This window comes from Scyliorhinus canicula, chromosome 26 (assembly GCF_902713615.1).
Source record: "Scyliorhinus canicula chromosome 26, sScyCan1.1, whole genome shotgun sequence".
In the NCBI taxonomy this organism is placed as follows: domain Eukaryota; kingdom Metazoa; phylum Chordata; class Chondrichthyes; order Carcharhiniformes; family Scyliorhinidae; genus Scyliorhinus; species Scyliorhinus canicula.
The window spans coordinates 13,913,007-13,985,095 of record NC_052171.1 but is presented as its reverse complement, the minus strand read 5'-3'; the positions used below and the strand labels follow the sequence as shown (position 1 = coordinate 13,985,095).

At 45.5% G+C, this 72,089-nt stretch overlaps 1 protein-coding gene across 4 annotated transcripts; it reads left to right on the top strand.

The window, feature by feature from the left end:
• Positions 1–33,394: 33,394 nt before the first annotated feature.
• LOC119957332 (scavenger receptor cysteine-rich type 1 protein M130-like) lies at positions 33,395–66,410 on the top strand. 4 transcript variants are annotated; one of them, XM_038785228.1, is made up of 14 exons: positions 33,395–33,538; positions 41,495–41,518; positions 42,568–42,882; positions 44,681–44,995; positions 47,051–47,365; positions 49,426–49,740; positions 54,436–54,753; positions 54,837–54,881; positions 54,968–55,285; positions 59,537–59,647; positions 61,701–61,808; positions 64,477–64,587; positions 65,064–65,195; positions 65,987–66,410. In XM_038785228.1, the coding sequence occupies exons 1-14, from the start codon at positions 33,493–33,495 to the stop codon at positions 65,995–65,997; spliced, it is 2,484 nt and encodes an 827-aa protein (XP_038641156.1). In that variant the 5' UTR covers positions 33,395–33,492; the 3' UTR covers positions 65,998–66,410. The 4 variants fall into 4 exon arrangements, with proteins under 4 accessions (XP_038641156.1, XP_038641158.1, XP_038641159.1 ...); XM_038785229.1 differs by having other exon boundaries at positions 33,402–33,538; positions 41,499–41,518; XM_038785230.1 differs by lacking the exon at positions 65,064–65,195.
• Positions 66,411–72,089: the final 5,679 nt, after the last annotated feature.

Genomic DNA, 72,089 nt, shown 5'->3' with positions numbered 1-72,089 from the left:
GACTTTGGGATAAAGGGTCCTGTGTGGTGTTGAGCTGCTATGATCTGACACTCAAGTGGAGTCCGTGCATATTTGAGATTATCGGCCAGAAATGTGTGGGTTTTGGTGCATTTTACCATAATGTCCCTGTTTTGTAATAGTAGTGTTGAGCGAGCTGCTCTGATTTGGCTGACTGAACCGTCCTTTAATCTACCGTCTAGTAATATTTGCGTGGGAGTGTGCTCAGTCAAGATCGTGACTAAGTCAAGGCCTTTGATGTAAGCAAAGTATGCAGGCCGAAAGACTGCAAGCAAGTGCCGTTCGCAGGCCGAGAATCCTTCCTCGTCGGGGTCTAATACTCTTGAGGCATAGGCTACGGGTACGAAGTGATCGTGTCGTTCTTGCAGGAGCACTGTTGACAGGGTTTGGTCGGTGGTTGCTACTTCTATGGCATAGGGCAAGTCTGCGTCTGAAAATTGTAAAGCGGGGGCTGTGCCTCCGGTGCGTTTTAAATCGTCAATGGCGTCTGTGTGCTGCGGAAGCCGTTCCCGTGGGACATTCCTTTTAATGAGCTCTGAGAGTGGGGCTGCTTTGGTGGAAAAACCATCTATATTATGTATACAATACCTACCAATCCTAGGAATGGCATGAGTGCAGTGACATTTTGGGGCAGTGGCAAATTAACGATGGCCTCGGTCTGTTTTAACCTTTTCCTTTAAACTCTGGGCCTTTTTGGGGATTTCCTGACATCTGATTGATTGCAGTAGGTCTAGTAGTTCAGATAAGGGCTCGACGTGTTCCTCTTTTGTGTCCGTTTGCAAGAGCAGATCGCCTACATCTTGTATTAGGCATTCGGGTCGGGTACATTTAGAAAGTCCGTTGGCCAACTGACGGTGGAAAATGGAGGAAAGTTATGGAATCCTTGTGGGAGGCATGTCCAAGTGTACTGCTGCGCTTGAAACGTAAATACGAATTTATACTGGCAGGCCCTGTCTAACGAGATGGACCAACACCATGCTGATGTCCAGCACTGTGAAATATTTTGCTCGTACTCCTTGTTTGAGCCTAGTCACGGGACTCATGGCAACGGTGGGGGCTGCTCAAAAGAATACAATATTAAGTTATCTGTAGTCGTTGGTTAGTCCCCATGAACATGGCTTACTTACGGAGCAAATTGGGGCATTATTTGTGGAAGCAACGGGCCGAATAACTCCTTGGTCTAACAAAATGTTATTAACCTTCGAAGTCTCACCCTCCGCTTGCTGTGGGAAACCGTGTTGTTTTTGGGCCTTTGGATCGGGGCCTGAAATCGTCCCAGTATCTGGGATCCAGCCAAAATCGTGTTTGTGTTGTGCGAACGCAGCTTCGTGAATGATGAGGTCCTCTCTAATAGTCCGGTCTGCATTAATTGTCTGCAGATTAAAATAATAGTCCCCGACTGAGCAAATCCTGTTTTCACAATCCCCTACTGTAAGCGTAGTGGGAGCCGGAGCTGTGTTTGGCATTCGCCAGACACATTTGTTTACTGGGTCAACGAAAGGTTATTAGAGTTCATAAAGTCAATGCCGAAGATATGTTCTGCGTTTTGGGGTATGTCAACTAAAACGACGGAGTGAGTGGTGCTAATGTTCCCTATCTGGATGGGTATGGGAGCTGAGATATATCCTTGTTGCATGTTTGGGGGGGAAGGGAAAGTCAGGGAACCAAGAGGTGAAGGAATCAGTGTAAAGCGTAGCTGCTTAGGATTACAAAAAATCACGAAAAGACAGAGCTCAGGAGAGGTTACGATAGTCCCCATCTCACAAAATATGAAACAGTGTATGGAAAGGCTCAGTAAAACAAGGTCCACCACACTAAGAAAACAAAAAGGTACAGTCAATAGGGAATTAAAGGTGCTACATTTAAATGCCCGCAGTGTACTGAACAAGGTAGATGAGCTTGTGGCCCAGATTGTGACTGGCAGGTATGATGTGGTAGGCATCACAGAGACGTGGTTGCAGGGGGTTCAGGACTGGCATTTAAACATCCAGGGATTTACAACCTATCGAAAAGACAGAGAGGTGGGTAGAGGGGGCGGGGTTGCCTTGTTAATTAAAAATGAAATTAAAACAGTAGCACTAAACGACATAGGGTCAGACGATGTGGAGTCTGTGTGGGTAGAGTTGAGGAACCACAAAGGCAAAAAAACCATAATGGGAGTTATGTACAGGCCTCCTGACAGTGGTCAGGACCAGGGGCACAAAATGCACCACGAAATAGAAAGGGCATGTCAGAAAGGCAAGGTCACAGTGATCATGGGGGACTTCAATATGCAGGTGGACTGGGTAAATAATGTTGCCAGTGGACCCAAAGAAAGGGAATTTCTTTGAATGTTTACAGGATGGCTTTTTGGAACAGCTTGTGATGGAGCCCACGAGGGAACAGGCTATTCTGGACTTAGTGTTATGTAATGAGCCAGAATTGATAAAAGATCTTAAAGTAAGGGAACACTTAGGAAGCAGTGATCATAATATGGTAGAATTCAGTCTGCAATTTGAAAGAAGGAAGGTAGAATCAGATGTAAAGGTTTTACAGTTAAATAAAGGTAATTACAGGCGCATGAGGGAGGAACTGACGAAAATCGACTGGAAACAGAGCCTAGTGGGAAAGACAGTAGAACAGCAATGGCAAGAGTTTCTGGGAGTAATTGAGGACACAGTGCAGAGGTTCATCCCAAAGAAAAGAAAGGTTATCAGAGGGTGGATTAGGCAGCCATGGCTGACAAAGGAAGTCAGGGAATGCATTATGCCAAAAGAGAGAGCCTATAATGTGGCAAAGAGTAGTGGGAAGTCAGAGGATTGGGAAGGCTACAAAAACAAACAGAGGATAACAAAGAGAGAAATAAGGAAGGAGAGGATCAAATATGAAGGTAGGCTAGCCAGTAACATTAGGAATGATAGTAAAAGTTTCTTTAAATACATTAAAAACAAACGGGAGGCAAAAGTAGACATTGGGCCGCTCCAAAATGACGCTGGTAATCTAGTGATGGGAGACAAGGAAATAGCTGAGGAACTTAATAAGTACTTTGCGTCAGTCTTCACAGTAGAAGACATGAGTAATATCCCAACAATTCAGGAAAGTCAGAAGGCAGAGTTGAATATGGTTGCCATCACAAAGGAGAAAGTGCTAGAGAAACTAAAAGGTCTGAAAATTGATAAATCTCCGAGCCCAGATGGGCTACATCCTAGAGTTCTAAAGGAGATAGCTGAAGACATAGTGGAGGCGTTAGTTATGATCTTTCAAAAGTCACTGGAATCAGGGAAAGTCCCAGAGGATTGGAAAATCGCTGTTGTAACACCCCTGTTCAAGAAGGGAACAAGAAAAAAGATGGAAAATTATAGGCCAATTAGCCTAACCTCGGTTGTTGGCAAAATTCTAGAATCCATCGTTAAGTCTTGGAAGTGCAGGGTTGGATTAGGACAAGTCAGCATGGATTTAGTAAGGGGAGGTCGTGCCTGACAAACCTGTTAGAGTTCTTTGAAGAGATAACAAATAGGTTAGACCAAGGAGAGCCAATGGATGTTATCTATCTTGACTTCCAAAAGGCCTTTGACAAGGTGCCTCACGGGAGACTGCAAAGTAAAATAAGGGCCCATGGTATTCGAGGCAAGGTACTAACATGGATTGACGATTGACTGTCAGACAGAAGGCAGAGAGTTGGGATAAAAGGTTCTTTTTCGGAATGGCAACCGGTGACAAGTGGTGTCCCACAGGGTTCAGTGTTGGGGCCACAGCTGTTCTCTTTATATATTAACGATCTAGATGACGGGACTGGGGGCATTCTGGCCAAGTTTGCCGATGATACAAAGATAGGTGGAGGGGCAGGTAGTATTAAGGAGGTGGGGAGGCTGCAGAAAGATTTAGACAGTTTAGGAGAATGGTCCAAGAAGTGGATGATGAAATTCAACGTGGGCAAGTGCGAGGTCTTGCACTTTGGAAAAAAGAATAGAGGCATGGACTATTTTCTAAACGGTGACAAAATTCATAATGCTAAAGTGCAAAGGGACTTGGGAGTCCTAGTCCAGGATTCTCTAAAGGTAAGTTTACAGGTTGAGTCCGTAATTAAGAAAGCAAATGTAATGTCATTTATCTCAAGAGGCTTGGAATATAAAAGCATGGATGTACTTCTGAGGCTTTATAAAGCACTAGTTAGGCCCCATTTAGAATACTGTGCGCAATTTTGGGCCCCACACCTCAGGAAGGACATACTGGAGCGGGTCCAGCGGAGATTCACACGGATGATCCCAGGAATGGTAATCCTAACATACGATGAACGTCTGAGGATCGTGGGATTATATTCATTGGAGTTTAGGTTGAGGGGAGATCTAATAGAAATTACAAGATAATGAATGGCTTGGATAGGATGGACGTAGGGAAGTTGTTTCCATTAGCAGGGGAGACTAGGACGCGGGGGCACAGCCTTAGAATAAAAGGGAGTCACTTTAGAACAGAGATGAGGAGAAATTTCTTCAGCCAGAGAGTGGTAGGTCTGTGGAATTCATTGCCACAGAGGGCGGTGGAGGCCGGGACGTTGAGTGTCTTTAAGACAGAAATTGATAATTTCTTGATTTCTCGAGGAAAAAAGGGCTATGGGGAGAGAGCGGGTAAATGGAGTTGAAATCAACCATGATTGAATGGTGGAGTGGACTCGATGGACCGAATGGCCTTACTTCCGCTCCTATGTCTTATGGTCTTATGCCTGTGAATCGACTCGGTGATTATGTCTGTGGTGGGCCATTTGTCCTCAGGAAACTTGGTGGAGGAGTTCAAAGTGGAGCGGGATTCTCCTGTAGCCCTAAGAACATCGACTGTATATTCCGGGACTGCGACTGTAACTAATGGACTGCCTGATTTGTCCCAGCGTGTGACACAGAGCCAAGGTGGGTAGTCTGAACACCGTCGATCCATGCAGTTAAACGCTAAGTCGTCTGAACGGGCACTAACATTATGCATGGACCAAACATTTTTCCTAGGTGGGGTTTTGGTTGTTGGTATCGTTTGTGGTTCGAGTTTATGCCGGCAATCGCGTAGTATCCTACGTGGCCACAATTGCAAAAACTTCGTGGTGCCTGTGCCCCAGGTGTCCACCCTCGTTTATCCCTGCTTGGACCTGGCCAGTCCTAACTCTGTGAATGTTTGCTTCTATATCGTCCTCGCCGTCGGTGACGGGTTTGTCCCCATGCTCAAGAAAGTCGTTTAATTTCGCAAACCTTATTGTGTGTGTGCTCTGCGGGGTCCCAGTTTACACAAGCCTTTTGGCCTGCATCTGTGGCATGCGGGAGTCAGGTGCCGGACCATTTTGTGGTGTCCTTCACATTTAGGTGTGCACGGTTCAATTGTCCATAGACTGCCATGTGATGAATCTACAGACGTCCAGCAATGGCGGTCGGGTGTCCTCCCTTCTTTTGCCTGCAGTGATTTAAACTCTCGACTGGAACCCCTTTCTTCAACTGACGTCATCTAATATGGCTGGTTTATTTTACTAAAGGGTTCCTCTTGCTACATTTCGGTGTCCTGGCAAAGTTGATCTTACGGACTGGCTATTAGATTAACGTCCTCTCTCTCATCTAGGACGTACATAACTTTTTGTCGTCGCAACTCCTCAAACAAGCTGTGTGTTTGTACGGTGGGCTTGAATGGAATAATTTTAGTGCAAAGGTCGCTTAATTGGGTTATGAATAGTGAGGTGGTGTGAACGATATCAGGCTCCGCCTGATCCGATGACCTGCGTTCTTTGGTAACCGGATTCATGGGGGTCAATTGTGAGTGGGGGTGGGGGGTGTGCTGCCTATGCAGTCGGTGTTGCGGGTGTTTTTCGTTTTGGAGCGTGGGGGGTCCGATTTTGATTCCCTCCTTTCTCTTTATATTTTTAGCGCTTTCATTTAACTCAATGGGCCGAATGACCTCCTTCTGCACTGTAAATTCTATATATCTATGTATCTCTTGCCAATCGGGAGTAGCTTCCTCATGTCCATACTGCACGAAAGTGTACATGAAGACATTCTGTACTGAGAGTAGCGAAAGTAACTTTTCTATCTTCAATCAGCATTTAGCATGGTCAACGGCACTCTGCCTCTGTTCCTCAGTGTGATTGTGGAGCGTTCTTAAAGCTGCTTTTAAATCTGCGCATTTGCTAGTTAGCTGGGCGACCTGTTGTTCCATTTTCTCTCTTACCAGGACTGTGCGTCGTCTATCTTGCTACAAACATCAAAGAAAATTACAGCACTTGAACTGGCCCTTCGGAACTCCCAAATGCGCCGATCCAGATCATCTATCTAAACCTGTCGCCTATTTTCCAAGGGTCTACTTCCCTCTGCCCCTCGCCATTTCGTAAACCTGCCGATGTGCATCTTGAATGATGCTATCGTGCCCACCTCTACCATCTCCGCTGGCAAAGCGTTCCAGGCACCCCTTGGCGTAAAAAAACTTTCCACGCATTTCTCCCTTAAGCTTTCCCTCTCTCACCTTGAAATCGTGACCCCTTGTAATTGACACCCCCACTCTTGGAAAAAAACTTTTTTCTATCCACCTGCCCATACCCTCATAATTTTGTAGACCTCAATCCGGTAGCCCCTCAACGTCCATCTTTCCAACGAATACAATCCTACTCTACTCAACTTTTCTTCATAGCTAGCACCCTCCATACCAGGAAACATCCTGGTGAACCTCCGCTGCACCCTCTCTAAAGCATCCACATCCTTCTGGAAATGTGGGACCAGAACTGAACCCCGTATTCGAAATGTGGCCTAACCAATACAACTGTAACATCACCTGCCGACTCTTGTACTCAAAAAGGCTTTATCATACTGAGTCTGGAAGCTACAAGGTGAACTAGACAAGATTGATGTGCGCGGTTTACCTCGGCCATTTCCTTCTCCTTCGATGCTAACTGTTCCCCGTATTGCTCAATCATATTCTTGCTTTGGTCACTCTTTCTCTCGTTATTTTCCTTCTTCTGAATTAACTGCCAGGAGCGTCTTCACGACCTCTTCTGTGCCTCGCAACTGGGCCAAAAAGGAGAACATTGCAATCGGCTTTCTGACTTTCCCTACGCTTTTCTTGTGAATCTCGCTCAGGTTCTCCCACCAATCTTTCCTGGACCTGACCCATCAGTAGCACAACATTTCGACCAATGGTGCCATCTTTTCCCCTTTAAGTGTTTCCTGAACACTTCCTCCCATATGGGGTATTGCTCTGCTCTGTTGGCCGCTGCGACCTCGGGTTCGTGCGGATTCATCAATCTCTCCAATGCTTTAGTGGCCATTAATTCCCTTATCACTTCTCAACTTTTAATTTGGGACAAAGGAATGAGGTTGAGATTTGAACAGCACGTATGGCTTCAGTTATTTTCTGGGTCAAAATCCCTCGATTGCTGTACACATTTGAAACGAGTTTACATTATTCTTCCTGTTAGGTACGCATGCGGATTAGTACACACTTCCGAAATTTCATTAGTTTGTAGATCTGGGACTAGCACTTGTGGTTCATTCTCTTTCCTTCATTTGGATTAAAAATTTGTGGGTTCTCTCGGAGTGACAAAGTCACTTCTAATCGTGTCCCGTCAGAGGTCGCCAATAATGTTGCTCTATTTATTTATCTCGGTGATCAAACGACCATACAACCAGTCAGTTATGTCAAAAGATGGTGCATTTACATACACAAAAGTTATCTCAACATGCAAGCACAATAGCTACCATGAGTTAAACTACATCTAAGAGCTACAATAACCTGTAATTAACTTCACGGCGACCGGCACTGTGCAAATGGATAAAGGACTTTTTCTGGATTTCACTTGGCTTGTTCGAAGAAAGTGGCTCTGTCTCTGCTGTGCTCATCCGTCAAGTAGCAATCGTTGGTCTTGAACTTAGCTGGCTGTTCCTGCTGCAATTCGGTAGGCACAGTCCGGATCGAAAAGAAGCAGAACACATGGCTGCGCTCTTCTTTATCCCGCTGGGATTTGGGGCGGTCCTAAACATTGGATCCAATAGTTAGACAGGGCTCTGATCACTCTCTTCGATTTCGGCATTAAAACGGCGGATGTTTCGTTACCTGGGCGGGTCCTCAGCGGTCATTGAACTTGGCAGTTGTGCTTTCTGAGCAAGGGGAGTGTCGCCGATCAGTCTCTGGCTGGACTGGTTGCTTGATTGGAGTTCTATTGTCCTGGGAAAACCAGCCATTAAAGTGTAAATGAGAGGGGGTTTCGGTCAGATCTGGCAACCTGTGTTTTAGACATACAGGCTGTGTATATTTCTGAGTCCTGGGTTGGTCATAATCACCATGGTCCTTTGCAGGCGACCATCTTAGATGGCCACAGGTGAGGAAATGAATAAATGAATGTGATAAAAATAGGATTATTAGTTAAAATAGTATAGATAATAGGGCCGGTCCGATGGTAGTAGGGCCGGTCCGATGGTAGTGAGCTCACAGAAAAAGGACAAAGGGATTTAGCAAAAGCCTGTTTGAGACCTCGGGGGAGGGTAGCCGCATGGTGAGCATGGTGAAAAGGATGCTGGGGTTACAATGCAAAATGACCAATTAGGATATAATGCCAGGTCAGGAGGTGTATAGAATGACCAATGGGAAGCTTATATGTGAATCTTACTGTGAGTTTGAATACATCAGCAGATACCCTTTTGTCTTCTGTCTCTCTTGCTGTGGAACTCACAGGAGGCGGCTGTGTTCTGGAGTTCTACGAGTAAGCCAGCCTTGCAAGTTGCTTATTATTAAATGATACTATACCTACAAATCCATCTCTCATTTTATTGAGCCAGACTACCGGGTGAAGCATTTAAAGATCAACATTTGGTGCCTGAAACCCGGGTTTCTCCAGACGATCACCGGCCAGCTGCGAACTCAGAATTAGGCTGATTTTGGACACGGAAAGTTGACATGGGCCCACAACGTGAGTAGCTTAAAATTGCCACGTTGATCTCCCCTTTCCCATGGACTGATTGGCCTGGTCAATCGCGGCAGGCACGGTACGATCGTCTCGACGAAATCAAAGGTCAGTCTGGGGATTAGAAAAGCCGGAAAATCAGTCGATGTAGGTACGACTAAGGGTTGCTTTAACTTATGGGATGTAATAGTTACGTTACAGTTCAGTTAAGGGTGGGTTTAACTGATGGGATGTAATCGTTATGTTACAGTTCAGTTAAGGGTTTGTTTAACTGATGGGATGTCTTAATTGGGACAGTTCAGTTAGAGGTTGTTTGTGGGATTCAGTTCCATATGTGTTTTGGGAACTATAGTTGGTTAAGTAAAATTGTATCCTTGGACTGTAGTGGCGAACAACGCAGTCTTGAGGACTAGTTCGAGATAATGGGGAATTGCTTGGATAATACGAGTGATCCAAACAGTTCTTTGCAAATATTATGTGATATTTATCCGGATAAAGCGAGAGATTTTAGAAAACTATCAGCAACTTTAAGAAAGAAATTGGGAGACGAATGGCTACTAGGGAGCACTAAAGATCTGGACTTAATTAAACAAATTCAGGGGGAAATTTGGATGAAACATCAAAGCCTCCAAGCGAAAGAGTTGATTGGACTATGGAGACAATATTGTCAAGAGGAGAGGGGTAAGATCATGTTATCAAGTTGGCAAGACAATGCCCTTAAAATGGGGATTCCAATTAGTGAAGGCAGGACTCAGAAAATTCTAGAGGTCTTGAAAAGGGAGTGTGCATTCAAACAACGCGCGAGTAAAGAGAGGGAGCTGCCTACTGGGGCAGACTCGAGTAAAAAAAATGGGCTACGTAGTTCAATGGCTGGCCTTGCATTGACAGAGGTAGACGATGACTTAGATAATTGGACCATGTCGGGTAGAGTCCCCACTGCACCAGTAGCATTGCCTGCACTAATTCCAGAGCCCCCAGGATATCATAAATTATATCCAGTTGCACCTTCCCAGATTCACATCATACCAGCCTCACCAGTCCCTTCGGTTGTGGTTAGAGAAGAGGAGCTCGGTTCCACAAGCCCCGTTAGTTCTAGGACCAGATCCCGGACAATAAGAGAGGAGTCTGATCCTATACGGCAACAATTGCCCATACCACAGGGATCCCTGAAGGCCGAAGTCTTGAGACAGACACATGTAGGAACAAAGAAAACGGGGGGGGGGGGGGATGGTTCTGAGGGGCCAGAACTCCCCCTAGTGGAAGGCAAAAACGTTGAAGTCTCTGACGAGCCAGAGGAATCAGCTAAAGCACCCCCTAGTGAGACTCTGAGACAGTTGCCGGTTAGGAAGTTACCGAATCCTGACGCTGCGACAGCCGCAGCTCAACCCACTATAGATATTTATTTCCCATGGAGACCCAGTGAGATGATGGCTATTCTGGCTGCAATCCCAAACAGGAAGAAATCTCCTGCTGCTTTCGTGGACTATCTGAGAACTACCATCTCAGTTTACCAAGCTGACTCTCGGGACCTCTGGGCCCTCTTCCACCAGGTTTTAACGCCAGCAGAATACCGCAGTCACCTTAACCATTTAAATTATGCTAGCCACGCCGCACTCCAGCAAGCCCATGCCTTGGACGACGATAGACAGACACAGATCCTGAATGCGTTGAATGCCACGTTTCAAAAGCCCATAAACATCTCTATTATCTTAGATATCAAACCTAAGAAGCCTGAGGAGCCAGAGGACTTTCTGGAACACTTTACTGAACTCTACCATGCGCAGTCAGGCGACTTGCTGTATCAGAATGGCCAGAATTCCCCTCAGTACTGTGCTATGTTAATGCATTGCCTACCACCTTCTGTGGCCACTGCCGTGAAATGTAATAACATGAATTGGACAGAGAACGACCCTTCCCAGATGGCCCGGGCAGTCAGATTTTATTGGAAGGAGGGTGAAGGCCAGGAAGGAGGCTGAGTTACAAAGATTAAGACGGAGTACGTGATGAGAAAGGATGATCTGAAACCCCAACCAGCGGCAGATACAGTGGCTCACCAGCTGGAACCCCAATATTGCGATGGGGGGTGGGTGTATCAACAAGGGGGAGGATATCTAACACACCTGAATGGATTCGCAGACCCTCTTTATGGCCCACTGTATGCACCAACAGCTTTACAACTGCCTCCCCCACCGTATGCACCAAGGGGTCATTGGTCTACTGGGAAAAGAGGACGGGGCAGATATAGAGGGAAAAATGCATGTTTTAATTGTGGCCGTACAGATCACTGGCATCAGGAATGCCCCTTTAGAAGACAGCCAGCAGTGGGAGACTACCCGAACCAAAGGAGGGGGTGCCCACCGAGGGGAGGACAGACGAGGTACACCGACTTCTCCCAGGCAAACCCTTTCCCAAGACAAGATTGACTAGCTAATTTAGTCATACGGACTCTCCAATCGGACAGGGAACCTATTATCTCTCTGCAGATAGGAGATCAACATCACCCATTTCTAATCGACACTGGAGCAGCCATGTCTTCAGTGCAATCAGAACTACCACTATCCGACCACACCCAGCATTTGTCGGGGTTCCAAGGCCAGGTGTGTGAGTATCCTATTTCTGACCCTGTGGTAGTCACTTATGAGAATAAGTCTACAGATCATCGGTTTGTGGTGACTACTGGATTGCACTGTAACTTGTTGGCCAGAGATTTACTGTGTATCTTCCAGCTACAGCTCGAGTGCGGGGATGAAGGGGTAACGGTTCAATCATGGAGGACGAGACAACAGTGCTATATTTCTGTCACGCCACAGCGGTGGGCGTTAGATATTGAACATTCACTATGCCACGTTACACTGGCCTATGATAGAACCGGACAGAACAGGGAGTTGGAGGACAAATACCAGCCGTTAATTGGGACCGAATGGTCGGTCAAGATTACAGCCACAGTCACGGGAAAAGAAGTTACAGCCGATTTTGTTACAATACCACCACATTTATGGCTACAGTCAGCTTCTCTAGGCCCTCACATTACGCGTCAAGTCCAAGACCAATACCATGCCAAAGATTTGGGGCCTATGGTAAGGAGGGCAGTGGATCATTCAGATCCAACGGAGTACAAACTTCAAGTCACGCCAGACGGCACTTCCATAAAATCTTTTGAGCTCCCGAAACTATTAACACTCGTCTTCAGTATCATCTGGGACGTGACGTTTTGGAATATGTCAGCCCGCAGGGCTGGGCAGAATACCCATCACAAGTAGGACAATCAAATGTACATTAAGGTACCGATTAAGGATAATGTAATACTGCCTTTCATTCGACAATACCCCCTGAAACCCCAAGCTGCCACGTCTATAGACAAATTAATCCGAGAACTGTTGCAACAGGGTATTCTGGTCCCTTGCCAATCAGAATGTAACACCCCCATACTTGCGGTGCCCAAACCAGGCAAACCAGACCAGTACCAGTTAGTGCAGGATTTACGTTTTATCAATGCCATTGCACAGCCGTTACATGCTCTCGTCCCTAATCCTGCCCACATACTGGCTCAAATTCCATCTCGAGCCCGGGTCTTCGCTATAGTTGACCTCCAGCACGCTTTCTTTGCCCTCCCGCTCGCATCTGAAAGTCAATATTTGTTTGCCTTCACTTATAATGGACAGCAATATACCTGGACCCGACTTCCTCAGAGGTTCGTCAACTCACCTTCTCCAGATGTCAGCAGACCCAACTCCAGGCCTTGACGTTGGAGCATGGTTCCACTCTAGTTCAGTATGTTGATGACCTATTGGTAGCGAGTCCCGATGAGCCCAGTAACAGGGATGATGTGATCCAATTATTAAACCACCTAGCCTCGTTGGGTTACGGTGTTTCACAATCAAAGGTCCTGGTGGCTCAGACAAAGGTCAAGTTCTTAGGGGTGTTACTTTCAGCCACAGACAGAAGTCTTGAACCCAGTAGGCTTGAACACATATGCCAATTCCCCGCCCCTACCACAGCCAAGGTCCGTCATTGGCTGGGTATGGTGAATTATTGTAGGCAGTGGCTACCGAACATCGCTGTCTATACAAAGCTGCTAACGCCTTACACTAGCGAAGGGGGGAATTTTACACTCACCACCGAGGCACTCGAGGCCTTCCGTTGCCTGACGCCGGTCTTATTACAAGCACCGACACTCGGCAGGCCCCTGTACGACCGACCGTTCCAGATATACTGTACTGTTCTGGAAGGGTGTTCAACAGCGGTACTCACCCAGCAACATGGGGATAAGCACCGGCCCGTGGCATATTGCTCTTCCAAACTAGTGGCGTTGGGCTACCCTGTTTGCACCCAGATCCTGGCAGCGATATACAATAGTCTGCAGGCTGCTGCCAATCTAACTCTCCAACAGGACATTACGGTCTATAGCTCCCACTCGGTCATCGCACTGTTGGGACAACTGCAGACGCAGCATCTTACCGTAGCTCGTCAGAATAGGTATGAAATATACCTTTTAAACAATCCACGTCTGACATTTAAATATTGTACCACTCTCAATCCAGCCTGTTTTCTTAGCGGTCCCCCTGACCATGAAGACGCGCCTGGCCACAACTGTCTAGCCCTGATTCAGGAAGCTACTTCGATAATGGAAGATCTGAGCGATATACCGTTAGATCAACCTGACATGATTATGTATGTTGATGGCAGTGCATTAATAAGCCTTCACTTATAATGGATAGCAGTATACCTGGACCCGACTTCCTCAGAGGTTCGTCAACTCACCTTCTCCAGATGCCTGCAGACCCAACTCCAACGCTGGCCGGAGGCTATCCGGTTACGCAATCGTGGATCAGGATGGCCTGACCTTAGAAGCAGCCGCTTTTCAGACCCCTTATTCAGCCCAACAAGCCGAACTTTTTGCCCTTACCCGTGCATGTATACTTGGGGCAGATAGCCGGGTAAATATTTACACTGACTCATGGTATGCCTTTGGGGTGGTTCATGACTTTAGACAGCTCTGGAAGCATAGGGGATTCCTTAATTCGGCAGGCATGGAGATATCCCACCGGGGTTTAGTTAATGACCTTCTGCAGGCCCTCCTTATGCCCGCGCATATTTCCGTCATTAAATGCACTGCCCATACAAACGGTAAGACCCCGGTTGACGTTGGTAATGAACGTGCAGATTGTGCAGCGCAGACAGCCGCGCAAACTCAGCAAGTGATGGTGCCTTAAATATTGAGTCAGACTAAACGTTCTGCAGTACATAGGTCTGCCTCTGACAAGCCAATGCCAACCATCCAAGACGACATACGGTTACAGGAGGACGCTCCTGTGAGTGATAAACAACTGTGGAAACGGTTAGGTTGCACATATAATTCTGTTTCTTCTTTATGGACCACTCCAGCACATCAGACTTGTATGTCTGATGTGCTGGCTTTATGGGTCATCGAATGTGTACACTTTGCAACTCATTGTGGGGCTCGGGGGACTAGTGATTTGTTACTGGACACTTGGTGGCACCCTAAGATGCAGGGGCTGGCCCAAAGTGTCAGTAATCGGTGTTTGATTTGTCAGCAATATAACACCGGTAAAGGTATCCCTTGTGGGGTGGGGGCAAACTCCGTTGCCCAGTGGTCCCTTTGAGACACTCCAAATGGATTACATTGAGTTGGATACAATGTCAATGTTATAAATATGTTTTGGTCATTGTGGATGTGTTCAGCAAATGGGTTGAGGTGTATCCGACTACCGATAATAAAGCTGCTACTATGGTCAAAGTTCTGATGCGGGAAATCATTCCCCGGTACGGCATACCACCCAGTTAAGTTCTGATAACGGGCCTCATTTTATTGGACAGTTTAACAACGAGTTCTGCTCCCAGTTGGGCATACGCCAACAGTTACACTGTGCGTATAGACCACAGGCGGCCGGGTTGGTTGAGAGACACAATCAGACCCTCAAAACTAAGTTGGCTAAATTAAGAGCAGACACGGGGCTGACATGGCTTAAGTTGCTCCCCGTTGCCCTCTTCCAGCTGCCGGTTACACCCGCTGGATCGGCCCGGCTCTCCCCTACCGAGATCCTTTATGGCAGGCCCCTTCGAACTCCCTGGAACCTGCATGTTCCTAGGCTGGTTCAGTTTCATCACATGACTGAAGAAATGACTACCTATGTTCTAGCCCTCACTAAGGTACTCAAGGAGCTCCATGGCCAGGTTTGAGCAGCTCACCCGTCACTGTCCCCATTATATAGCTCGCTTAGTGCAGCCGGGTAGTTATGTCATGGTCAAAAATTGGACTTGGAAAGGGTCGGAGCCGCGATGGGAGGGATCATTCCAAGTCCTCCTTGCCACCCCCACTGCAGTCAAAGTGGAGGGGCGGAGTGCTTCACCACTGTAAAAAGGTCGGTCACTAACCTACCCAGCGTTGTTTTACAGGTGTGAAGCATGATGGGGTGGCTACACACCGCCTGTGTGATCTTCGGCCTCGCCTCGCTTGGAGTGACATTGGCGGCGGACATGGAACAGGGGAATATCATCTACATCTGCAACACCAACCAAACTACAAGAACATTTCACTTATGCAGAGGTGACGTTCTCCGCTGCCCCCATATACGAGGATGGGGTATCGACTCATGGAAGGTCATCCGGCTGATGGACCGTGCAGGACTCATGAAGCAATTGCACCAGTCCCAACGATGGGAAGGGACTATTGCATGGACATTGCCTTGTTTTTGGAGTACATGTAAATTTGATTTTGGATGTGTTAACCTTGGTGCTTTACAGGTACAATCAGACTGTGAGGAGGGGGTAGGAAGAGGTTGTGAGAGAAAGACAGGGACTTGACAAAGGAAGGGCCGTGTGAGGAGGGAGGTACAACTAGAACGTAGGTTCTCGGATGATGTACTTGATTCATATAGGATCCGGGAGGGCGTAACTGGGGCAGTATGAATCTCTTCTACCAGATTTACCACCGTTTGTATGGCCAGGGACGGGTTGTCTGCTACCCGAACCCCGCATCGGTGTCTAGGTTATTTTCTGTTTCACCGGTTTGGGGCACTCCCCAAACTGTGGTTCATTGTCAGCGTTCCGAGCCACCGCCCGAGCAAGTCACTCTTCATTACGATCCGGGTTCAGCCCACCAGCTATTTGCCTTCCTAGAGATAATTCCCACTCTCAGTATGATAAGCTTCGACGGTGGAAGACATATATACCTAGCCACTTCACTTCCAATAGATATTCCCGGTCGTACGAGAATTGTTTCAGCAGTCCGGGTTACAGGTGTTTGCTAGTAGAGGTGGAAACGAACATAACATGTCTGTTCCCCGCTTGTACGGATAGGAGGTGTCACGTCACTCAGGCGACTGGCCAATGCATCTGTCCTAACACCACCTGCGTTCCATTGAACGCAGGCCTCCAGCTCATTTGTGGCTGGGCGAATGTCTCTCATATCACTATTGGGTTTAGGGTGTTACGCATTGCTAGGAGGCCCGAATGGGCGTTCCAAAGCTGGATGAAATGGGCTACTGGGGGTTCCCTGCTCAATCAATATACTGATTGTGATGCTAGCCTGTATACGGAGCAGGGATACTACTTTTTCTTTAATGGCGCAGCCACCAATGTTTTGTCACCCCCATTTCCCCGCCCAATTGCTATCGGGACTCGGTAGTCCATATCACGGTCCCCTGCCCCACTGAGAGGATACTGCACCATCAATTGTCGCGCCGGTCCGTCTCAGCCGAATTTTGCGCAGGTTGGAAGAAACCTCAGGTCCTAGCACCCAACCGGGGCCACTCAGCTGGATGGGGAATTCTGAGCGCCTTGACACTGGGGGGGGGGGGGGGGGGGGGGGGGGGGTTCCTTGGTGGTCAATGATAGGAATTATTTTATTTGCGGCCTTACCATCCTGGGAAACGAGACCTCAGGGGCCCTCGGGGCAATAACAAAGGAACTATCTCAACTACGGTTGTTTGCCATGCAGAACCGGTATGCTCTTGACTATCTTCTGGCCGTGAAGGTGGGGTATGCGCCATAGTGCAGGGTAAGTGTATTATGCGCGTTCAAGATTTAACCGCTAACATCACTACATTTATGGATCGCATAAGGGACCACCTGGACGGTATACGGGATCCTGGCTCTTGGGGTAGCTGGGGATTCGGAGGTTGGAAGGATTGGTTGATAAATATGGCCATGTATCTAGCGGTGGCACTCGGCTGCATCTTTGTGGGCCTGGCCATCCTTAAATGCGTGATAGGTAAAATGCAGAATGCGGTGGAACAGATAGCCGCCCCTAGAGTCTTGGCTGTTCGGATGCACGAGGGTGCAGCGGATGATGGGGTGCTGCAATAGGAATTAGAAATACAGCGACGAATGTTCCTAGATGAGGGGCCGTTACTGTGGCTTGGACCAATAGAACATAGAACATAGAACAGTACAGCACAGAACAGGCCCTTCGGCCCTCGATGTTGTGCCGAGCAATGATCACCCTACTTAAACCCACGTAACCCGTATACCCGTAACCCAACAATCCCCCCATTAACCTTACACTACGGGCAATTTAGCATGGCCAATCCACCTAACCCGCACATCTTTGGACTGTGGGAGGAAACCGGAGCACCCGGAGGAAACCCACGCACACACAGGGAGGACGTGCAGACTCCACACAGAGAGTGACCCAGCCGGGAATCGAACCTGGGACCCTGGAGCTGTGAAGCATTGATGCTAACCACCATGCTACCGTGAGGCCCCCAATAGGTTATCATGAAATGATAAAATGAGGGAATGAGGAAATGAATAAATGAATGTGATAAAAATAGGATTATTAGTTAAAATAGTATAGATAATAGGGCCGGCCCGATAGTAGTAGGGCCGGCCCGATGGTAGTGAGCTCACAGACAAAGGAGAAAGGGATTTAGCAAAAGCCTGTTTGAGACCTCGGGGGAGTGTAGCCGCATGGTGAGCTTGGTGAAAAGGATGCTGGGGTTACAATACAAAGTGACCAATTAGGATATAGGGCCAGGTCAGGAGGTGTATAGAATGACCAATGGGAAGCTTATATGTGAATCTTACTGTGAGTTTGAATATATCAGCAGATACCCTTTTGTCTTCTGTCTCTCTTGCTGTGGAACTCTTGCTTATTATTAAATTATACTATACCTACAAATCCATCTCTCATTCTATTGAGCCAGACTACCGGGTGAAGAATTTAATGATCAACACAGGTATAAATCCTGTCGCTGCGAATTCTTTCCAACAATTTAACTACGTCAGACTTATCGGCCTGTGGTTTCCAGGATTATCCCAGTACCTGACCTAAACAGCGGAACCACATTAGGTATTCTCCAGTCGTCTTGGATCTCACCTCAAATCAATGAGGATACAAAGGCGTCAATCAAGAGCCCAACAATTTCCTCCCTTGCCTCCGTCTTTGTTCGAGGATACATCGCTTCTGGCCCAGGAGTCTTATAGAATTTAAAGCGCAGAAGGGGGCCATTCGGTCCATCGAGTCTACACCGGCTCTTGGAAAGAGCACCCTACCCAAGGTAAATACCTCCAGCCTATACCCATAACCCAGTAACCCCATCCAACACTAAGGTCAATGTTGGACACTAAGGGCAATTTTGGATACTAAGGGCAATTTATCATGGCCAATACACCCAACCTGCACATCTTTGGACTGTGGGAGGAAACCGGAGCACCCGGAGGAAACCCACGCACACACGGGGAGGGTGTGCAGACTCCGCACAGACAGTGACCCAACCCGGAATCGAATCTGGGACGCTGGAGCTGTGAAGTCATTGTGCTAGCCATAATGCTACCGTGTTGCCCTTAATATATCTACCTTAATATATTTTAAAATACCCATGACCTCCTCCTTTTCGATGTTAACATGATCCAGACTGCCCACACACCTACCCAAGAAACATAGAACATAGAACAGTACAGCACAGAACAGGCCCTTCGGCCCTCAATGTTGCGCCGAGCCATGATCACCCTACTCAAACCCACGTATCCACCCTATACCCGTAACCCAACAACACCCCCTCCCCTTTTTAGGACACTACGGGCAATTTAGCATGGCCAATCCACTTAACCCGCACATCCAGCAGAGGGCAGCAGAGCAGAGCTACTGATCAGCTGTTCTGGGGAAATTTGCATACGTGCAGTGCGGTCAGCCTAAATTGAAGGTGAATCTGCGAAGGGGACCCGAGGAGTTTGAGTGAAGGCAATCATCCAGCAGAGGGCAGCAGAGCAGAGCTACTGATCAGCTGTTCTGGGGAAATTTGCATACGTGCAGTGCGGTCAGCCTAAGTTGAAGGTGAATCTGCGAAGGGGACCCGAGGAGTTTGAGTGAAGGCAATCATCCAGCAGAGGGCAGCAGAGCAGAGCTACTGATCAGCTGTTCTGGGGAAATTTGCATACGTGCAGTGCGGTCAGCCTAAGTTGAAGGTGAATCTGCGAAGGGGACCCGAGGAGTTTGAGTGAAGGCAATCATCCAGCAGAGGGCAGCAGAGCAGAGCTACTGATCAGCTGTTCTGGGGAAATTTGCATACGTGCAGTGCGGTCAGCCTAAGTTGAAGGTGGTTTGTGGAGAGGCTGTTGGCAAGTGACAGTTAAACCCGAAACACTTCGTGAGTGTTTCCCACCCTACCTCCTCCTCAATCCAACCCCCCCACCCCACGGTGGTTGGGAAGCGGGAGCAGGGGCCTGTCGTGAAGGTGAGTGAGTGCCTTTAAATTTGCTTACCTTTGAGCGGGAGCAGGGTTTGAGGTAATATCAGGTAAGCTCTTCCTTTCTTTTCCTTTTTCTTGTTTTTTTTTTTAAATCTAGAGGTGATGTCAGGGAAGGCAGTACAATGCTCCTCCTGCAGAATGTTTGAGGTGAGGGACGCCGTCAGTGTCCCTGCTGATTTCATCTGTGGGAAGTGCACCCAACTCCAGCTCCTCAAAAACCGTGTTAGGGACCTGGAGCTTGAGCTGGATGAACTTCGGATCATTCGGGAGGCAGAGGGGGTCATAGACAGGAGCTTCAGGGAAATAGTTACACCAAAGACTGGAGATAGATGGGTAACTGTAAGAGGGACTGGGAAGAAGCAGTCAGTGCAGGGACCCCCTGCGGTCGTTCCCCTGAGTAACAAGTATACCGTTTTGGATACTTGTGGGGGGGACGACTTACCAGGGGTAAGCCATGGGGTACGGGCCTCTGGCACGGAGTCTGTCCCTGTTGCTCAGAAGGGAAGGGGGGGAAAGGAGTATAACATTAGTAATTGGGGACTCAATAGTCAGGGGCACAGATAGGAGATTTTGTGGGAGCGAGAGAGACTCACGTTTGGTATGTTGCCTCCCAGGTGCAAGGGTACGTGATGTCTCGGATCGTGTTTTCCGGGTCCTTAAGGGGGAGGGGGAGCAGCCCCAAGTCGTAGTCCACATTGGCACTAACGACATAGGTAGGAAAGGGGACAAGGATGTCAGGCAGGCCTTTAGGGAGCTAGGATGGAAGCTCAGAGCGAGAACAAACAGAGTTGTTATCTCTGGGTTGTTGCCCGTGCCACGTGATAGTGAGATGAGGAATAGGGAGAGAGAGCAATTAAACATGTGGCTACAGGGATGGTGCAGGCGGGAGGGATTCAGATTTCTGGATAACTGGGGCTCTTTCTGGGGAAGGTGGGACCTCTATAGACAGGATGGTCTACATCTGAACCTGAGGGGCACCAATATCCTGGGGGGGAGATTTGTTAGTGCTCTTTGGGGGGGTTTAAACTAATTCAGCAGGGGCATGGGAACCTGGATTGTAGTTTTAGGGTACGGGAGATTGAGAGTATAGAGGTCAGGAGCACAGATTTGACTTCGCAGGAGGGTGCCAGTGTTCAGGTAGGTGGTTTGAAGTGTGTCTACTTCAATGCCAGGAGTATACGAAATAAGGTAGGGGAACTGGCAGCATGGGTTGGTACCTGGGACTTCGATGTTGTGGCCATTTCAGAGACATGGATAGAGCAGGGACAGGAATGGTTGTTGCAGGTTCCGGGGTTTAGGTGTTTTAGTAAGCTCAGAGAAGGGGGCAAAAGAGGGGGAGGTGTGGCGCTGCTAGTCAAGGACAGTATTACGGTGGCGGAAAGGATGCTAGATGGGGACTCTTCTTCTGAGGTAGTATGGGTTGAGGTTAGAAACAGGAAAGGAGAGGTCACCCTGTTGGGAGTTTTCTATAGGCCACCTAATAGTTCTAGGGATGTAGAGGAAAGGATGGCGAAGATGATTCTGGAAAAGAGCGAAAGTAACAGGGTAGTTGTTATGGGAGACTTTAACTTTCCAAATATTGACTGGAAAAGATATAGTTCGAGTACATTAGATGGGTCATTCTTTGTACAATGTGTGCAGGAGGGTTTCCTGACACAATATGTTGACAGGCCAACAAGAGGCGAGGCCACATTGGATTTGGTTTTGGGTAATGAACCAGGCCAGGTGTTAGATCTGGAGGTAGGTGAGCACTTTGGAAACAGTGACCACAATTCGGTGACCTTTACGTTAGTGATGGAAAGGGATAAGTATACCCCGCAGGGCAAGAGTTATAGCTGGGGGAAGGGCAATTATGATGCCATTAGACATGACTTAGGATGTGTTGGTTGGAGAAGTAGGCTGCAAGGGTTGGGCACACTGGATATGTGGAGCTTGTTCAAGGAACAGCTATTGCATGTTCTTGATAAGTACGTACCAGTCAGGCAGGGAGGAAGGGGTCGAGCGAGGGAACCGTGGTTTACCAAAGAAGTGGAATCTCTTGTTAAGAGGAAGAAGGAGGCCTATGTGAATATGAGGCGTGAAGTTTCAGTTGGGGCGCTTGATATTTACAAGGAAGCGAGGAAGGATCTAAAGAGAGAGCTGAGACGAGCAAGGAGGGGACATGAGAAGTCTTTGGCAGGTAGGATCAAGGAAAACCCAAAAGCTTTCTATAGGTATGTCAGGAATAAAAGAATGACTAGGGTAAGAGTAGGGCCAGTCAAGGACAGTGGTGGGAAGTTGTGTGTGGAGGCTGAGGAGATAAGCGAGATACTAAATGAATACTTTTCGTCAGTATTCACTCAAGAAAAAGATAATATTGTGGAGGAGAATGCTGAGACCCAGGCTATTAGAATAGATGGCATTGAGGTGCGTAGGGAAGAAGTGTTGGCAATTCTGGACAAGGTGAAAATAGATAAGTCCCCGGGGCCGGATGGGATTTATCCTAGGATTCTCTGGGAAGCCAGGGAAGAGATTGCTGAGCCTTTGGCTTTGATTTTTAGGTCATCATTGGCTACAGGAATAGTGCCAGAGGACTGGAGGATAGCAAATGTGGTCCCTTTGTTCAAGAAGGGGAGTAGAGATAACCCCGGTAACTATAGGCCGGTGAGCCTAACGTCTGTGGTGGGTAAAGTCTTGGAGAGGATTATAAAAGATACGATTTATAATCATCTAGATAGGAATAATATGATTAGGGACAGTCAGCATGGTTTTGTGAAGGGTAGGTCATGCCTCACAAACCTTATCGAGTTCTTTGAGAAGGTGACTGAACAGGTAGACGAGGGTAGAGCAGTTGATGTGGTGTATATGGATTTCAGTAAAGCGTTTGATAAGGTTCCCCACGGTCGTCTATTGCAGAAAATACGGAGGCTGGGGATTGAGGGTGATTTAGAGATGTGGATCAGAAATTGGCTAGTTGAAAGAAGACAGAGAGTGGTAGTTGATGGGAAATGTTCAGAATGGAGTTCAGTTACGAGTGGCGTACCACAAGGATCTGTTCTGGGGCCGTTGCTGTTTGTCATTTTTATAAATGACCTAGAGGAGGGCGCAGAAGGATGGGTGAGTAAATTTGCAGACGACACTAAAGTCGGTGGAGTTGTAGACAGTGCGGAAGGATGTTGCAGGTTACAGAGGGACATAGATAAGCTGCAGAGCTGGGCTGAGAGGTGGCAAATGGAGTTTAATGTGGAGAAGTGTGAGGTGATTCACTTTGGAAAGAATAACAGAAATGCGGAATATTTGGCTAATGGTAAATTCTTGGTAGTGTGGATGAGCAGAGGGATCTCGGTGTCCATGTACATAGATCCCTGAAAGTTGCCACCCAGGTTGATAGGGTTGTGAAGAAGGCCTATGGTGTGTTGGCCTTTATTGGTAGAGGGATTGAGTTCCGGAGCCATGAGGTCATGTTGCAGTTGTACAAAACTCTAGTACGGCCGCATTTGGAGTATTGCGTACAGTTCTGGTCGCCTCATTATAGGAAGGACGTGGAAGCTTTGGAACGGGTGCAGAGGAGATTTACCAGGATGTTGCCTGGTATGGAGGGAAAATCTTATGAGGAAAGGCTGATGGACTTGAGGTTGTTTTCGTTAGAGAGAAGAAGGTTAAGAGGTGACTTAATAGAGGCATACAAAATGATCAGAGGGTTAGATAGGGTGGACAGCGAGAGCCTTCTCCCGCGGATGGAGGTGGCTAGCACGAGGGGACATAGCCTTAAATTGAGGGGTAATAGATATAGGACAGAGGTCAGAGGTGGGTTTTTTACGCAAAGAGTGGTGAGGCCGTGGAATGCCCTACCTGCAACAGTCGTGAACATGCCAACATTGAGGGCATTTAAAAATTTATTGGATAAGCATATGGATGATAAGGGCATAGTGTAGGTTAGATGGCCTTTAGATTTTTTTCCATGTCGGTGCAACATCGAGGGCCGAAGGGCCTGTACTGCGCTGTATCGTTCTATGTTCTATGTTCTATCTTTGGACTGTGGGAGGAAACCGGAGCACCCGGAGGAAACCCACGCACACACGGGGAGGACGTGCAGACTCCGCACAGACAGTGACCCAGCCGGGAATCGAACCTGGGACCCTGGAGCTGTGAAGCATTTATGCTAACCACCATGCTACCGTGTTGCCCGACATGGTGAACATGATACAAAGTATTCATTTAGTACCTCGCCCATTTTATCTGGCTCAACCGGTAAATTACCCCCACTGTCCTGAAGTGATCATCCTTTGACTGGCCACCATTTGTTTTTTTTACATATGAATAAAAAGCTTTGAGATTCACCTTAATCGTGCTTGCCAAGGGCATTTCATGGTCCCTCCTCATTTCCTGCCTCAGTACCTACCTATTTTCTTGATACCCCTCACGGTTTTCGACTATTTCCACCTTTCCAGACCGTACAAAAGTCTCCTTTTTATTTTGACGACGTTTTCAATATCCCTCGTTATCAAAGGCTCCCTAAACTTCCTGTTTTTCTCACTCATACTCTCAGGAACGTGACTTGAATCCGAACCGACTGTCGCTTGACAGACTCGCACACGTCCAAAGTTAATGTTCTATTCAACAGTCGCACCCAATCCAGATTCTTCAATTCCTGGATAAGGTTATCGTAATTTGCCTTTCCACAGTTTACCACCTGAAGACGATAGTTACCCTCATCCCTGTCCAAAAGTACCCTAAAAACCTCCGGAATTGTGTTCACTACTCTCAAAATGTTTCCCTACTGAAATCTCAACCACCTGTCCTGGCTCATTCCCCAATACCAGATCCAGTACTGCCCCTTCTCTTGTTGGACTATCTACACAACGCATCAAGAAGGCTTCCTGGATACAACAAACTACCACTTACTCATTGCAGTTGAGAAGGATCAGGGGATCGTATTGAACCTTACAGGATCTGCGAGGCCTGGATAGAGTGGACGTAAAGAGCATGTTTCTAATTGTAAACAAAACACGAACCAGAGGACACAAGCAAAGTCGAAAATGACAATCATTTAAAACTGAGATTAGGAGGAATTGCTTCAGCCAGAGCGTTGTGAATCTGTGGAACTCTGCCAAAGAAGGCTGCGGAGGTCAAATCATTGCGTGTCTTTAAGACAGAAATAGACAGGTTGTTGATTAGTAAAGGGATCAAGGGTTATGTGGAGAAGACAGGAGAATGGGGACGGGCAAAGTATCAGCCGTGATTGAACGGCGGAGCAGACTCCGTGCGGCGAGTGACCTAATTCTGCTCCCATGTCTTATGGTCTTCTGGTCTTGTAGGTGCGTCAATTTACTGGAAATCCTTTCGCAACAGGAGAGTAGGTGTACTTATAAATTAGGTACCATAGTGTTAACGATGGCAGCCCAGTACCTGCTGCTGAATGTCAACAGCACAGGGTCAATGTATGCCGGCCGAGCAAGCGACGCCAGCGTGCCAACTATTAATTTCACAAAAAGAACTATGCTCGGTTTCTGAAACTGATCGTACAGCTCCGAATTGCCTCGTGAACGTCACTTTGTACACGTTGAAATATATCAGTGATATTAGCTTAATACATAGAAACTGACCAACAATCTTTATGCACATCGAACTGCGACATCAACTAGAAGCAGTGCCAGCACGTGGATTTTACTGCCCGCATTCCCAGTGCTCCGAGTAATGTGGTGCCCACTTCCTGCTCCAGGAAGTCTGACTGCAGTGAGTCATATTATATTTGGAACATAATCGTTGAAACAATGACGGTCATTCGACAAAACGAACAAAAGTGATTGCTGTAATTTTGATCAACATAGACACTTTAACTGTCAATTAATGTCAACAAAACGGAAGATATTTGTGCCGCACATTTAGAAAAATTATGATCAGGAGGAATGAAACTGTTCTCGGAAGTAGTATGTCCAAATTGATAAGATTAAACCGGTTGCTGCCGTATTTTCAACACATTCACGATTTTACCAAGATATAACTCGTCATGTGACATCGAGCTGCAAAAGTTTAAATACTTAATAACAGCTTGCAAATATCACAGGACATCGAGGAGAAAAATAAGAGCACAGGCATTACCACAACGGCAGGTGCATCCTGTCAGTTCACCGAATAGCAATAAACAGAATGTTTTCGCAGTTCCTGCAGGTGGCGAACGAGTTTGTGGTTAGGCAACGTCATCGTCAGTTACAATCGCTTAACTGCTCTTATCATGTTTCACCGTATTTGCTGTAAAATGTAAATCTTTTGTGCTGTTGAAGAGTCTAGCTGACAAATGGAAGTCCTCTGGTCGGATGATCCTAGTTGCCTGGAGAATGTGCATGTTCATTTATAACATAAGAACTAGGAGCAGGAGTAGGCCATCTGGGCCCTCGAGCCTGTCCCGCCAATTAATGAGATCATGGCTGATGTTTTGCGCAGTATAACGTTACGGAGCGTAATCGATCCGGCCTATGCAGTCACTGTAAACTGCAGGCAGTCAGTATCATCGCTCAAAAACATTTGTCGTCTTTAAAAATCTCTGAATGATGGTCATGAGAAGCAAAGACTGACTACGTTCCCTTCTCATGAAACCATTGACCACAGGTGGCAGTAATCTATCCCAGTTAATTTGAAATCATTGGAAATTCAGCTGACAGTAAATTTAAAATTGGTTTCAATCGCAGCGTCTCGCGATGTTAGTCAATGAAATGATTGCTCTTTCTGAACTGCAGGTCATATATGTTTGGTATCTCTGTAAAAATTACTAGCAAGGATGTATCTGCATGTTTTAGTAAATAAGCACTTTCAGGTGATCGAGATTACTAGACTATTAGAATGTCGAATGCAATATCGTACAGAAAACGCAGATTAAATTAATCCAAGAAACTATAGAAAATAACGGGCGGCATAACGGCGCAGTGGTTAGCACTGCTGCCTCCGGCGCTGAGGACCCACGTTCGATCCCAGCCTCTGTCACTGAATGTTTGTAGATTCTCTCAGGATCTGCGTGTGCTTCACTCCCACAATCCAAAGGCGTGCAGGGTAGTTGATTGGCCATGCTGATTTGCCCCTTAATTGGTAAAAAGAAAAATTGGAAATTTAAATTTATTTTAAAAAAAACTATAGAAGAGAGAGATATGAACGAAATGAATTAGAAAGGGTTCTGGAATGTATTCTCGAACTTCTGTTGTTAGTTTACAAAGAACAGTAAAGCACAGGAACAGGCCCCTCGGCCCTCCAAGCCTGTGCCGAATATACTGCCCGTCTAAACTACAATATTCTACACTTCCAAGGTCAATATCCCTCTGATCCCATCCGATTCAAGTATTTGTCAAGATGGCCCTTAAACGTCAATGCTTCCACCACCTCCACCGGCAGCGAGTTCCTGGCACCCACTACCATCGATGCAAATAAAATGCCTCGCACATCGCCTCTAAAACTTGCCCCTGTCACCCTAACCCTATGACCCGAGGAAATGGCCCCTCTACCCTGAGAAAAAGTCTCTGACTATCCACTCTGTCTATGCCCCTCATAATTTTGTAGACTTCTATCAGTTCACCCCTCAACCTGCGTCGTTCCAGTGAGAACATACCGAGTTTATTCAACCTCTCATCAGAGCCAATGTACTCCATAACAGGCAATATCCTGGTCAATCTCTCCTGAACCCTCTCTGAAGCCTCCATTTATTTCTGGTAGCCTGGCGACCAGAATTAAACACTATACTCCAAGTGTGGCCGAACCAAGGATCTCTTTAGCTGCTGCAACATGATTTGCCAATGTTTTTACTCAATGCCCCGGCCAAAGAAGGCAAGCATGCCCTATGCCATCTTGACTACCTCCTCCACCTCTGTTGCTCCTTTCAGTGACCGGTGGACCTGGACATCTAGATAGCTCTGACTGTCAATACTCTTGAGGGTTCTACCATTCACTATACATTCCCTCCCTATATTAGACCTTCCAAAATGCGTTATCTCACATTTGACAGTATTAAATTCCATCTGCCATCTCTCCAGCAAATTCTGCCAACGACCTAAAATTCTGCTGTATCCTCTGACTGTCCTCATCGCTCTCCGCAATTCCACCAATATTTTTGTCCTCTACAAACTTACTAATCAGACCAGTTTCATTTTCCTCCAAATCATTTATATTTACTACGAACAGCAAAGTTTATTCCTGCAGAACACGACAAGTCACAGCCTTCCAGTCAGAAAAGCATCCTTCCATTGCTACTCTCTGCCTTCCGTGACCTAGCCAGCTCACCTCTTATCCCGTGTGACTTCACCTTTTGTACCAGTCTGCCATGAGGGACATTGTCAAAGTCCTAACTGAAGGACATATAGATAACATCCACTTCCCTACCTGCATCAATCATCTTTGTGACCTCCTCGGAAAACTCTCTGAATTGAGTGAGACACGACCTCCCCTTCACAAAAGCGTGTTGCCTCTCTCTAATACGTCCACTTGCTTCCAAATGGGTGTAGACCTGTCGAAGAAGTGTCTCCAAGTATTTCCCTACCACTAACGTAAGGCTCATGGACTATAGTTACCTGGGTTAACCTTGCTACCCTTGTTAAACAAAGTAATATCATTGGCTATTCACCAGTTCTCCGGGATATCACCTGAAGAAAGTGAGGATCCCAAGATTTCAGTCAATGCCTCAGAATTTCCCTCACTTGCCTCCTTCAGTATTCTGGGGTAGATTCCATTTGGCCCTGTGGATTTAACGACCATAATATTTTTCACGACGCCCAGATCCTTTTATATTTGGAACTCAATGTGACTCAGAATATCTCCATACCCTTCTCCAGACCAATCATTCGCCTATTCCTTCACTTTGGTGAATACTGAAGCAAAGTATTCATTTGGTATCTCGCCATTTCTTCTGGCTCCACGCATAGATTCCAGCCCTGTCCTTCGGTGGGCCATTCATTTCCTTGGTGCCCTCTTGAGTATTATGTACGTGTAAAAAGCCTTGTAATTTTCCTTAACCCTGCTTGCCAATGACTATTCATGACCCCTATTAGTCCTCCTGACTATGCTTAAGTTCCTTCCTACTTTCCTTATATTCCCCACTATAAATATAACTGGTGATGTGTTCCACTGCCACTATGTTTTCTAATCATTTAAGGGCGAGTGTTCTTTGATCGTTCCTCCAGAATATGACTCTTACGTTTGTTTCGAATTCTCCTACGGGTGCCGCGTTCTGAACGAACACATGATATCCTGAAGGGAAAGGCGAACAGATGGAGGTTGAATTACCCATAAATTCGAAAAACATAGGCAGGAACAGCGATGACGTACAGCAGAAGGAATTCAGAGCGTTAGACAGTAAGCTAAATAGCAGGACCTCTCGGGTGTAATCTAAGGGTTCCTCCCTGTGTCTCGTGCCAGTAAGGCTCGAAATAGAAGGACAGTGAGGCTAAGCACGTGACTAAACTGGTGGTATGGGAGGAAGGCTTTCAGTTTCCAAGACAATTGCGATCTCTTCCGGGACAGGTAGGACCCGTACAGGAAGGACGAGTTGCACCAAAACTAGAGGGGCACCAAAACCCTCGCCACGCGGTTTGCGAGAGTTAGTCGGGAGGATTTAAGGTAGAATAGCTTGGGTGGGAATCAATAACTGAAGGGGGAAAAGAGAACAGAAATAACGTAACAATATCACCCTCAGGCAGACCAAATAAGGTAACATTTGTGAGAAGGGAGGTGGTCAATGCAGGACTTAGTGTTTTGTACATAAGTGCGTGCAGTACATGGAAGAAGGTAAACGACCTTGTTCCACATATTGAAATTAGCTGGTACGATGTTGTGGGCATCACAGGGGCGTGCTGAAAGGGATTAGGGATTTGATTTAAATATGCAAGAATATGTGTCGTATCAAAAGGATAGTAGATGGGCAAAGGGGGCTTTGGTGCATTGTCAGTAAAGAATGAAGTTAAACAGTGTTAGCACTGCAGTCTCACGGCGCAAAGGTCACATATTCAATCCAGGCTCTGGGTCACTGTCCATGTGGAGTTAGCACATTCTCCCCGTGTTTTCGTGGGTTTCGCCCCTACAACCCAAATATGTGCAAGGTAGGGGGATTGAACACGCTAAATTGCCCCTTAATTGGAAAAAAATAATTGGGTACTCTAAATTTTTATTAAAAAAAGAAAAAAAAAGAATGAAGTTAAATAGATATCACGGAGAGATATAGGATCAGAACATTTAGAAGCTCTGTCGATAGAGTTGAGGAATCGCAAAAGTTAAAAAAAAGACGCTAATGGGAGCAGTCGTCAGGATGTGGGGCAGAAAATAAATCAGAAGATAAAAAAGGCACGTGCCTTTATTACAATCATCATGGGGAACTTCAATGTGCAGGTGGACTGGGAAAATCAGGTTGGTAGCGGATCCATGAGAAGGAAATTGTGGAATGTGCAAGATATAGTTTTTGGAGCAGTTTGCGACAGAGCTTACTTGGATGTAGACAATTTTCGATTTTTGATGCGCAACTTTATGAGGGAACTGAAACTGAAGGACCCCTTAGGAAAAAGTGACGACCACATGATAGTGTATGCCCTGCAGTTAGAGATGGACAAGCTGGACTCAGAAGTACCGGTATGAAAATTAATTAAGGGTAACAACAATAAAATTAGGGAAGACGAGTGCACGGTGACGCAGCGGGTAGCAAAGCAGCGTCACGGTGCACGATTCGATTCGGGCTCTGGGTCACAGCCCGTGTGGTGTTTTCACATTCTCCCCGCGGGTTGCGTGTGTTTCACACCCAGATCCAAATTTGTGCAGGGTAGGTGGATTAGCCAAGGTAAATTGCCCCTTGATTGGAATACTGAATTGGTACACTAAATTTATATGGGGGAAAAAAGAACGAAAAAAGGAGCTTTCCAGAGTTAATTTGAACAGGGGCCCAAGAAGTGATACAGTGGAACAGCAATGCCAGGAAATTTGGAGGGTTATTCGGGAGGCACCAAAGAAATTCATAACAAGGAGGAGGACACGTGCCTTGAGACGGACAAGACATCGATGACTTGCGATGAAGTTAAGGACAGCATGAAAGAAAAAGAATACAAAGTGGCGAGAATTAGTGAGAAACCACAGGATTGGGAAGCCTTTAAAATCGAGCAGAGGCCAACTAAAAAAAACAATATGAGTGGAGAAGATGTAATACGAATGCAAGTTCGCTAGTAATATAAAATAAGATAGAATGCTTTTTTAAAATAAACAAAATGTAAGAGAGAGACAGAAAAATACATTGGACCACTGGAAAATAAGGCCGGAGAAGTAACAGCAGGAAACAAGTAAATGTCGGCGAAACTGAATAATTGTTTTGCATCAGTCTGGAAGACATCAGTGGGATGTCTGTGCTCCAGGAGAGTCAGTGGGCACAAGTGAGTGAGGTGGCCATCACTAACGAGCAGGCTCTGGGGAAACTGAAATGTCTGAAGGTGGATAAATAACCTGGAACGAATGGACTACACCCCAGGGTTCTAAAATAGATTGCTGAGGAGATTGTGGAGTCATTGGTCTAGATCTTTCATGAATCAAAGTATGGCAGGGAGGGTTCCTGTAAACTGGAAAGTGGCTAACGTAACACCACTGTTTAACATGGTAGGGAGGCAGACGACTCGACATTTAAGGCCGATTAGCCTGACTTCGGTCATTGGTAAGATTATTAAAGATAAGATTGGGGATTACATAGAAGTGCCTAATAAAATCCGACTGAGAGAACAATGCTTAACAAGGGGAGGTCAAGTCTGACAAAGCTGTTAGTTCTTTGAGGAAGGGGCAACACCGTGGCGCAGTGGTAGCACATCAGTCTCACGGAACCGAGGTCCCTGTTTCGATCCCGTCTCTGGGTCACTATCCGTGTGGAGTATGCACGTTCTCCCCGTGTTTTCGTGGGCTTCGCCCCCACAACACAAATACGTGCAGGGTAGGTGGATTGATCACGCTAAATTGTCCCTTAATTGGAAAAACATGAATTGGGTACTCAGTCGTTATGAAAAAAAAGTTAATTGAGGAGGTAGAATGGATGTTAGACGAAGGAGAACCAGTAGACGTGTTTTATTTTGATTTCCAGAAAACCATTGACAAGATGCCTCATAGCAGACTGTCAAATATGTTTAGAGTCTGTGGTGTAAAAGGTAAGATCCTGGTTTGTATTCGAATTGATTAACTGGCAGAGACTGTGGAAAAAAGGATCTTTTTCAGGATGGTAATCCTTAACCAGTGCTGTGCTCCGGGGTAGGTACTGGGACCACAACTCTGCACGAGATATATCAATGCTGCGGAAGAAGGATCCGAAGGAGCGGATGCTACGTTTACAGGTGATACAAAGATCTCTACAGGGACACGTGATATTGAGGTACAGGGGGCTACATAAGACCTTCGACAGCCTAAAAGACTGGACGATGAACTGATGAACTGGAAGACAGAAAACAATGTGGAAATGCGAGCTTATGCAATTTGGAAGTACAAATGGAGGCATAGATAATTTTGTAAATAGGGAAATTCTAAGGAAATCAGTAGCACAAAGGGACCTGAGAGTCCTTATGGAAGATTCTCTTAATTTTACCAAGTATGTCCAGTCGGCAGTTACGAAGGCAAATGCAATGTTTGCATTCATGTCGAGATTGCTAGAATACAAGAGCAGGAATGTACTGATGCTGTAGAAATCTCTGGTCAGGCCCCATTTGGAGTATTGTGAGCAGTTTTGGGCCCAGTATCTAAGGAAGGATGTGCTGGTCTTGAAAAAGAGGTTCACAATAATGATGCCTGGAATGAAGAGCTCTTCATTCCAGGCATCATTATTATGAACCTCCTTTTCAAGACCAGCGATACGCTTGTCTTATGGGAAATGGCTCAGGTTTCTGGGTCTGTTATCGTTGGAGTTTAACGGGAAAAAGGGGGGTGTATCTTATTAAAACGTAAAGGATAGGGCGAGGACGAGGTGGGATGGACGTGGAAATTATCTGGGATTAATAACAATGCCATTCCAATTCCAAGTGTGTCGCGTATGTCGGCACACTGACACAAATACTGAAGAAAATATCTTCACAAAGCAAGTCTAATCGAACAGGATAGAATTCCTCCAGTGAGAAACAGGCCATTTGGTCCATCAAAGCTGCCCCAGACATTAAAAAGAGCACCCTAATTAAGACCATAGTTGCTATCCTTTTGGGCACAGGCAATTTGGCATGGCCAATTTACGTAATTTGCATATATTTGGACTGTTCGAGGAAACCGGAGCACCGGCAGGAATCTGGAGCTGAGAGTCAGTACAAACTTCACACAGACAGTCACCAGAGGACGGAGTTGAACATGGGTCGCGTGAGCTGTGAGGGACCTGTTCCAATAACTGCGCACATAAGTTGCTAAGATCTGGACAACTCTGCCAAGGTGTCTGTTGAGAGACCGAAACTACAGGATTCGTGCATAAAGCAATTCGGCATGGACTTTAAAAAAAATAAAATATCGATTTACGGTTGGAAAACAAGGGGTGTAAAAGAGAATGTACGAAAAAGGCAGCTGATATTTTGCCGTAAAATTCACTGATTCCATCAGCGTGGTGACTCATTTCCTTTTCAGATACTCCCAGCCCATTGGTCTCATAGAACAAGTTGGTGAATGGGACCTTCGATCATTACATCCATTAATGGTAGTTCTTTTTTCCTCATTGGTGTATTTTATCAGACGTCAATGCGCGCTTCATACGTCGCAACATGTTTGGTTATTTGGAAGGAACAAGTGGTCTCTGCACAAAATTCTGCTCAACATAAACTGTCCGATCTGTCGGGGTTTCCGGAGGTGCTGGAAGTCCTCCACGGTGGTTGTGCAAAACATTCCGATAAAATTCAAGTTTCATCTCAGTAACCGACGAACGGGAACATGTTGAGACGCCTTCTGAGTGTTGTTGCACTACAGATTCTTAACTGTGAGTTATTATTATCGTTTGATCATCTGTTACCTTTTCAGAAATCGACAATTGTAAACTGTGTTTAACATAAATATGTGAATTATCTTTACTGCTGGAAATTTAAAAGATGCTCTGACATTTACTCAATATTTGTTACGAGCAATAATGGTTTGGAGGGCTACATTGCATATTAATATATAAGAATATGAAAATGACAAGATGGGAATTTAATGCTAGAATCATAGAATTTGCAGTGCACAAGCAAGCCATTCGGCCCATCGTGTCTGCACTAACCACTGGAAAGAGCACCCTCCCTAAGCCCACACCACCACCCGTAACCAAGTAACAGGAGCCAACCCAACTTTTTGGACACTAGGGCAACTTAGCATCGCCAGTCCACCTAACCAGCACACATTTGGGCTGTGCGAGGAAGGCGGAGCGCCCGGAGGAAACCCACGCAGACCAAGGAGGAAGTGCAAACTCCGCACAGATATTGACCCAAGCCTGGTATTGAACCTGGAACGGTGTAGCTGTGAATCAACTGCGCTAGCCACTGTGTTACCGTGCCCCCTCCCCACACCAGAAGTCGGGTAGTTGCAGCAAGCCGCAAGATAATGGAAAACAGAAAATCTCATTGTGTTAGGCAGCCAGGCGATAAACCACAACCTTGAATTTGGAATCAAGCGCATCGGCTTTGGGTTTTTTTTAACTGAACTGGACATGTTGGACAAAATGGTCTAATTCTGGCCTACTGATTACTATGACCATCAGTCTACAATTGAATTAGTTCTAAATTTAATTGGGCAGTGGTTAGTGGGCAGCACGGTAGCATTGTGGTTAGCACAATTGCTTCACAGCTCCAGCATCCCAGGTTCGATTCCTGGCTTGGGTCACTGTCTGTGCGGAGTTTGCACGTTCTCCCTGTTTGTGCGTGGGTTTCCTCCTGGTGCTCCGGTTTCCTCCCACAGTCCAAAGATGTGCGGGTTAGGTGGATTGGACATGCTAAATTGTCCTTAGTGTCCAAAATTGCCCTTACTGTTGGGTGGGGTCACTGGGTAATGGGGATAGGGTGTGGGCTTGGGTAGGATGCTTGTTCCAAGAGCCAGTGCAGACTCGATGGGCCGAATGGCTTCCTTCTGCACTATACATTACATGATAATTTATATGATATGATATGATAATTCACCAGAGATTCATCTAAATACTGAGCGTCTCAAAATATAAACCGATCGTTAAGGTTGGACGGGTGGGAAGCGGAGAACCATCTCCGATGCGAACATGAGCCATTGGCCTCAATACATACAACCCCCCATTTTCTACATTCGGATAGGACCGGAACATAAAAAGACATTTTTTGGAAGGTTCATCTCATGACCATTTAGTATGTTCCCTGGGGCAAGAAAAAACAAATGATTAAGTATTTTTTTAGAATATGTTATCTGCGGCGTAACTGTCACTGCTGTCCCACTGTGCCACGGACCCAGATTCCCTTCGGTTCTGGGTCAATGTCTGTGGAATTTACACATCTGCACAGTGCCTGAGTGGTTCTCAACGTCATAATCCTGATATGTGCAGAGTACGGGAAGTGCCCACGCTAAACTTTCCCTTAATCGGAAAAAATAATTGGGCAATTATAAAAAGAATATTTGCTATGTGGGCGAAACCGGAGGAAACGTACGCAGACACAGGGAGAAGACGCGCACTCGCAGACAATGAGACAGCCGGGAAAATAACCTTGGTGACTGGCGCTTTGAATGAACAGTGCTAAATACTATGCTAGCGTGTCCATGGTCTGATGGACCATGCCTAATTGTCCAGCCTCTGATTGTCAAGTTGCTACTGGCATCGGCCAAGGTTACACACAGATTTGCGTTCCGGCTCCATCATATCAGTCACTGTGTGCTATAGTGAATGGATGTTATCATTAAGTAAATTATCCAGCAAATATTCTTCCTGCGATTTCCTAAAACCTTGCAGAAGTTGCGTGTGAATGGTCTTGCTTAATTTGCTTTTACAATGGCCGAACATGTCATCTGACTGTATTCAACTAATCTTTCTATCTAATGCAATTATATTTCAGGTGTCGTGTCATAAGTACGTTTGTACAAGCTTATTCCATATTTTCACATTGATTCTGTCCGCATGCCCTTTTTAATGAGATATCGAGATTTGCTATCTCTGTGCATCTGTTTTATTCTCTATGGCATTAACTATTTTTCCTTATTCGCTGTTTCCAGTGTGAGTAACGTCGGTTAAAATGATCAATTTCAAATGACTTATAACAAATGTTGGCTCATTACTCTGTCGGCAAATACTTTGCACAGGTAATTCCCGTCAATTATTGCCTTTTATTGTCATCACGGTGATAAGGTCCAAAGCGCCCTATTCTAATTTTTATCCATATTATTGCATATCAACGCCGCATGACAGCAAGTGCTGCACATATCTTCCTGAACACTTTACATAAAACACATACTGAACAAAATTAGCTCATGGAAACATCTTTTTTCTTTCGTTCATATCAATTTAATTAATTTGAAGTGTCAAATGGACTGGCTTGTTACTGAACATGTAATATGGGTTGTTACTCGTATTTTAAAATCATCAACTTCAAGGCGCAAACGTCTCCCAGTTGGATATTTACCCTGATCAACGCGTATATTTCCTTTTATTCATTCATGTGTTGTGGGCATCGCAGGCTGTGCCAGCGTTTCTTGCTCATTCCTAATTGCCTTTTGGGGCAGGAAAGAGTCAACCATAATGAGTCACAGTCGGTCAGATTTCCTAAATGACATATTTTACAACAATCCACGAAGCATTTGTGTTGAAATAACGGGATTTATACTTGGTTCCCCAAAGCATTTATCTGGGTCTCTAGTTTACCAGTGGAGCAACAATGTCAGTAAGTCTCCGATCAGCATGGTAGCACAGTGCTTGGTACAGTTGCTTCACAGCTCCAGGGTCCCGGATTTGATTCCCGGCTTATATCACTGTCTGTGTGGAGTCTGCATCTTCTCCCCGTGTCTGCGTGGGTTTCCTCCGGGTGCTCCGGTTTCCTCCCACAAGTCCCAAAAGACGTGCTGTTCGGTAATTTGGCATTCTGTGCCGGCCTTAAGGCACCGGAGTGTGGCGACTGCTTCACTGCAGTAACAATGTAAGCCTACTTCTGACGACAAAGCGTAATATTACATACAATTCGAAGTTGTGAGGAACTTCAAATTGAAGGGAAATTGATTATATTTCTGCGGCAGTTTGCTTTTTCTATAGATACAGTAGAGCGATTCAAAAATTCTAAACCAAATGCTCAAACTGAGATAATTAAAAAGATTAAAACGACAATGCTTTACAGAACCAGAGAATTTATAGGGCAGAAGGATGTCATTCGGCCGATAGAGTCGGCAGCGGCCATGGGAAGTGCACCCTACTTAAGCCCACACTTCCAACTTTTCCCCGTAACCCAAGTAACCCGACCTAACACTTTTTTGGACACCAGGTAGAATATAGTATATCACAGCCGGACAGATAATTTAATTAAATGAAAATGAAATGAAAATCGCTTATTGTCACACTTAGGCTTCAATGTTGTTACTGTGAAATGTCCCTCGCCGCCACATCCCGCCGCCTGTTCGGGGAGTCTGGTACGGGAATTGAACCGTGCTGCTGGCCTGCCTCGGTCTGCTTTAAAAGCCAGCGATTTAGCCTAGTGTGCTAAACCAGTCCCTAGAGTGTGCTAAATCAGCCCCAAGCTTGCAGAAGTCTAGCCAGTTACACCAGCGGGATTGCTGAAAAAACAGCAATTGTCAGTTGAATTGCTGTATAATGTGCTATGCTACAGCGAGCTAAAGAACTTCAAAGTACTCTTATGAACTTGAGCGTTAGGCGTGATTGCTGACTATTGCATAGTAGCATAAATTTACGGTAGGTTCACAATTAATTCTACTGATATTTGGCATTGGTATTTGATTCACAATGCTCACCAAATTCTGACGAAATGGCTATGTATTTCGATAACTGCCACGAAATTTCCAAGTTATCCGCAGAATTCATAGAGTACAGAAAGAGGCCATTCGACCCAGCACGGTTGCGCAAATCCTCTGAAATATCAGCCCACGTAGCTCCACTGAGCTGCACATCTTGGGACGTTCAGGGGAATGACAAATCTATCGAACCCGAAGATCATTACCAGTGGGAATAAACGGTACCATCCAGGGGAAACACATGCAGAGATCGGGGATGTCCGCCATGGACGTGCAAACTCCACACAGTCACACAAGGCGAGAATCCAAACCGGGTTCCAGGCGCAGTGAAGCATCAGTGTTAACCATTGGGCCGCCATGGGGTTGTTTAAGTTCTGATTACCGACAACCTTCTGCTGCACCATTCACGCATTAAAACATTATATGTCAGATTCAGGAAACACAATGTTTCTCCCTCCCATTACTTTACCCACACGCACAAGTAACGAAGCAATACATATTACGCTCAGAAATCGGTTTGCATTTTCAAACCAAATAACGGTTAGATCAAAAATCCTGATTCCGTAGGCGATGCAATTCCAATTTTTTTTGTCCTCGGATGGAATCTGAGGATTTTTTTTGTTCCAGAAAAACTTATTTAAAAAAGAACGTAAATCAAAATCTGTTTCAGAAACTTTAATATTTAATTCAATTCTGTCGTTCTGAAGTGAAAAGTGAAACCGTGAATTTCGTTTACATAAATTTGATAGAAACATATTAAGGACTGCTTGGGATTCATCTCCTTTGACGTCAACTATGGAATTAATTTACAATTTCTATAGGTGGCAGTGACGGGTACAAAGCATTTTTGAGTAGGACATTAATACGTACCGGATTCCGTAAATGCACAATTGGGATTTATGTAAAATATATACCGAACCGAATCCACGATATATAGCATTCATTTATTTTTAATTTCTCTTCAACCGGTTTACACAGAGAGGACAGACCGGAACTGAAATTTGTGTTCAACAGAACAAGTTGGGAAAAAACCTTCTTCCGTGTTGCGCTCGGATTTAATGCAATCTGGAATGCTCATTCACTTATTGAGAGTAGAATCCGAATCGAAAACTGCAACAAATCTCGGCTGAAGTCCCTCACACTTTCCTAAACCTCTGTCAGTTGCTATGCAGTGCGACCGCAGTGTGGTCGAGCGAACAGTTGTTTCAAACACTGTTTCAGCTTTGAATTGTACGGCAAGGACTCTGAACATTGCAAAGTTTAATATTGTATCTCTTTGGATGCTTCAAATATAATATCTATGTATGATTAACATCAAACCAATTGTCTCAAAATGAGTCCTGTGAACAGCTATGTATCTACGGAGATTTGTTTCACGAATATGTTTCATAAATTAGTAGATAATGCTTTTGACATCTGATCTTACAAAGTCTTTTACAAAGTAATACTATCTGTTTATCAGTCTCTTTCCAGATGGTCTGTCCAGAGTTTTACAAGATAACATTGCATTTAATAAGTCATCGAAAATTGTATTCTCGTCTCAATTGCTGTGATCATTGTCGATGTGCATAACACTTTTACCAATTTTCTATATTTAACCTTCACCCTGATATCACCTGACAATTGTGTAAATGCTGATGTGCTTGTTTCCAGTATAACTGCAGTAAGATTGATCAAAAGGGGCAGCACGGTAGCATGGTGGTTAGCATAAATGCTTCACAGCTCGAGGGTCCCAGGTTCGGTTCCCGGCTGGGTCACTGTCTGTGCGGAGTCTGCACGTCCTCCCCGTGTGTGCGTGGGTTTCCTCCGGGTGCTCCGGTTTCCTCCCACAGTCCAAAGATGTGCGGGTTAGGTGCATTGGCCATGCTAAATTGCCCGTAGTGTCCTAAAAAGTAAGGTTAAGGTGGGGCTGTTGGGTTAAGGGTATAGGGTGGATACGTGGGCATGAGTAGGGTGATCATTGCTCGGCACAACATCGAGGGCCGAAGGTCCTGTTCTGTGCTGTACTGTTCTATGTTCTATGTTCTAAAATTCAGTGTTTTACTGTGCAGCATTTTAATGTGAATTATGGCTTTCGCGTTTGCCACAAACTATTATTTACTGCGAGCGAACCCTGTCAGATACCGAACGACAATGGTCAGCTAAGGTGATGGGATGCCGAGTAATTTTTCGGCTTGGTGGTATGTAAATTCTCGTGGATTGTCAGAACAACGCAGACTCAGGCTAATGGAAACTATTCCATCATACTTACGATTAGAGTTTCCTCCATTGGAAACATCCATTGCCGTGTTAGGTGAGTATGGCTGGTCTAGTCCACTTTCTGTTTCATGACACTTTTCAGGATGTTCATTTATAGAACAACAGTCATACCATAATAATAAAAATATTGTCAGAAGTAGGCTTATATTAACACTGCAATGAAGATACTGTGAAAAGCCCCTAGTCACCATATTCCGACGCCTGTTTGGGTACACTGAGGGATAATTCAGAATGTCCAAATTACCTAACAGCACGTCTTTCGGGACTTGTGGGAGGAAATCGGAGCGCCCGGAGGAAACCCACGCAGACACGGAGAGAACGTGGAGACTCCACACAGACAATACCCCAAGCCAGGAATTAACCTGGGATCCTGATGCTGTGAAGCCATTGTGCTAACTATTATGCTAGCGAGCTGCCCATCTAGATTAATATGCAGACGATGCTGCCTTTTGAGACAACGTAGGTTATGCATATCATGAAAATTGTAAGATATATTCGCTTGGTTAATAACTGAGTTATGAACGAGAGAAGGTAAAAGCGGAGTGGAATTATCAAAGTTCTGGGATTCTAAAAAGAACATTGAACTTATGGAGGTTTCTGACAATGTGCTAACAGATACGTGACCCTGGGCTGTGAATAGATAAAAAGGCAAGCAGAATTTATTAGATTCTGTTTACTTACAGCTGATCAACTAAAAGGCCACTGTTGCATTCCTTGAGCTGAAATAAGTGGTACACTGTCGTCATTATAAAAATGGGTGAACTAGTAAGATTATGATTGCAAAACGTTAAGTTTCGCATTAACGCAACGAACGACATAAACTGGTCATCATTTATATACAACCCAAATCTGGGATAAGGGGAGCATGAGATCTGGCACGAACGAGAATGAGAACGGTTGAACTTATTGCGAATAAATGCAAACTAGTTGAGAATGGTAGCATGACATACTTTTGCAAATGTCTTCGCGAGGGAAAGTGGAGAGGCTTGTTGAATGGGTGAGCACAATGGGCGAAAGAAAATATGACATTATTGGTCAGAAAGGGGTAAAGTAATTCTAGGTCACAATTTATTCAGGAAGGCATAGCTATCGCACGTACGGGGAATCCTGAAAACAGTTATTTTCATAGAATTTACAGTGCAGAAGGAGGCCATTCGGCCCATCGAGTCTGCACCGGCTCCTGTAAAGAGCACCCTACCCAAGGTCAACACCTCCACCCTATCCCCATAACCCAGTAACCCCACACAACACTAAGTACAATTTTGGACACAAAGGTCAATTTATCATGGCCAATCCACCTAACCTGCACATCTTTGTGACTGGGAGGAAACCGGAGCACCCGGAGGAAACGCAGGCACACACGGGGAGGATATGCAGACTCCGCACAGACAGTGACCCAAACCGGAATCGAACCTGGGACCCTCGAGCTGTGAAGCGATTGTGCTATCCACAGTTCATGCTAAAGGTGGACGTGTGAACAATATTGACTTGTTGCATGGTGTTTGCAGTATTGTTGTTGTATGAAATAAAGAAAAGATCAATCAAAAGTAACCAGAATTATATCTTATGCAGAGTGACGCGATTTCACGCTACCTTAAGGGCAGACATGTCCACTGATAGAGTTCAGCATGAATTGACTTGAGATAAATCGTTCTTCTTTGCAAAGTTGATGTATCCTTCGGATATGTGCATTTGTCTCTTATCTCAGATAAATCTAATTATAAATATTTTATTTCAGACAGATCTGGCATTAGCACGGCAGGTAAGCTCCACCGTTTTCATATCATCTGATACCTTGCTTCTCTAATCATTCACAATGTAACCCAGTCCTGGGGGCACTGTCTGCGTCTTTCTGTTCTCTAATTAACCCGTTTTCCATTTGCCTGTCAATGGATTCCGTGACTGGGCATGTCAAATCCCTGATCAGAGGGTTGCTGCGTCATGTGGACCAGCAATAAATGAGGTATCTGAATAGCCGATTTGGAGTAACAACTAGCATTTGTGCTGGTCACAACGGACCTTCACTTTCCTTGTCAACAACCAGCGCTGACATGGGTATGATAGGTCTATTCAATTCCGGGAATTGGGGGAGTCCGCGGTTGACTGGAAGGAGTGATGGGTATTTTTCCATCCGTACTGCGATATCAATATGTTATGCCTATCATTATTATAATAATATAATCTTAATTGTCACAAGTAGGCTTATTTAAGACTTCAATGAAGATACTGCGAAAAATCCCCTAGTCTCCACATTCCGGCGTCTGTTCGGATACACAGAGGGAGAGTTCAGCGTGTCGAGTTCTCCGAACAGCGCATCTTGCAGGACTTGTGGGAGGCAACCGGAGCACCTGGAGAAATCCCACGCAGACACGGAAAGGACGTGCAGTCTCGGCAGAGACAGTGACCCAAGCGGGAATCGAATCTCGGACCCTGAAGCTGTGAAGCAGCAATGCTAACCACTGTGAAACCGTGCTGCACCGTGCTCTTGCTAGATGATCATTGCAACCGCCCCTACTCCTGATCTCTGGAAAAAGGAATATATTCAGAACTCGTCGATTCTTTGTCCCCGAAGAAGCTGTTCTGGTTTTGGGAACCTCTTTCTGATTCTTGTCCCGTCCAGGAGATTTATTAACATTATCTAGTCGTTATTTCATGCTTAACATTTACTTATTTTGGACGGTGGGTGGGGTTATATAGCAGATAAATATTTTGACTGATACCTCCCTGGTCTGTTGAACAGGGAATAACGTTAAAATTTGAATTGTGTGTTATATCTGCGTGAATATTCATGTTGTTTCTGATGATTTGTAGAGACGGCGATGCTGAGACTGGTCAACGGGGGCAATCGATGCTCTGGGAGGTTGCAGATTTATCGGAATAGACAGTGGGACAATATACGTATTGTCCCATGGGACCTGCAGGTCGCCACTGTTGTCTGTTGGGAGCTGGGCTGCGGCAACCCGCTCTCTCTTACAAAGAGTATTAATTTGGACCAAGGCTCTGGAACCATTATGCGGTGGGATGTTGCATGCAGCGGGATAGAGCTCTCTCTACGGGAGTGCACATCGACGTACTGGAGACGTGAATACGATTCACTATCGGCGTCTTCCAGCGTCACCTGCTCAGGTAAAACCTTTTTTACAGTCACTCATCAGCCGCTGGTTTTGACGGTTGTTCCGTAAAAAAATTGGATGAAGTGTTGTCGTACGACCTAGTTCTTGAAACTGACAATAGTAAAATCATTCTTTTGTTAAAAAACATTTTATTTAAACAATTAGGACCAAAGTATTCAACAAAGTCGTATCACTGAATATGTTTAACAAAACACCCCCGAATGGAAGGTGCAGCTGCGCGGTTCGCTGACTGTAGAGAGCGGAAATTGCCTTTCAACCACAAAAGTCCCCTTCTCTGGAGGACCCTTTGTCATTCTTTAGGAAAATATCTCCTTTCCGGAAATGCGAAAAGCAGGGTGTCTCAACGAGCTTAGTTAATGCGGAATAGAGATTGAGACACTGGCTGGACGCGCCCACATTAAACTGCACTCGTTATCCTTTAGTATGCTTAGCACTCATGCTGGATTTTGGGGCTCTGGTTAACTGACAAATTGGTTAGGTCGCTAGCTACGTTTTGTAATTGGTTTGTTTGATTGGGATGGGTTTTTGGCAGGGGTAAGATCAAAGAACAAAGAATAAAGATCAGTACAACACAGGAACAGGCCCTTCGGTCCTCCAAGCCAGTGCTGAACATGGTGCCCGTCTAAACTAAAATCTTCTACACTTCCTGAGTCCGTATGCCTCTATTCCCATCCTATTCATGTATATCTCAAGATGCCCCTTAAACGTCACAATCGCCCCTGAGTATATCGGAGTTGAGAGCAGGGGTAGGCGAGGTGACAATCAGACCGCTGTGCACAAGCCAACGACAACAACGTTCTGAAAACTAATCCAGACTATATTATTATTTGGCATCAATCTCATTTGTGAAGCTGGAGTTACAATGCTTTACTTCAGCTGCCGTGAGTATTCAGGGTATTTCTTCAATATTTATGATGTGGAGATGCCGGCGTTGGACTGGGGTGAGCACAGTAAGAAGTCTTACAACACCAGGTTAAAGTCCAACAGGTTTGTTTCAAACACGAGCTTTCGGAGCACGGCTCCTTCTTCAGGTGAATGAAGAAGGAGCCGTGCTCCGAAAGCTCGTGTTTGAAACAAACCTGTTGGACTTTAACCTGGTGTTGTAAGACTTCTTACTGTACTTCAATATTTAGGCATCGCTTCAGAATATTTTAACAGTGAAGCTGGCAGCATTCAAAGAGAAGCTTATCCATAATGACAGCAACAATTGAAGAAGGGGTTTTTCAGTCACATTTTTATAAGCTACCGATGACCAATAAATACCTTCCATGTCAAACATTTCATATCCCGTGCTGTTAGAAAATTCACGTGGGAGCCGTTTTGCCTCGGTTTACAAAATCAACTACTCTGCGTCTCATCGTTATGATCGATTTGGCATTTTAAACACTGAGCTGCATTAACACTAATCAGGGGAATTTAACTATTTCAAGCAGGGAATATTCCAGTAACGTAATGCTCCACAATTTCATTTTCCTGAATTATGGTGCCCAAATGTGGAGTAATACTGATAAACTGGTCTGAACATGATTCAGTTTGACTGCAACATCACCTCCTAACTGTCATTTGTCAAACCAGTGAGCTAATATTCAATGGCGCATTCCCGTTTTCCCTGATAAATTTACAATTGTGAGCTGAGGAAAGTTTCTAACAAGGTTCTGTCGTATTCCAATTGTTTTTAAATGTTATGTTCAGCAAATACTGCAACATATATGGTTGCGTAGTTACTTCCATTCCTCAATTCATATTATTCTGTCTTGTTTAATGCGAATGGCCCTCTGCATGCAAAACAGGGAACAACGGCCTCAGATTGGCTGATGGGAAGAACAACTGTTCCGGCCGGGTGGAAGTGTTGCACGGTTTGCAATGGGGTGCACTCTGCGATCGTTACTTTGGTTTGGAAGTGGCCAGTGTCGTCTGTGAACACCTTCAGTGTGGAACGGTGAAGACTATCCCGAGCAGTGCTCAGTTTGTGAAGGGATCCGGACCAGTCTGGAAGGATAATTACAGATGCCATGGGAACGAATCGAAATTGTGGGATTGCACAGTTTCGTCTTCGGTTCAGTTTAACCGTTCCCATGAAAATTCCGCCCATGTTATCTGTTCGGGTGAGTCCAGCCAGTTTCTGCAAATATTAACAATAGCATCACACTGTGGCTACAACCCAGACATAGTACTTGAGGCCTGCTTTGTTCATGCAGGATCTAATGAAAAACGCATTTCACTGAGAAATCCTTTTTCACGACAGCGATGAAGTTTCCACCGATATCTTTTTACACACGTTGTGAAAGCCACCATTTTTCCGCCACCAAAATAGTCAGAAATACATTCCATATTTGTTTGTTTATTCCTGGGCTCTTTGGGAATTTCCCAACATTCCACCAACGAGAGGAAATGACGTTAAATTCAAAACGACTTAATTGGTTTAAAACAAGTGTGAAGTATCCAGTAAATGGATACTTTTATTGTCTCTGTTAATGTTCGTCCAAGTCGCATGTATTGAGCTGGGAACTGCAGCAATTGATTTCAAGTCAAAGTTTCTAGTTTTTAATCACAACACTTCTCAGTAACTGAATAGACATCGCATTGTCCATTTTCCGATCAACCGACAGACCCCATGATTCTCCAGTATGATTTACCTACTTTCATCTGATTTGAAAATTGAATCTGATCGGTTTCTTCAAAGAACTTATGCAATACAGCAGAACTAGACCGTTCCTCCCACCGTGTCTGCTTCGTCATTAAGGCCTACCATGGCTGATTTTTGTGGCTTGTCCTCCACTGTGCCATTGCCTTCAAATGCCACTTGATTCCAAAAATCCTAATTTTTAAAAGGGCAAGTTCCGCAGGATGTACAACGCTCTAAAATGGAGAGATGAAATTCTTGGCAGCACGGTGGCGCAGTGGATTGGCCCTGTTGCCTCATGGTGCCGATGTCCCAGGTTCGATCCCGGTGCTGGATCACTGTCTGTACGGAGTTTACACATTCTCCCCGTGTTTGCGTGGGTTTCCCCCCACAACCCACAGATGTGCAGGCTAGGTGGGTTGGCCATGCTAAATTGCCCCTTAATTGGAAAAAAGCGATTTGTTACTTTCAATTTATAAAAAAAGAAATCGAAAGACTCGTATCATTTGGACGAAAGTCCTATCGCATCATTTCAGTCCAAACAAAGTCTGTTTGTTGTCGGTTCCCTATGCAACGGGGAAGTAAAGTGAGAACACTCTGTGTTTAACATATCAACCCACTTGAGGATCAACTGTTTGAATTATATCACAACAGATTATATTCCTATGTGACTGCAGAAGCCACTAGGGACCTCGTAATTACTGGTGAAATACAATCATCAGGCGCCACTACTGCACAGTCTGCGGATCCATATCACTTCGTAGTTGAATTAAAGTCTCATTCTCGCATCCGTGAACACAGCTCAGCTGCAAAGGGAAAGTTAATCCAAGGAGTTTGCAACACCCCAAAAACAACTGTCCATGTAACTATCTTCCCCTTTCCCACACAACCCATGCCCCACGAACTGCAGCTCAGGCAGAGTGAGTCAAATGTCCTAAATCAGCTGACGTTAATTGTGGATTCGGTTATCTCTGATTGTCGCTCATCCCAAAGTTGTCCACTCGTTTAATAATGGCGCATAACTCGCACATGTATTTCATTAGTCGATTACTTATTGATGTAGTTAGCTAAATTGATGACGGTTCATAGTCAACAAGTTTTGTCACAAAGGGGGAACTCCAGTAGATTTTGGAAAGAATAAACAGGAAGAACTCTACCGGACCCGCCTCGAGCACAACCAAAATATTCTTCAACGCACCAACCACAACCCCTCCACCGACACGCGCCCGAACAAGGGACCTCAAATTAATTTCGCATGTTATTCACAAAACGCGCAAACTTCTGCTCACATTTGTTTTCATGCACGGCAAACATGCAATGGCGGTTATAAAAAGTGTGGAATATAATTATCTGAGCCATTTTCAGTATTAACAATACGTCAGATAACCAGGTCGTAAGTGCAATTGGGGATGGGCATCGCACGCTGACGTGAGCACCAACGACCACAGTTCGGAAAATAATACTCACATAAAAATGTTCCCTTGTTGATGGTAAAATAATGTTTCTATTGCCGTTTTTCTCACCACCGTTCTTCTAGATGAAAGTTGGTCGCTGCGATTGACAAATGGAGGGAGCCGTTGTGATGGGCGAGTGGAGATTTACCACAAGGGAAGGTGGGGCCGAGTTCATGACGCATTCTGGAACCTGAACGACGCTAAGGTGATCTGCAATCAACTGGATTGCGGCGAAGCTATAGCCGCATACAACTCTTCAATGGACGGAGCGGTTGAAGGGCCAGTGTGGATTAATGATCTCCATTGTGACGGAAATGAATCCCATATACGAAGCTGCAACTCCTTCACTTTTAAACCATCGCTCACTGACAGTAGCAGTGTTGGTGTTCTCTGTTCAGGTGAAAAAACAGCGCAAACATGCAATTATTATTCGATATAAATAAACTCCGACCTTTAAAGTGACATAAGTGACAACAATGACTAGAGTTTAGTTCGCAATTGCACATTGCTTCATGGTTTTTGAAAGATTCAAATATTCAGATGTTAAAGAGAGAATGCTGATCTGAGAATCAGGCAACTGAAAGTAAGACAAACAATGTGAAGGAGGAAAGAGTTACGGCACTGAAACTAGGCATGAAGTAAAATGGGCAATCCGAAAATAACTGTGATTTTTTTGCTGGTATGGCGATAGGGTAGGTGACTGGACTTGGAGTGACGCTGGCACAGTGGTTAGCATTTCTTCATCCCAGCGCAAGGAACATGGGTGACATTCTTGCCTTGGATTAGTGTTTGCTCGGAGTGTGAAGTTATTCACCGTGTCTCCCCGGGTGCTGTTTCTTCCCACCATTCAAGATATGAATGCTCCGTGGATTGGCCAAGCTAAATTTTCCCTGAGTGTGTAATGATGACCAGATGGATTGGGGTTGCGGGAGTAGGGCAGCGCGGTGGGACTCGGTTGCCTGCTCGAGAGAGAGAGATGGCCAAATAGCCTAATTTTGAACTGTCGGCATTGTACGCGGTTATGGAGATCTGAAGATAGTAGGTTTTGTGTTTAAGATGGTAAATTATATTACAAACGACAAGTAATCTAATGACCAGGACACTAGTAGGGACAAATTGCTTCTACGCAAAAGAAAAATGAAATTTATGGAGGGTGGAAACGGATTCCAGGAAGAAACTGGGACATCAGACCCGATCGGCTCAAAATAGACCGTGATGTCGGCAAAGTTTAACAATGGTGAGGTTCAAGTAAGTGGTAATTATAAATAAAAGTCTGATGGATTGAAACCTCATGCCTGTTTCAAAACAAAGTGGCAATTTTGAAGAAAGTTTGCATACTGCAGTATCAATATTCAGGCTGGAATTCTACTACCAGATGTCCGATTAAAGCGGTGTCTAATTCAGAGAGACAATTTGACATGTCGTGGTGCATGTGTCACGCTTCTCTGTCAATTGAAACAGACGTTCTGAGGCTGACATGTTTCAAGTTCAAATTGACGTAAATATTATAAACATACATTCAGCGTATTTGGTGAGACGAAGAATTCAGCTGTGGGCAAATATTCCAGAGACTATACCCAAATATTTTTGTTATTTAAACACGGATGAATTGCGCTTTTGTGTTCGGGTATTTGACAATGTGCGTACCAGACACTAAATATGATTGTGAACTAAAGTCCGAAACAGGGCGATAGAGAGGAACGTTGTGAATATATAGAACATAGAACAGTACAGCACAGAACAGGCCCTTCGGCCCTCAATGTTGTGCTGAGCCATGATCACCCTACTTAAACCCACGTATCCACCCTACACCCGTAACCCAACAACCCCCCCCTAACCTTACTTTTATTAGGACACTACGGGCAATTTAGCATGGCCAATCCACCTAACCCGCACATCTTTGGACTGTGGGAGGAAACCGGAGCACCCGGAGGAAACCCACGCACACAGGGGGAGGACGTGCAGACTCCACACAGACTGTGACCCAACCGGGAATCGAACCTGGGACCCTGGAGCTGTGAAGCATTTGTGCTAACCACCATGCTACCCTGCTGCCCTCATGCTACCCTGCTGCCCTAATGTATGCTTAACAACAATGTAAACAGAAGGTCATAATCAAATTGTCTAATGATTAATAAAACAGGCCAGGAAATAGACGAAATGCTATAACATACTTGCGTTACAACAAATTCAATGGACAGTACAAATATATGAGGCTTGTTTGGCATGGAATTGGCAAACTGGAGGAGAACTTTTTCCGAATTACTAGCAAGAACTCATGACTTATTTTCCACATTTATTGTGATATGATATGGCAAATGACACTTTAATGGCGTTAATTTGTGGCAGGCAGTCTAAGACGTCAGATTTTAGTTCGACCGGAAAAACAAAGTAGGTTGGATTAAGTGACTACTTTCATTGATTAGAAGAATAACCATCTTGAATTATTATCCATCAGATCATAAGCGGTTGAGACTATCGGACAGTGACAGTCCATGTGCTGGCAGAGTGGAAGTTTACTACAATGGGTCCTGGGGATCAGTCTGTGGCGATTCCTGGGATCCAGCCGACGCTGCCGTGGTTTGCAAACAGCTGGATTGTGGGGATGCCGTGAACGTGACATTGCCTGGTTCGTGTGCAATGGTCTCAGAGCCGATTTGGTTGGATGAATTGAACTGTTCCGGTCACGAATCATTTCTATGGGATTGTTCCTCTCAATCGTGGGGTAACCACGACTGTATTCATAAATCGGATGTGAGAGTCATGTGTTCAGGTAGGGCGCCCTCAACTGTGTGATTCTCTGCATTTACCAAAACAAAATGGCACAGTGAGACAAATATGTGGAAGCAGAACAAAAATAAGTGTGTTCTGTACTAGTGTGACGTTTTTCCGGCAAAAAAAGCGTCATCCCAAATAAGTGCATCTGATAGGTTATTTCGATCACTTTGTTCACCTGTTCTTTTATATCTTCACCTTAAATTGTCCCGCTGGGGAGCATTCGAATTGCCTGCAATCCTGAATACACATTCCAATTCCCCTATGGGCAACACCTTATTCTCGTAAGCATTCTTTTAATTTTTTCACGTCTACCTATCGCTAAAACACTTAGTTTTCAAATCTGCTACTTACATAAGTACGTAAAACGAGGAGCAGCAGGAGGCCATATGGTCCTTCCAGCCTGCTCCGCCATTCAATGCGATCATGGCTAAACTTTTATGGATTCAGCTCCACTTTCCCGCCCGAACACCAGATCCTTCAAAAAATTTTCAAAAATGATCTATCTTTAGCTTGAAACCTTTTAATGAAGGAGCCTCAATTGCTTCACTGGGCTGGGAATTCCATAGATTCACAATCCTTTGGGTGAATAGGTTCCTACTAAGGTCAGTCCACAATCAACTTCCCTTTATTTTGAGACTATGCCTCCTAGTTGTCTTTCATCCGCCAGTGGAAAAAAACCTGCAAGCATCTATCCTTCATAAATGCCTTCATAACGTTATATGTTTCTCCAAGATCCCCATCCCCCCCACACCCTTCCAGTTCCAACGTGTACAGACCCAGTCTACTCAACCACTCCTCGTAATCCAACCCCCACAACTTTGGGATCAACGGAGTGAATCTCATCTGCACACCCTACAGCGCCAATACGTGCTTTCTCGGGTAAGGAGACCAAAACTGAACACCAATACTCGAGGTGTGGCATCACTAACACCTTATCCAGTTGCAGAATAACCTCGCTAGACTGAAACTCCATCCCCCTTGCAATGAAGGACAATACTCCATTCACCTTTTAATCACCTATTGCACCTGTGAACCAACTTTTTGCGGCTCATGCACTAGGACACCCAGGTCCCTCTGTACAGCAGCATATTTTAATGCTTTATCATTTGATAATAATCGTTTGCTGTTATCCATACCAAAATGGATAACCTCACATTTCGTAACAGTGTATTCCATCTGCCAGACCCTAGCCCATTCACTGAAACTATCCAAGTCCCTCTGCAGCCTTCCAGTATCCTCTGAACCTTCTGCTTTACCACTCATCTTCGTGTCGTCTGCAAGCTTGGACACATTGCACTTGCTCCCCAACTCCAAATAATCTATGTAAATTGTGAACAATTGTGGACCCAACACTGACCCCTGAGGGACACTACGAGCAAACCAGAGAAACACCCATTAATCCCCACCCTTTGCTTTCTATTAATTAACCAATCCTCTATCCAAGCTATTACTTAACCCTTAACGCCATGCATTATTATTTTAATTAGCAACCTTCTGTGTGGCCCTTTATCAAAACCTTTCTGGAAATCCAGATGTACCATATCCATTGGCTCCCAGTTGTCTGCCGCACTGGTAACGTTCTCAATAAATTGCACTAAATTAGTTTGGCACGACCTGCCCTTTATGACCCCATGCTGCGTCTGCCCAATGGGACAATGTCCATCCAAATGCCTGGCTATTTCTTCCTTGACGATAGATTCCACCATCTCACCTGCTACTGAAGTTAAGCTAACTGGTCAAGAATTGCCCGCTTTCTGCCTACCTCCTTGTTTAAGCAGTGGTGTCACGTTTGATAATTTTCAATCCGCGGGGACCACCCCAGAATCCAGTGAATTTTGGCAAGTTATCGTGAGTGCATTTGCAATTTTGCTCGCGATCTCTTTTAGTACCCTAGAATGCATTCCTTCAGGGCCAGGAGATGTTTCTACTTTTGACCCCATTAGCTTGCACATCATTCCCTCCTCAATGAAAACAATCGTCTCAGCGTCCTCAGCTGACACAGCCTCATTTCCATCAGTGACTGGCATGTTATTTGTGTCTTCCACTGTGAAGACAGACCCAAAACACCTGTTCAGTTCCTCAGCCATTTCCTCATCTACCATTAAATCTCCCTTCTCATCCTGCAAAGGACCAATATTTACCTTAGCTACTCTTTTTTGTTTTATATACTTGGTGAAGCTTTTACGATCGGCTTTTATATTCAGAGCACGTTTACTCTCATAATCTCTCTTACTCTTTTTTATAGCTTTTTTAGTAGCTTTCTGTTGTCCCCTCATTATTTACCAATCTTCTAGTCTCCCACTAATCTTTGCTAGGTTGTACGTGTTCCTTCGATTTGATACTCTCCCTTATTTCCTTGGATGTCCACGGTCGATTTTACCTCTATCTATCGTCCTCCCATTTTGTTGGTATAAACGTTTTCTGGGCACTGTGAAAAATCGCTTGGAAGGTTCTACACTTTTCCTCAACTGCTTCACCATAATATCTTTGCTCCCAGTCTACCTTAGCCAGCTCTTCTCTCGCCCCATTTAATCTCCTTTGTTCAAGCACAAAACACAAGGGTTTGATTTTACCGTCTCACCCTATCTGTATTTTAAATTCCACAATATTGTGATCGCTCCTTCCCAGATAATCACTAACTATGAGATTATCAATCCTGTCTCATTACACTAGATCTAGAATCGCTTGTTCCATCATCTGTTCTATTACATACTTCTAGGAAGCTATCGTGGACACTTTGTATAAACACCTCCTCACGGCTGCCTTAGCCAACCTGGTTAAACCAATCGCCATAAGTATTTACAGTACAGAAGGATGCCATTCCGCCCATTGAATCTGCAGCAGCTCTTGGAATAAGCACCCTATTTAAGCCCGCACCCGCAACCCTGTAATCCCAGTAATCGTTTTGTTTAGGGCAATGTAGCATGGCCAATCCACCTGACATGCACATCTATGGACTCTGGGAGAAAACCGTAGCACCAGAAGGAAACCCACGCGGACACAGAGAGAACGTGCAGCCTCCGCATAGATAATGACCCAAGCCGGGAATCAAACCTAGGAGCCTGGAGCTGTGACACAACTATTCTAACTACTGTGTTGCAATGCCGCCCTTTTTTAATAGAATTTACAGTGCTGAAGGAGGTCATTCGGCCCATCGAGTCCGCTCCGAGCCTTCGAAAGAGCTCCTTACCTAATCCCATGCCTCCGCCCTATCCCCATACCTCCAACGTATCACCATAACCCCAACTAAACTTTTTTGGTCACTAAGGACAATTTAGCATAGCCAATCTACCAGACCTGCACATCTTTGGACGGTGGGAAGACACCGGAGAACCCGGGGGAATCCCATGCAAACACGGAGAGAACGTGCAGAAACTGCACAGACAGTGACCCAAGCCGGGAATGGAACCTGGGACCCTGGAGTTATGAAGCAACTGTGCTAACCATTATTCTACCACGCTCACATGTTAATTAAAAAACATGATAAATGTTGTATAATTTCTACACGTTTCAGTTATTTATTTGTTCATTGCCCAACCGAAAACATTTTCTGAAACTGCTAACGAAATGTCTTCACAAACAACAATCTATGTTCATATGCACCTAATAGTCCTTTATTTTCCAAAAAGTATGAAGTTTATTTTAATATTGCAACCAGTATTTCCTATTTTAGTACTAATTCACTGTTGCCACATACATTTGTCCACTTTTGACTCATTCCCTTATTTTGTTGCCATCATTTTTGGTAACGACAGTGGCCCCAAATTTTCTCCTCGAATAACATGTTGTCTTTATACTTCGGCTCATGAAGTCAATATGGTTAATGTGAATTTGAAGAAGCAGTTGCATTCATATTTAACGCCGGAACACACGAAGCTCTACTGATCAGAAAACAACTGCTAATCTGACCACCAAATTGGTCATGCTGTCAAGTTGATTATGTCCTCAGCTATTCATAGAATTCCCACCTCGTGGAACATATGTGTATATGCTGAGCCTCATAGTCCCACTCTCTCAATGTCTCACAGACACGCGGGCAGACGCACACATACACACGCACACACACATACACACATACACACACACACACACGTTAAACCACGGGATTTCAGTTTTGTCACTAAATTTGCTTCAGTACTGAGGCATGGTTTTTGCATAAACTCAGATCATTTACGCAGGCTGCAGCTGCTGAACTGTCCCGGTCTATTCGTTGTGCAAACTTTACAGATAGTTCAACAAGGTTTACCGAGAATAGCGATACTATTTTTTTATCAAATCCGTGTCACTCATTATAATAGAATAGAACAGCACAGCACAGAACAGGCCCTTCGGCCCTCGATGTTGTGCCGAGCAATGATCACCCTACTCAAACCCACGTATCCACCCTATACCCGTAACCCAACAAGCCCCCCCCCCCCCCACTCTAACCTTACTTTTAAGGACACTACGGGCAATTTAGCATGGCCAATCCACCTAACCCGCACTGTGGGAGGAAACCGGAGCACCCGGACGAAACCCACGCACACACGGGGAGGACGTGCAGACTCCGCACAGACAGTGATTAATTGTTCATTGTTGCGCGAATACCATCATTCGTTTTACATTAACTCTAAAATAAATATCGGTGCAACGTCTGCTGTAGAGAAAGAACATATTTCATTGGACACTTGTGATTTGTTTTTATCGCCAGAACATAAAGGAATACGGTTGATGAACGGAGAACATCGATGTGAGGGGAGATTAGAAGTATTCTACAATGGGAAATGGGGAACAGTGTGCTCGGAAAAACTTGGTGGCCATGAAGGAGCAGTGATCTGTAATCAGTTGCAGTGCGGCCCACACGTAAAATTTGTCTTCGATTCTTCGTCTTTCGGAGCAGGTTCCGGCCCCATTTGGGTCAGTGGTTTGGAGTGCAATTCACATGAGTCGACCGTTTGGCAGTGTCAGGCAAAACCGTGGGGTCAACATAATTGTGATCACGGCGAAGATGTCGGTGTTGTATGTTCAGGTGATGCAGGGGATGAGATGGCGCGCAGGTATGTTTGGAAATGCTGATTTCACATGTATTCAGCCTGTTCCTCTTTTCAACAGAAAGTGCAGTGACAATGGAGCAGCGCCAATGCGTTAGCGGATCAGGTGATTCCTTATCTTGAATATGCCAGGTTACTGAGTTGTACTGTTCTCTCATTCTACATTAATAACACAAATGATTTCCTTCGCAGATCTCGGTCTAGAATTGCGCCTAGTTGGCGGGAACACAAGCTGCTCCGGGAGAGTGGAGATATTGTCCAATCAGCACTGGGGCTCGGTGTGTGACGATTCCTGGGACATGGCCGATGCCAATGTTGTCTGCAGACAGCTAGCTTGCGGCTCTGCTCTTTTGGCCCCAGGAGGGGCCGAATTTGGAACGGGTGACGGTGATATAAAGCTGGATGAGGTGAGGTGCACAGGGAGCGAATTATTTCTCTCTGACTGTCCTTCTGCATCTGCAGCTGCAACTGACTGTGATCACAAGGAAGATGCCGGTGTGATTTGTGCTGGTAAATATCGCAAATGGATACGTCCCAGCGTTCAGCAATACGCATAGTTTTCCAACGTAAAGAAAAACGTTCTTTTTTTTAACCGGAATCCCACAATTGAAAGTACATTATTTCTTGAACGCGAGTGGCACGGTTGCCCAGTAATTTCAGAGCTCTAGGGTCTCAGGTTCGATCCCAGGCTTGGGACACTGTCTGCGTGGAATCATAGAATTTACAGTGCAGAATGAGGCTATTCGGCCCATCAAGTCTGCACCGACCTTGGAAAGGGAATTCCATTTAACCTCACACTTCCAACGTATCCCCGTAAGCAAGTCACCCGATCTAACCGTTTTGGAGGCTAAGGGCAATTTAGAATGGCCAATTCACCTATCCTGCACATCTTTGGACTGTGGGACGAAACCGTAGGAAACCCAAGCAGACACGGGGAGAACGGCCAGACTCCATACAGATGGTGACCCAAGCCTGGAATAGAACCTGGGATCCTTGAATTGTGAAGCAACTGAGATAAGCACTGTGCTATCGTGCTGCTCACTTTTTAAAAGAGACCAGTCTGCACATTCTCTCCGCGTCTGCCTGGGTTTCTACCCGGTGCTACACTTTCCTCCCACAGTCCGCAGCTGAATTGGCCATGCCTAATTGCCATTAATGTCCAAAAAACCTCGGTGGGGTACTAGGTTACGGGGTTGGCATGGAGGTGTTGTCTTAAGTAGGGTGCTCTTTCCAACGGACTTTGCGGACTCGATGGGCCGAATGAACAAAGAACAAAGAAAATTACAGAACAGGAAGAGGCCCTTCGGCCCTCCCAGCCTGCGCCGATCCAGATCCTTTATCTAAACCTGTCTCCTATTTTCCAAGGTCTACTTCCCTCTGTTCCCGCCCATTCATATACCTGTCTAGATGCTTCTTAAATGATGCTATCGTGCCCGCCTCTACCACCTCCGCTGGTGAAGCATTCCAGACACCCACCACCCTCTGCGTAAAAAACTTTCCACGCACATCTCCCTTAAACTTTCCCCCTCTCACCGTGAAATCGTGACCCCTTGTAACCTACACCCCCCCCCTCCCACTCTAGGGAAAAGCTTGTTGCTGTCCACCCTGTCCATACCTGTCATAATTTTGTAGACCTCAATCAAGTCCCCCCTCAACCTCCGTCTTTCCAACGAAAACAATCCTAATTGTGCGGGTTCGGCGGATTGGCCATGCTAAATTGCCCGTAGTGTAAGGTTAATGGGGGGATTGTTGGGTTACGGGTATACCGGTTACGTGGGTTAAGTAGGATGATCATTGCTCGGCACAACATCGAGGGCCGAAGGGCCTGTTCTGTGCTGTACTGTTCTATGTTCTAATCTACTCAACCTTTCTTCGTAGCTAGCACCCTCCATACCAGGCAACATCCTGGCGAACCACCTCTGCACCCTCTCCAAGGCACCCACATCCTTCTGGTAATGTGGCGACCAGAACTGCACGCAGTATTCCAAATGTGGCCGAACCAAAGTCCTATACAACTCTAACATGACCTGCCAACTCTTGTACTCAATACCCCGTCCCATGAAGGCAAGCATGCTGTATGCCGTCTTGACCACTGTATCAACCTTGGTTTCAACCTTCAGGGTGCAATGGACCTGAACTCCCAGATCTCTCTGCACATTAATTTTCCCCAAGACCCTTCCAATGACCATATAGTCCGCTCTTGAATTTGATCTTCCAAAATGCATCACCTCGCATTTGCCTGGATTGAACTCCATCTGCCATTTCTCTGCCCAACTCTCCAATCTATCTATATTCTGTTGTATTCTCTGACAGTCCTCCTCGCTATCTGCAACTCCACCGATCTTAGTATCATCTGCAAACTTGCTAATCAGACCACCTATACCTTCCTCCAGGTCATTTATGTAGATCACAAACAACAGTGGTCCGAGCACGGATCCCTGTGGAACACCACTAGTCACCCCTCTCCATTTTGAGACACTCCCTTCCATCACTACTCTCTGTCTCCTGTTGCCCAGCCAGTTCTTTATCCATCTAGCTTGTACACCCTGAACCCCATACGACTTCACTTTTTCCATCAACCTGCCATGGGAAACCATATCAAATGCCTAACTGAAGTCCATGTATGCGACATCTACAGCCCTTCCCTCATCAATTAACGTTGACACTTCCTCAAAGAATTCTATTAGGTTCGTAAGACATGACTTTCCCTGCCCAAAACCATGCTGCCTATCACTGATAAGTCTATTTTCTTCCAGATGTGAATAGATCCTATCCCTCAGTATCTTCTCCAACAATTTGCCTACCACTGACGTCAAGCTCACAGGTCCATAATTCCCTGGATTATCCCTGCTACCCTTCTTAAATAAAGGGATAACATTATCAATTCTCCAGTCCTCTGGGACCTCACCCGTGCCCAAGGATGCAGCAAAGATGTCTCTTAAGGCACCAGCTATTTCGACCCTCGCTTCCCTCAGTAACCTGGGATAGATCCCATCAGGTCCTGGGGACTTGTCCACCTTAATGTATTTTAGATTACCCAAAACTTCCCCCTTCCTTATGACAACTTGACCGAGAGTATTTAAACATCCATCCCTAGCCTCAACATCCGTCTTGTCCCTCTCCTTTGTGAATACCGATGCAAAGTACTCATTAAGAATCTCACCCATTTCCTCTGAGTCCACGCATAAATTCCATCTTTTGTCTTTAAGTGGGCCAATCCTTTCTCTAGTTACCCTCTTGCTCCTTACATACGAATAAAATGCTTTGGAATTTTCCCTAACCCTGTTAGCCAAAGATATTTCATGACCCTTTTTAGCCCTCTTTATTGCGCGTTTGAGATTCGTCAAAATTTCCCGATATTCCTCCAAAGTTTCATCAGTTTTGAGTTTCCTCGATCCTTTGTATGCTTCCTTTTTCATCTTAGCTAGTCTCACAATTTCACCCGTCATCCATGGTTCCCTAATCTTGCCATTTCTATCTTTCATTTTCACAGGAACATGTCTGTCCTGCACTCTATTCAACCTTTCCTTAAAAGACTTCCAAATTTCAAATGTGGATTTAACCTTAAACAGTTGCTCCCAATCCCCAATCCCTAGCTCCTGCCGAATTTTGTTACACTCTGCCTTTCCCCAATTTAGTACTCTTCCTTTCGGACCCCTCTTGTCCTTGTCCATGAGTATTCTAAAACTTACGGAATTGTGATCGCTATTCCCAAAGTAATCACCGACTGCAACATCAACCACCTGGCCGGGATCATTCCCAAATACGAGGTGCAGTATGGCCCCTTCCCGAGTTGGACTACTTACATACTGCTGCAAAAAAACTCTCCTGGATGCTCCTTACAAACTCTGCTCCATCTACGCCTCCAACACTACACGAATCCCATTCAATGTTGGGGAAGTTAAAATCTCCCATCACAACCACCTTATTGCTCCTACTTTTTTCTATAATCTGTCTGCATATTTGTACCTCTACTTCATGCTCGCTTTTGGGAGGCCTTAGTAAAGTCCCAACAATGTTACTGCACCCTTCCTATTTCTCAGCTCCACCCATATTGGCTCAGTGCTCAAATCCTCCATCATGCCCTCCTTAATCACAGCTGTGATATCATCTCTGACGAGTAATGCAACTCCTCCACCCCTTATACCTCCCTTTCTATCCCTCCTGAAGCATCTATACCCTGGGATATTCAGTTGCCAGTCCTGCCCTTCCCTCAACCAAGTCTCAGTAATACCAAGAGCATCATATTCCCAGGTACTGATCCAAGTCCTAAATTAATCTGCCTTACCTGCTACACTTCTCGCATTAAAACAAATGCACCTCAGACCACCTTTGCGTTCATCATCTCTTCCCTGTCTACTCTTCCCCTTAGTCACATTGAGTTGATTTTCTTTAGTTGCTGCTTCTTTACTGACCTCTAACTTCCTAATCTGGTTCCCATCCCCCTGCCAAATTAGTTTAAAACCTCCCCAACAGTGTTTGCAAAAGCACCCCCTAGGACATTGGTTCCAGTCCTCCTTCTGAACTGTAAATTCTAATTTATGATCAATATTCCCGTGTCCAAATTGTTTCTCATTACTGAATAGTGCTGTCAATATTTCAAGACTTATCAATCCCATTGATATTCTGTGCATTGGTATTATTTTTATACTTATCCTTTTATTAATTTATGAAAATGGAAAATTAACAACAACAAAAATCTTGTTGGACGCTATTATTTTCTAATTAATATAGTAATTTATATTTGATTCTTCAACTTAGATCCGGGAATCACTTCCATCCCGTTGGCCTTTTGTGTATCACTGGGGGCGATTTTAACCTGCGAATTGATTGCACTGACGGCGCTAATACAGAGAAAACGAACAAAAAGTGGTGAGCCTTAAATCCGGTCCCTGAGCTAAAATTAATTGTTGATATCGGGCCATATCGCGTTATTTTCATCATATTTCCACTCAGTGACATTCGACTTGTTGGAACATATCTTAACGTATTTTTGGAACGCCATTTAATTATCTGTACTGGCCGAATCGGAAATGTGTCTACTTTGGAAAGAGGTGTGTGTTAAAACATCCACCTTTATTGCTCCAATCCACTTAACGTCACACGCGACTTCAGAATGTGTATTTGTTGTCTCAGTTGATAAGGCATTTTATTCTAGCCGTTTGGACTGTGCCTTCAAGTTTTTTTCCGTGCATCTTCTGCACTCCACTGGATATACTTTCCACTCCAGCAGTTTATGTGTTCAAATCATGGTATAATCATACAAACCCAACAGTGAAAAAGCAGGCCTTTTCGCCCATCAACTCTGCACAGTCCATTGAAAGAGCCCCCAACGAAGATGCCCCCCCCCCCCCATAATGACATCCGCTGTCCGACACAAATCTGAACTTCAAGTAACAATTTCAAATGGCCAATACACCTTATCTGTACATCTTTGGACACTAAGGACCAATTTAACATGGCCAAAACAACTAACCTGCACATCTTTGGACTGTGGGACGAAACCGGAGCACCCGGAAGAAATCCTCGCAAACACAGGGAGAAAGTGCAACCTCCAAATAGTCAGCCAAGGCCGGTTTTGAACCCGGGTTCGTGCTGTGAGGCAGAAGAGTCTCCGTGCCGCTCAAAGGTCCGGTTTCGATCCTCCTCGGTATAATCTGCGCAATATTAATGGAGATGAAAGTTTTCATGAAATTACTGCATTCAATAATGATTATTCTACAATCCGATAAATTGACCACATTGGGAATCCGACAACGAACTGAACACGAAGACATCTCACACGGAAATAAGATATGTTGAACAATTCCATCTGCCCTTTCCGCAGATGTTAATGGAATTGCAATATTTCCAGACGAATGCCGCCAGTCTCTATCTATTTTACGCCCTGTCTCCCTCTGACTACACCACTATTTCCTCGGCACAGGTGTGTATAAAACATACACACATAAACCCACATTCACTCACACAAAGTAACACACACAAACACAGCCACAAACGGTAACACCACACACAATCCCACGTTCCCTCTCGCTGATGTGCACACATAGATGAATAGGAAGGCACACTGATACCCAGCCTCAGAAATACACAGCCCAAACTGCCACACAAACAGACAAGCACACAGACACACAAGCAAATATAGGCACAGACATATGCACATGTAGATCGATACCCTCAAGTAATGTTGCAAATAATCTCTTCCACATTGAAATGAATTTGCCTTTTCGCTTACATCGAAACAACAGAGTTGTTGGCGCCACAGTGGCAAAATGGGTACCACTGCATCAGTGAATTGGAACCAATTCCGGCCGTGGATGACAGTCTGTATGGAGTTTTTACATTTTCCCCTGAATTGGTGGATTTCCTCCTGGTTATCCGGTGTCCATTCACAGTTCGAAGAAGTGCAGATGGATGCATTCGCGATGCATAATTTTCCCTTACTTACACAAAGATTTGCAGATTACGTGGGGTTCCCTGGAGAGTGGAAGTGAACATGGGTGGAGTTATATTTCAGATAGACCGTGCAGACTCAATGGGCGATATGACCTCCTTCTGCACTGTTGGAAATCTATGGTACTATTGTTCATACATTTTTGGCAGTCAAAATTATAAATCAAAGCAGAGAATGCTTCAAGTACACGAGTGGTGCGCCACCATTTGTAGAGAGATAAACGGAGTGAACATTTCAATCCAATATTAGCTTCGTCCTTCTGGGATAGTACATTCATCGCAAAAAATATTTTCGTGCCTCTGTCCATGTATGACGCCATAGCCGCTGATAATATCCAGCATTTCCTCTTTTGCTTTCGTGTCTTTCACTTGATTGTCATCATTGATGCGATTGTTTTATTTAATTAGCAGACCTTTCACTATTAAAAGACATCGAACAGAATAAACAATCCGACCAAATTCTATTCAACAGGTGCTGTGACTGACGACAAGCATTCACTTGCTGGAACAGACCAAATGTTTTATGAAGAGATTGAAAATATACCACAAGGCCGCCTTTCCTCTCAGATGCTTTCCACAGGTTTGTATGATCCTTTTCAACGAACTGACACTGACTAATGTCATATTTTACTAAATATTACTGTTCACCTCGTAACTTGGATTGATAATTTATTGTCCTTTTGTCAACATTCGGTTTGGAGGATTAGACAGTCAACAGCAGAATTTGCACCCCTGCAGATTTTTAACCATTCCCTTTATCATTTCGTGTTAGCACCACGCAAAGTAGCGGTGCCCATTCTCAGATCAGTTGATTGTATTAACAATGCAGAAAGTCGTTGATTGATTACAATGTAATGGAAGCACACTTTTGTTGAAATATTATTTGACAACTAATGATACAAGTCAGGTGAAGTTTGTAGTATGTTTCCGTGCGAGGATCTCAAAGAAATCACTCAACGTTCAGGCCTGGTCCTCGCATCAAACTATTCATTTCGCCGACGGGGAGATGGCGTCTGTTAAAATCCCAGACCATCTATCCACCGAAGAAAGGAAACCATTCATTGTTATATATTTTCTGAACAGCTACACAGCCCATTTCGTTTGGACCTTGTCCAATTGTATTGATTATAGACTATATGTAACATTAGTTATATATTCAATTAAATTTGACATTACATATAGTGGATTGGTACCTTACCAGCCCCTAACTTCATAAAGAAGTAACTCATACTAACTATGAAAGTTATCTCTCCTGCCTGAATCTGGAGACCTTAAACTGGCAAAGATGAAAAATGTTCCTTATACTTTTCCGTGCATGCCTCCCTTGCCTACCCAGAATCTCCAATGTCTGTTTCCCATTCAATGACTTCTTATCAATCATCCGAGTCTCCCTGACTATCTCTGCTGTCCTCAGTTAAATGATGTTAATTACACCAGTTTGCAACATAAACCAGCTAATGGTTGTTTAGGAATGTGGCTAATTCAGCTGAAGGCCATTTGGGTCTTTAGTATTGATCACTCAGCTAGCAGCCATTTTGTGTAACTTCTTTTAATTGTATGTCGGTGCTTTCTGATATTAGTAATTCTTTGGTTATAAAATCACACGCATTGTGTATACACTATCTATTCCTACAGATTGCCTCTTATACAGGCATATTTTGTTTAAAAACCTTCCTTCTAAATCTGACTTAAAAAAAAATGAATATAAATCAGAGAAATGGGTAGTGAAATGTTGGAACAAAAATATGGGGAGAATTTTAAGGGGCGAAAAATTAATTAGTAGGATGATTGCGGTTAAATTAGATAGTGTCGGTGAGGAATTGGAAGGAGGTAACTGAATTATCCTCAAGCGCATGGGATAGGGGAACTTGATAAGGTGGATTCAAAACTGACTTAGCTGCAGGAAACAGACGGTGATAATAGGGCTCCTTCACTGGCTGGAAGGCAGTGTCCAGTGGCGTTCTGCAGTGATCAGTGCTGCTTCCCTAATTATTAGTTTTGGTATCAATGACTTAGGTGCTATATCGGTGGTATGAGTAGCCTGTTTTCGGATGACACAACCTTTGGCCGGTTGTTTAACAGTGAGGCTTAGAGTGTTTCGTTACAGGAAGAAATAGACGGCATTGTCAAATGGGTAGACATATTTCAGGTAGAATTTAATCGTGAAAAGTGTGAGGAGTAACACTTTGGAAGGAGAAATTTGACTCGGACATATTTAATGAATGGTACCACACTGGGAAGTCGTGAGTATAAAAAGACATTGCCGTCTTTGTAAATAGATATCTGCATGCAGAATGGAAGGTGAATAGAGTGGTAAAATGCATATGGTCTACTAGCCTTTATCAATCATGGCGCAGATTAGAAAGGTAGGAAGTCATGTTGGTGTTATATGGAACATTGGCGAGGCCGCAGCTGGAGTAATAGGTGTAGTTCTGGCTGCCACATTATAGGAAGGATGTGATTGCACTGGAGTGTGTGCAGAGGCGTTTCGCCAGGATATTGCTTGGAATGGGACAAAGAAGACTGAGGGGCGACCAGACGGAGGTGCACAAGATTATGAAGGGCGTGAACAGGGTGCATCGAGGGCAGCTGTCCCCCTGAGTTGAAGAGTCGGTCACGTGGGGACACAGGTTCAAGGTGAGGGGTGGTTCAGGAGGGAATTCAGGAAAAACCTTTTTACCCGTACTGTGGTGACTGTCTGGAACGCACTTCCTGGGAGCCAGGTAGAGGTGGGTTGCCCCTCTTCCTTTACAAAGTACGACGCCTTGTGGAGACCAAATCAGTTAGCGCTTTTAACACAGAAATATACAGGTTCTTGATTATTAAGGTGTCGGGGGTTAAGTTGCGAAGACAGGAGAACGGGTGTGAGAACAATATCAGCCATGATTCAATAGCAGAGAAGACTCGAAGGGTCGAGTGGTCGAAATCTGCCCCTATGTCTTACGGTCTCAAAGTTCGAGGCTGTGAACAACTTGCTGACAAATGGGATTAGAAGTGGCCGATCGGGTGCCTTTCATGAGGCGGTACCACCTCGATTCGACGATAGGTCTTTTCTGCACTGTATTCTGTACTGTGTTTCTGCGAAAATGATGTGAGGCAATACATTCTTATAAATGTGTACAGCGTCAAACATTGTGATTCATAATGCCAATGGTGTCTCCGTTTCCGCCTGTGCAGCTACGACGCTTCATTGCCTCCAACACCACATTTTTTCCGAAAACATTCTTTTTATTTTTGCTGTTTTCTAGATTGTCTTTCTATTGACTCCCACAAACGTGTTGAATATTACAGCAGTTCTTGTTTGGTTGACACTGATCACGTGTCAGAAGATTCTGAAGAGTACTCCTCCAGTATTATAGGTGGGTTGAATTTCGTCTACTAAGATTAATTTGTTACTTCACACTCACTACTCATTTTTTTAAAACCCAAAGATGAATGGAACACAGCGCCAAAGATATTTACCATTGAAGACTGATTGTTGGCTTCAAATACTACTTAGAATCATTCGAGTGTAATATAATATTATTCAGTGTGCAATGATTGATGGAGAGGAATTGCGTCGTCAGTTCAGTTTATTTGCTCACAGGACTCTGCATGTCGTGCAAGCTGAAGTGTATCCTTGAGCTGTAGATTATTTAGTGGGATCAATGTAACATTTCAATGGAAAATAAAAGAGTGTGACACAAAATGGTGGAATCATTTACCACTGCACCTGGATACTTTCGTGCAGTAGTTTTCTCAGGCTGCACCACCTCGGAATGGTCGGATTCAAGGATATAATTTCAACTGTTTCGATTAAGTAATTAGCTTTAGTGACGATAACTATTTCCCGCAGGCCCGATTCCAGTCGATTACGATGATGTCGAGATTGGAGAAGTAGATCCTCCGGTCTGCCACTTGTTTTTCGAAAGTTGTCCTGATTATCGTTCCGCACAGATGAGCGACGGCCGTGATCTCTCCACTCTCGGTGCGTTGTACAGTTGATCAATTCTGTAGACAACCGACATCTCTACGGAGTCGAGTGACGCTGATTCGTTCATTCCAATAAACCACGTTGATTGCGCTGTTAGATTTAAATTCCTATTGAGATTCCGCGGTATGTTGTCAACAATGTGTCAGCTGTTGTGGAGACGGATTTCCAATGTTATTCGCTATGAATTCGAGCCACTGTTTGGACTCGCCTGCGTTACATTTCAGCTCCAATTTTGATGCAACTGATCCTGGTGACGTTTACCTTCTGTGAGCTAACCGCCCAAACCAACATGTCCCGGTTGGCAGCAAACAACTCTGAATACAGCATCGACAGAATTTCTAATCGTATCAACCATCACAAACATAACCCTTTATGACGCATTGTCATCCTATTATGAGCCGAGTTTATACTTCGTCCCACAGTTAATCCGTCATTACATGTCGAGTAAGAATGAAATAATCACAACACTGAAATTTCCGCTGCCAATGGGAAACGGGTTTGTAAAGATTCATATGGATAAAAAATAGTTTGTTCATGTCCCAGTGGTTATGCCCAGAGCTTAGAAGTTTCCAGTTCCTCACCTTTTTATAATCTGATAAACTGGAGAATTCTCAACTGCCGTTGTTGCTGTGAGTCACCCGGAGAACATGCCATATTTATGGTAACATTAAAATGCTGTTTCTCTTGAAACTATTCAGAGTTCTGAAGCAAACCCTGAATGTGATTAATTTGCTGAAAGTAAATATTGTTGTATCCCTCTCAGACCGTCTTCATTATCTTCTCAGGTAAACGTTAGCGTCAGATCCAGCATCCCAACCTGTCTGGTATGTGGTTCACTTGAGCGAATATTCTACATTAAATCGGAGGAAGTGTCCATGAACATTTTCAACAATGCCGTCATTTCGAATATACTTCACGTCCTGTTGCAGCATCAATGATCAAAAGATTATATCAAACACTCATACATTTCGATGACTGATATGCCTTACACGCTTAATTAGTCTGAAAGAATCTGCTGAATGCAAACTTGATTAAAAATTATGTATGTCGAGTATTACACTTTTTGCATTGAAAATGTTATGTCCGGATACGTATGGACGAGCCGATCCTGTACTATAATTCGACAACTCAGGAGTATTAATGAGAGTTTATTCGAAATTTATGGAGAGAAGCGTGGACAAGAAATAAATGAATTTTTAATTATTTCGTCACTTTCTTCAGCAGAAATTCTGTGACAATCTCCAAATAGAGAACCGAAATACTTCGTATTTTCATTGTGATTTGATACAAACTAAATGTGCTGAAAATCTGTTTGGTAATCCGTAACTAACGGTCCCACAGTCGATATGATAAAACGTGTTATTCCTGCATTTTCTGACAAGTGAGAATTTGCAACCATAACACGCGGACTCAGACAGAGGGAAAGAAACAGACGTTCCATAGGCATAGTGCACTTCCTGTTATCGATATGGAGCTTTGAAAAGCCATTCGAATAAAGATCAACCAAAAGTGTTTCAAGTATAGTTGATCAACTTAATATAATCAGTAAAATTTAAGTACGTGTTAATAAAGCGTGGCAGTGCAATCCTTCGTCCACAATTACCTGATAGAAAGCAAGCAGATGGGAGGAATGAACGGTTCTTTGTTCTGGGGGAAGCAATCAAGCGGTCTAATCCCGATTTAATGTTGTCTCATTACAGACACACGTCTGCGAAAGTAAATTGATATGCCGGTGAATGAAAGAATGGCAAATTTATTCACATCCCATGACAATATGTTGCGTAAACAGACCCCAATTTCACGTTCTGCTGATATATTTTTTTGAGAATATTGTCATTCATTTCTAGCCTCAGCGAAATCTAATTCTCAGATTATTGTTCCAGACAGACAGGGAGGATTCAGGCTGATCTATCAGGTAATTTCCCTTTCACATTACCTGGGAACATACTTCCGACGCCCATATCATTGTATTTAGAAATGGGTGACACGTGCCCTTTGCAATTAAAACAATTGATCAGTTATCATTCAGAATGGGATTGCATCCAATAGATTCTTAGTAAAGACATTAAATTTTAGTTGATGGCTTTTTCATACTGATAGACAATGGATTATATTTATTGAGTGACTTACTGTGACTGATCAGCTCCACCGGAGAGGATGTGTATTCCGAAGTAGTTATCATTTCCTTCACTATTAATCGCTCACATCCTATGAATAATTCGATCGTAGAATCATAGCATTTACAGCGCAGAAGGAGGCCATTCGGCCATCGTGTCTGTAGCGTCTCTTGGAAAGAGCTCCCTATTTCAGCCCACAACTCCACCCTATCCCGTAAGACAGCATCCCCAGCAGTGGCGTGCAGAGGGGGGGGGGGGGGGGGGGTGGGGGGCGACGGTGCATTGGCCCCGGGCATCCATTGGATGGGGGCATCAATCAGAGGCTATTGCTCTCCCCAATGTCACCCAGATGCCTAATTTCTTCCACCTTAATATAACAAATTGTTTTGCTAAGGGGGGGGGGCGTCACAATCAAATCCAGTGACTACCGACATGTACCTTGTGTCAGGTTGAGGTGACTGCGCTGCCAGACCCCCCGCGGTGGGGAAACCGCTCTATCCGCCGTGCGGCCGGCGGCCCGGGACTGCGCATGTCCAAGGGAGGGGGAGCTCCTCACATGCAGGGAAAGGCCCCGCCCCCTTATCTGCATGCTGAGATGTTGACCAATGAAAAATGTTTGAGGACCGGAGGAACTGTGGTTCTCCAGCCAATCAGAGCGCGGGCTTTGTGTGAGTGATGATTGAGCTTTCACACCGACGGAATCTTCCTCCTGGCTCCAACAACTGTGAGTAAAACACTTTCTTTTCTCCCCCTTTCCATTTCATTTTTCATTCTGACCATCAACTGGTCACTTGCAGCAACTGAAGGCAAAGGAAGTGAATCCAGGGAGGGTTCAGACTCTGGAAGGCTTGGCCCAGGTCTCTCTCTTAAAAATATTGACATCCTTTGCTCCCTCAGTTTGACACATGAAATGAAATGAAAATCGCTTATTGTCAGGGGCACAGGGCTACATTGCTGGCTTTGAAAGCAGACCAAGGCAAGCCAGCAGCACGATTCGATTCCTGTAACAGCCTCCCCAAACAGGCGCTGGAATGTGGCGAATGCGGAATGTGACAATAAGCGATTTTCATTTCATAAGTAGGCTTCAAATGAAGTTACTGTGAAAAGCCCCTAGTATTGACCAGGACACGGGGGTAACTCCCCTGCTCTTCTTCAAAATAGTGGCTGTGGGATCTTCAACATCCACCTAATAGGGACAGACAGAGCCTCAGTTTAACAACTTATTTGAAAGAAGGCTGTTCTGACAGTGCAGCACTCCCTCAGTTCTGAGTGTGATTAGGGATCCAGTCATTCACCCCAACTGCTGACACGCCAGCGAGTTCACTCTGGGGAGAGGCTGTTCACCTGCTCTGTGTGTGGGAAGAGATTCTCTCAATTAACCAACCTGCTGACACACCAGAGAGTTCACTCCGGGAAGAGGCTGTTCACCTGCAGTGTGTGTGGGAGGGGATTCACTCAGCCATCCATCCTGCGGAGACATCAGTGAGTTCATACAGGTGAGAGACCATTCACTGCTCTCTGCACACAACGGTTTAGAACATCATCTACATTGAAATGAAAATCACTTATTGTCACAAGTAGGCTTCACTGAAGTTACTGTGAAAAGCCCCTAGTCGCCACATTCCGGCGCCTGTTCAGGAGGCTGGTACGGGAAGTTATATTCAAAATGTTTTCCTTTCTCATAATATTTCTCAGTATATTAGACCTTGTACTTGAGTCTTTGGGGCATAAAATCAAGATTTGCCCCAGGCATCACCAGACCTCTGCACGCCACTGATCCCCAGTGAACCTTCTTTGGACACTAAGGGCAATTTTGCATTGCCAATCCACCTATCTTGTACATCTTTGGAAAGTGGGAGGAAACCGCAACACCACGAGGAAACCCAACCAGCAACGGAGCGAACGTCCAGACGCCACACAGACAGTGACCCAAGCGCAAATCGAACCTGGGACCCTGGAGCTGTGAAACACCTGTGCTAACCGCCGTTGCATGGAGGTTTCCATGGTCCAGGATACGCCTCTCCTTGGCAGGAGGGGGGGGGGAGATAGATCATGACCCCCCACCCCACCCCACTACGGAGACGGTGGAGCCCCGATCCCTGCCCCATGAAATTACACCACCTCCCACCCCCCCGTCGAAGAGATTAGGCAATGTCCTGTATCTTTCGACCCCTGATGTCGCAGCTCCCGAAGCCGGACGCCTCGGAGTCAGGTGCTCGTGGGAACCCGAGCAGGCCTAATCAGGGCTTGCTGCGAACGAGACCCCCGAGGGCTCGTTTCGCTCGGTGCCATTTGGCGCCCAAGAGACGTTCCTATTTGCAACGTCTCAGACCTGTGGCAGCGCCCTGAACTCAGGGTCATTGGGCGGTGGTGGGGAGGAGCGCCCCTTACTCTCCATTTCCACAACAGAGCTTTTTCCGGAACTGTTGTCAGGTCCATCTGGTGTGCTGGCGTCGCAAGATGAGGGGGTGGGGGGTTGGGTCTGAGCCGCCTCCTCTTTCTGGCCTGATGCAATGAGATGAGCCTGTGAGAAACCAGTCTGTCGGCGATCCCGGGGTTGGGATCGAGGCAGAACCAGGGGCGGTTTCTGGGACAGTCCCGTCAAACACACTCAATGTGGCGAAGGACTCAGTCCCAGAGGGTGACGGTCTGTAGGAGGACGGCTGCTCGGTGGGTGGACGGGGAGATCATTTTGGGTCCATCTACAGCGAGACCCTGGACTCTCTGGTGGCCGACAGCGAGTCGCCCCATCCCCCGTGGGCAACTCCAGGATTTTCTACATGGAAACCGTGGTTGCCGAAACCGAGTGCAGCTCGCCCTCGACCAGTCGTCAGAGCTGCTCATACTGTCTTCCCTGGCCTACCTTAAAGAGGCGGGAGACGCGGAGGCTTCTGCGCAGCGCAGGAAGAAATCTTTCCTCGCCAGACTCCTGAGGGGGCAGGAGGGCCCACGGTCTTCTGCTCACTCCGAGCACTGAAAAGGTGAAGGTATCACTTTGCTATTGACATGGGCGTGCCCATATCCAGCCTCAACATTAACGGCAGCAGGGACGCGCTGTGCGGGTTCCAGAACTTCTCAGGCCTCCAGAACGAGAAGTATGAAGCGTGCGTCCTGCAAGAAACCTACACCGCTCCGGGAGACGTAGCCACAAGGCTCCTGAAATGGCAAGGGGGTGTCTACATCAGTCACCTAACCATACGTTTAGGCTGGGTGGCAATGTTGTTGGCCCCACATTTTTAGCCGGAGACCTTGTGCGTGAACGAGCCAGTACCAGGCCGATGGCTGTATCAGACGGTCTGCGAGGGGGTTGAGGTGCTTCACTTTGTAAATGTCAACACTCCTCAGTCTGGACAGCAGCCGATGACTTTCTTTGAGCAAGTGTCCACTCTTCTTTGCACCATCGTCGCGGGCGAGTGCCTCGTCCTGGGGAAGGGGGTGATAATTGCACCCTTGGGACAAAGGACAGATTCCGTACCCAGTGCAGTTCTCCTGCGGTGGTGAAATTTAGAAATCAGGACGGGTACTTTGACTTGAACACGGCTGGCGGACTCTCTGTCCTGACATCAGCGTCTTCACTTGTGTGAGGCCTGGAGTCGGAGAGTCAAAAATCGACCATCGCGACATTTCAAGGCCGTACCCGCCCCGTGTCCTCACGGCCTCTGTGCAGCAGGTGCCATGTTCGGAACACCGTCTGGTGTGGAAGGTGCTCGGACCACCGTCTGGTGTGGGCGAAGCTCGGACTACCGTCTAATGTGGGCGTTGCTCGGACCACCGAATGTATGGGCGAGACTCGGACCACAGTCTGGTGTGGGCGGTGTTCGAATCTCCGACTGGTGTGGACGAGGATCGGGCCACCGTCTAGTGTGGGTGTTGCTCTGACCACCGAATGGTATGGGTGAGGCACGGACCACCGTCTAGTGTGGGTGTTGTTCTGACCACCGAATGGTATGGGCGGGACTCGGACCACCGTCTGGTGTGGGCGGTGTTCGAATCTCCGTCAAGTGTGGGCGAGGCTCGTACCACCGTCCAGTGTGGGTGTTGCTTGGACCACCGAATGGTATGGGCGGCACTCGGACCACCTTCTGTTATGGGCGGGAGTCGGAACACCGTCTGGTATGGGCAGGGCTCGGAAACCGGCTGCTGTGGGCGGCGGTAACCCTGTGTCACGCTCAGTCGCAGACAGAGGAATGACATTTTAACAACCTGCTCCTGGAGGTCGAGAGGTTCCTGGGCTCGTTTTGTTACTTCTGGACTGGGTGGTGAAGGAAGCGGGGACACTTCCCCTCATTGAGGCTATGGTGGGACGTGGGTAAGACTCTCTGGATGTCCTTCTGTCAGGAGGTCGACAAAGTTGCGGACATCCAGGGTCGAGGAGGAGGACTAGTAAGTGCTCGACCTATAGTGACATCTCGATCAGCCCGTTGAGCACCCGGCCCTACAGCTGGTGTACAGAGAGAAGAAGGGGGCGCTGCGGGACTTTCAACTTGTTGGGTACCGGGGCACGTACGTGCCGTCGCGGATCCAGACCATCATGGACATGGAGCCTAGCTCCCTTTCTTCTATTCGCTGGAAAAAGGGCGTAGGGTCCATCAGAAGCTATTTCCGCTGCTGGCCGACCACGGTGCCCTCGTTTGGGATCGGAGGAGGTCAAGGCGCAAATTCGAAGCTACTTCAGCGCCCTCTTCTCTCTGGATTAGTCCATCGAGAATGGTTGCGGAGTTATATAGGAGGACCTGTCGCAGTTCGGCCCGCATAAGACCATAAGACCATA

Coding starts and splice junctions, on each gene's coding strand:
- LOC119957332 (XM_038785228.1), top strand. CDS start 33,493: ATGTTGAGACGCCTTCTGAGTGTTGTTGCACTACAGATTCTTAACT. Junction 47,366..49,425: donor TGTTGGTGTTCTCTGTTCAG/GTGAAAAAACAG, acceptor ATTATCCATCAG/ATCATAAGCGGTTGAGACTA. Junction 64,588..65,063: donor GTACTCCTCCAGTATTATAG/GTGGGTTGAATT, acceptor TATTTCCCGCAG/GCCCGATTCCAGTCGATTAC.